Below are 60,948 nucleotides of genomic sequence, written 5' to 3'. Positions count from 1 at the left end.
TTAACAAAAGAGACTCCACACTTGGGAGGATGGGAGAAACAATAAACACAAAATAGAGTCCCTGGCAAACTCACTGATTGCAGGATATAAAAAAGTCTTGAGTGGGGCACAAACAGGCAATAAGCAAAGTCAGTAAAAACATGTAAAGCAAATATCCTACGCTTTCTGCTGTCGGCACAGTCATTATATGAAGCAGTGTTAATGAGCCTCAAGTGTGGGTGGGGGATATGGGAGGTGGGGTGCGGTTAAGGGTCCTATGGTCAATTGTGGACTGGTGCCCTCAAGAGGCTGGTGGCATGCTGGATCTTATTTTTTTTTCATTTCTAATTGAATGTCTTTCTTTTGTAGACCTTTATATCTACCTATTTTCTATCTTTTCATTCAATGAAAATCAGTTTGGGCTCCCAATGTGGATCTCTTTAAAGACGTACGTCGTTTGAGGTGTCCTTAAAAAGTTTAAAGTTAAATATTTTCTCTATTGATTTGTTAACAATGGCCAGCTGAGTTCAAAGAGTCCTTTGCCCTAATCTGCTTTTCTTACTTAGTGTTCCGCTTCGAATTAGGTATGAGGTATAGAGGCTGAATTGAGTGCTGGAGAGTGACATCCCTGTACGTTCTTTTTTATCTCTATTTGTCAGCATTAAGATATTGAAAGTAAGAAAATATCTGCCTATTGTATAGTCCAAACACCAAGAAAAACGAAAACCAAAAAAAAAAACACGTTTATTTGAGTGCGTCCAATAAACGCACATACTCACACTCGCATCATGAATGAGCTGACCGAGTCTGCAATCATGACTTTAGGCCAGGAGATGGAGGCATAGAGTAATACGGTTCCAAATTACATACATTTCCTTATATATATATTTGAGTGGGTCATTAAATAATTCATTGACTCACTGATTGATAGATGAAAATAATTAAGCACACCATTTCAACTATATTCTCAAGTTTATTTGCTGTCATGTAAAAATACAACCTTTTGTATAAATATCAATATAATATATTGCACAGCCTTCATTTTGTAAAAATGCACAATACTACACAGTATAAACATAAATATGAGAGTCATATTAAATTCAGTGGTGGACTTTGACAGACATTACAAACACAAACGTTTGCCATTAGACAAAAACAAAAGTGCTTAGTGTTTCTCACTAGCTTCTGTGGTCTTGTGTTAACCCGTGACTCTCCAAACTACTTCCGGTAGAGTTGAAAATCCCAACTTTCCACGTTTTCCAGGGGTTGTTTTTTTGTGGGACACTTCTTGGCCTTTCTGTGGAACAGTCAATGAGGGTTCATGGGCGTTTTGGGGTCTTAGTGCTGGGTTTGGCTTGACTGAGCATGTCCCTGAAAGCCGGGGAACGCAGAAATCGCGGGTAGCAGTCTTTGGCCATAAGCATGTAAATTCTGTGCTGGGCTTGGTCGAAGCAGTGCGGCGACGGCGAATGCATGTAAGCTTTGGTCAGGTCACGAGTTTCGTGGTCAATGTTGATCTGAAAATAAAATGGCAAGGTGAGACAATTGAGTCCAATTCTTGAAAATTCATTTTTTTTCCTCACTCATTTAACGATACATTATTCCCCAATTGGTTGAAAATTTGGTTAATAGGTAACTTTTTGAATTCTTAAATATAATGTTTTTTTCTATTAAGACAAACAGTGAAACCGAAGACAAGTACAGGATTTTCTCATCTAGCGAATTGTAATTCGTTTTTCTAATTTTAAAGTGTGTAGCATTTGACTCAAAATGTGCTGTATGGTGTAGATCAACTGAAAAGGAGCAAACAAGAGTACAAACTACGGCAAGTCAAAGTGACCAAATCACAGATTTTTTTCCTATTGTTTTGCCCAGACTTTCCCAAGGTTTTTATTTTTCAACCCGTGGCAGCAAGATGGTGGACAATCATGAGATCTCCCTCTATGTGAGCCTCATGTTATGTAAAATAAATACTCATTTATTCATCTATTTCCAAGAGTATTTAAAAAAATGCACATTTATATGATCCTTATTGCATTTTTGCTTTTTGTATCATTTTTATTTGAATCATTTTTTTGACCACCAGGCAGCGTTAAATAATACAATGTCCCTTTAAGTATTTTTCTTATTTCTAATCTCTGGTAGGACAAGTTTGCTTATTGTATATTAGTTTTTTATTTTTTATTTTTATTTTAAATAAACAAGATAAAATGTACAAGACAAGAACTATAACTCAAATGAGCAAAACTATTTTTTAATATAATTATATTATTGACTGCCAGTGACAAATATGAACATCAAATATATATTTTATGCAGGCCTAGCGGTGAATGCGTTGTGATTGTACTGAATTAAAATGGATCAAATCAATGGTAATTTGACATATTTTGAGATCGTTAACGAAATTATACTCAACATTACAAAGAAATCCCATTTTAAGTATATAATTCTTGTATTTCAGGTCACTTTATATATATATTTTTCTAATAAAATAGAAAAAAAGTCTTATCTAGCAGGTGAGAGAGATTTCTCCTTATTAAAAAAAGTATATTTTATCAAGATTAGAAAATAATACTTATAATGAGCAAATCAATCCCCAAAAAGCTATTGTATCTCAGACTAATTTCCTTAGGGGGAATTTATGTTGCAGTGTATAAAATATAAGTATCCCAATAATTAAATTACAATGAAAAGGTCAGTACAATATCGTCCTTTTGAAAAGATGATTCACTTTAACGTGTAATACATGCCATAAAGTTAAATATTTTTTGGCACTATAGATATGAGTACAGTTTGTATTGCATGCTTGCACGCATTATGATGGCAACCTAAAATTACAATGCCGAGCATTTCAATTACCTCCCGGGGAGCGTCACTGCTGATGAATTCGTTATATATTTTCTGGGCTTTGGCAGGTAGTTTTGCAAGAGATTTGGTGCTCCTGTATTCTTCACATGCAAAGTAGAACGCAATGTTCTCTTCGCTGAATTCTGATATCAGGAAGGCGGTGAAAGCGCACAGTCCATCTGTGGGCACAAAATGAATGACATTAGTAAAGGAAGGAAGAAGAAATGCTTGCTGCAGCTGCAGGAGAGAGCCCCCCTCCCCCCAGACACTTTCCCTTCCACACAATGAAGTACTTACATTTGCTAGACAACAGTTGCTCAAATGATCCTTTCCACCTCAAGCATTCCTCCAGGGTTGGCCTACAACAAACATGGCATTGTAAGGACTCACATCGGAAGAATTCATGAGGGGAAAAAAGACTTGTGAAATTGGAGCTTACTTGTTTTTTCCCATTTTGCAGAAGAAAACAGGCCACTCAGATTTCTGCCAAATGCTTCCCAGCCTTGCTTTTAGTTCTTTGGCCCTGCAGAGAGAAAATTCAGATGCTGCATCTCATTTGGAATTTGACCTTGAATGGCGAGCTAAAACAGCACGAATAATTCATTAGACTGCTGGACCAATCCATTAACAAACACCTTGCGAAGATCTGAGGAGCTTTCCATACCTTTCCAAGCAGCAGGTAGGCATGGATGCGAGTCCTTTACACATACTAGCAGAGCGCAGCTGAGGTTTGTCTGTCCTATCTTGAGCAGCGGGTACAAATCCTTGCAACGTCAGATTGTGTCTGAACTCTGCAAGGACAGAAAGCTTTATAGCGTTTGCCCCCGCCAGACTCCGATGTGTCATCAGACCTTGCAGCCAATCAGAGCACGGGAATGGGACTGAGGCTCATGATGAAGTCACCGAAAGAAGGAGGACATCTCTTAAGAGTGCCTGGAAACGTCTGTCGAATGATAAAATAATAAAATAAAGCCGTTGGTTTTGAACCCGCTTTCCCTAACATGTCCCCGGAAACAACCTCACATCTTTTGAAGCACTGAAAAAGCAATTTGGTCAGTGTTAACAATTTATTGTAGCAGAAATCTAATCAGTTTTTAGCATATTTATCATTTTATACATTATTTTTCTCATGTTTTAAATACATTCATTTTTGATAAAAACATATTAGAATAGGGCTCTCCAACGAGTCGCCCTTGAACCTGTTCTGAAAATCCTTCACCAGTGCTGGGTCATTGTGATTTTCCAGTGAAAGAATTTATTAAAGAGTTTGACTAGGTCTAATTACGTTACAGACGATGCCCTACTTACGAACGAGTTCATTCGTAAGTTGAATTCGTTCGTAAATGTCTTCAGTGTTGTATTTTGGATGTTTAAGGTTTGTTTAAATAAACATTTCATAAAACAATATGCTCTATAAAAATAGATAAAGTTAAGTTTAAGTTACCTTTGGAAGATGGGCTTCAAGAGGTCCTCCTCAGTGGTAAAAAGTGTCCAAAAAAAAGTGTTTTGACTATTTTCCCAACCCTCTCAAGCTTTCTTATTCCCACTTTTATTTCAAAAGAAACGGCTCGCCTCTTTACACTTTACACCGACCGTATTGAACGGATGCACGAGATATTAAACAATAAAAATCTCAAAGTTCTTGGCACGCTGGAGATAGTATAGACATAGACAGTATAGAATGTTGACACACGAACTAGGAAGAGAAAGCGGATTTTTTTTTACTTCTGAGTGGATGCTGGGTGACCTCTTACAGCGCCACAACACGCCGGTAGCGGCGGGAAGAAGCACTACAGTAATGTCCTGTACTCTGAAAAAGGTGCACACAATACACAATCTAACTTACAGCAATATCTGGATATTTTTTGACATCCCGAAAAAATATGTTGGTATCTACCGTTTTACGGAATTGGAATGGTCGCAAGTAGGGGAGCGTCTGTACTTCCAATAATTAACCTTGTAATAATGTAGTAAAAAATAGTAATTACAAGACATATGTTATTTTAGAAATGCAAATCAAACTGGGTATCTATTACACTAACTGATTAGAAAAAGTAGCTTTCAGCTTGAAAAAGGTTGGAGACCCCTGTTTTAGAGTACCAGCTCAGTAGCCTAGATGGTAAGGCGCCCGCTTTGAGACTGGGAGGTCGGTGGTTCGCGCCCCGGCCGAGTCATATCTAAGACTTAAAAAGTGGTCGGCGGCGCCCTCTGTTGGCTGCGGCTGCATCGGCTCGCTACAACGGGTCAGGTGCAATCGACATTTCGTTCTGTGTACATTGTTACACAGAATGACAATACAAGGAAATTATTATTATACCAGCTCAGTAGCCTAGATGGTAAGGCGCCCGCTTTGAGACTGTGAGGTCGGTGATTCGCGCCCCGGCCGAGTCATTCCTAAGACTTAAAAAGTGGTCGGCGGCGCCCTCTGTTGGCTGCGGCTGCATCGGCTCGCTACAACGGGTCAGGTGCAATCGACATTTCGTTCTGTGTACATTGTTACACAGAATGACAATACAAGGAAATTATTATTATTATTATTATTATTATTATTATTATTTACATACAGTTAGGTTCTAAAGTGTCCAGTAAAAACAATCAATTCTTAATTCCTTACATTTTTATTTGAATATGGGAAAGAAAAGTTTTTATATCAAATACATAGTAAAAAATTCTTACTTCATTGGAAAAAACATTCCGCTAATTTTAATTACAGTTTTCTACAAGTACACTGTGTAATATTTAGAAACTAAATGGCACTGTGTTGTCTAATGCAGAAAAAACAGAGTGTCAAATGAGCACAGTATAGCAGAAAGATACCAGATTAACATGGCGGCGACTACCAGGTATGGATCCCGCTATGTAAAAGAAATACACATTTCTCGACCAAGAATATTTATAAAATCTAACATTGGTAAGATAATTATAAATCAATGTTGTTGATTTATGTATCACAAGAAATCACTAAATATTAAAAACAGTCTCTTGAAGATGTTTGAACTAATGTGACAGCATGTGTTGCCTTCGGGTGGCACTGTTTTGTTTCCTGCCCATCAGCCACCTTGCTTCCTGGTTCCGCCCATCAATCATCCTCACCTGTTGCCGATCAGCATTACCTTGTCTTTGACTCCATCCTTTGCTCCTGCACACTCAGGCTCCCATTTTTTTAATGTTTTAATTTATCTCGGTTACATGTTTTTTGGCAACAACCAAACAACTATTTTTTTTCTCGTTAATTTAGGATATTTGTTGATAAATAAGCAACATTCCAAATAAACTAGCAGGTGGTAGAAGGTCTGGTCATTAAAAAGTTATTTTTTTCCTTATGTTAGAAGAAAACATCTCTTCAAATTGGCAACATTTTTGACCATCTCTTAGGTAATGCAATTTTACCTTTTTTAAGGATATTTTGACTCATGTTTGTGATAAAATATTCTAAAACAAATAAATCTATTCTAAATAATTATTTTTTGGACTTACAATAAAATAATACTTTCTCCCTTCTGGTGGCTAAATTTACTCGATTTATGTATAATATTTTAGATATTTTATGTTGTCATTTATCTTATGAAATCATTTTTAAATTGGGAGAAAATATATCAGGCATAGGGTAAATAATTTTGCCCATTTGAAGAAATATTTTTTCCAAGATTAGAACATAAATTATATATCAAAAGCAAAGTGATCTACCGTCTGGTCAGTAAGACAATATTACTTATTTCAAGTATCAATTATATATGTTTACCTAAAAAGCAAACAAGTACTTTTCCAAACAAATAGACCAATTTGTCTTAAAATAAGCAGTATTTTCTGCCAGTTAGGAAATAATGTATGTTTTGCAGCCAAAAGACCATCTTCAGTTGTCTTGTTTAGCATTTAGTGGAACATTTTACTCAATTGAGTAATTTATTTCTCTAATGTGGGTCAAAAATGTAATTCAAAATGAGAAATTATTTACCATCCTTATTTGAAAGAAGATTTTTTTTCTATTCTCTCAGTGTAACAAGGTAAAGTACCTTAAAATAAAAAACGTATACCTAAAATTAGCCACATTTTCTGTCAATGCAGTAAGATTGTTTGTATCAGGATTTCTTTCACATATTAACTGTAAATGCAAAGCTGCTCTGTGATTTATGGAATACTAGAAACATTTGACGTGTTATACATGCAACAAAAAAATACAACACTTGTGAAGCAGCTCCATCGACTACTTTTGCTTGAAATTAGGTACTGTCGTTTTCGAGGAACGCTGAGAAGGAACTGGATCAGACCAGAATCTTCATACTATCAAAATAGTGCTAAAAGGTAACAGTATGTGGCATTGTATTGAACCAAACGAGTTACATAAAGACGCTGCTGAAGGCAATTCGAGGAAATTCGAGCACAGCCACCACTGATTTTTTTACCATGAAAATATTTACCGTCGTTCTGGTTTTGTCATGAGTCCATATGTAGATTGATTGTATCAACAATTCTATGCTTTTAAAGGAAGTGTTGAGTTAAAGGTGTATAGGCGCTGTACAATGAACTAGTTGACTTGATGTAGTAAACCAAAGCAAATGTTGTGAGATATCTGTATGATTCCTCAGAAAAAACATTGATTTCCACAAAATTCACTTTCTTTCCAGCATATGGCATACCAAGCCCACTGATGTTAGATTGAGTCATTTAATATGAATTTGATGGCCTCTCTCAGAACAGAGCCTTGCATGTAAAAGCATACAGTATGTCCAGTACCATTGACTTAGTCAAGGCTTGATTGCGCCGATCGTCAGCAGGAAGTTAAAGAAAAAAAGTTACCTTGGGGAATCCAGCCACCCACTCGAGTCCTCAGTCGTTGATGTCAGCCTTTTGTAACGAATACAAAGAATGAAAGGTCAATGGGAAAAAAACAACGGCTATCCGAATAAAATAAATATTCTGTATAGTATAAAATCGTGTTGCTAGCAATGCTGAGCTTCTCTTTGTGCCATACCCTTTCTGTGCTGTTGACGTCCTTGACGATGTTTGACTTTCAGAATCGTGTTCTCAAATGAGTTTTACCTCATTCAATGAAGAATACAAAAATATATGCATTAGGTGAATATTTTCGAGTCATTGACTATTACCTGGGATCGGTGACCTTGAAATGGATGTACACTTGATTTATAAGGTGCTCTTCTTCATCATGAAACATTGCCTGTTATAGACATCTCTAGGTTCCTCTGGAAAAAAAAACAGCTTAGACTGAACATATATTATGAACTGTATGGCCTTTACTTTGAAATACTTTTTTTCCCCTACAATAGTTGCCATAGGCTACCGGGTAGAGTGCATTCACATGAGCACTCTGCATTTTCCTCATACGAACAGTGTCACCAGTTTGTGATGTCATAGCATGGGTGGCCAGCCTACTTTTGGTTGGTTCTTTTACATCATATCATTCTGACCACACTCAAATTGTACAGCTCAAGCTCCATCAATCAAATACTTTGGGAACAACTGATACAAGTTTGCGGGGAGTCTTACATTTTCTTCTTATTTGATGCCTGCCGTCTTCTAGAACCGGCATCACGGGAAAAACAAAAACAAAAACCCTAGCATCAAGAAACCTTGAGAAGATGTTGCACATGAGGTAACTCCCCTTAGAGGATGACCAGGCTGCAATGGATGTTGCAAGGGTATCAACAGACAATAAACAGTCATTGTCAACGATAAACATAAGTAATAACTGAAATCATAAAAAAAGTCCAGTTGACTACGACAAGCTCCCTGTCTAACCACTTCAGTTTCACCAATAGGATCTATCGGTCAAGTCAACCAGCTGTAGCTAGTCTCACTGTTATCCATGGTTGGGAGGATGACTTTAAAAAATGAAATCAGTAACGTTATCTGAATACTATAATATCAAAGTAATGTAACTGGATTACTTTGGGATTACGTTTGGCTTACTCCGAAACAAGATATGCTAATAAAAGACAAAATAAACTCAATTAAAAAAAACAACAAAGTTTTGGTTCAGATAAAAGATCAATATGACCTTGAAAAAGAGAGTATACCAAGATCCGGTAGTTGTTCTTACTTCGACAAAAAAGTGCTCGCATTTTAACCAAGCAATATAGTGTATTGAGCGAAAACGGCGGAGAAAATATGCTTTGTTTCCATCCCATTACGAGCATATCAAGAACCCTATATTGTTTAAAACACACAGTGTTCTACATTTTCAACACACTATGGGACTTCTTGTTATCCCTCCCTGCCTCTTTGGTGTCAGTAATTGATATTATGATAGACACAATTCATCAATGAGTGCATAATGTATCTGTAAACATAAGACAGACGTGAATGAGTGCATGAAGTGAATGAATGGATGGATGCTTGACAGAATGCTGTGGAAGAGGGTAGATGCTCCAAGACATTGCATTCATCATTCCATTTATTGTTGCAGTTAAATAACAAGGCACTTTTCTGTTTTTGCGACATTTTTGGTCATAAAGTCGTTTTTTGTAGGCAGGCACCCAGTGTGCTGCGTGTGTGTGTATGTGATGTATATATATATATATATATATATATAGGACATGCACAAATGTAAACAAAGCTAATTCAAATGGGGAAAATAATTCAAACTAATGCACACTGGACTCTGATATTGCCCACTGTAGTGGGCAACATAAAATGGTTTCAAATAAAAATGATAATCCTGTAAAGTAATCCATCCATCCATTATCTTCACCACTTACCCTCAGTAGGGTCGCCATCTTTGGCCAGTGGTTGCGAGTCAGTCGCAGAAGAATACAGCACCTGCTATTCCCAGGCTGTCTCCAATCCAAGTACTAACCAGGCCCGACCCTGCATCACTTCTGAGATCGGACAAGATCAGGCGTGTTAAGGGTAGTATGGCCGTAAGAGCAATCCGTATTTTTACAAAATATACCTGTAATTTGATAACAGTTTTTTTTTGGTATCCTGATTACGTAACACCCTTACATGTATTCCGTTACTAACCAATCCTGCCGTTATCATGTTAAATGTTTCAACTCTATTGTGGCTGGACATTCCCCGTCTTACATATTTTTTGTTCTAAATGTAAGTTTGAAATTGACTCCCTCTGTAGTTACTATGCCTCTATTATGTCTTCTATAAAAAAAGTTACATACATATTTGCCTAAGTCTAAACAAAACAGTAACGAACAACAATTATTTATTTTTTCTCCTTCTATATACGTTTGTGCGCACGTTTTCTTCAGGCTGAAGTCCTGCCTGAGATTACTTGCGGCTATCTGCATGCAGGCACCTCATTTGTCACCAACTCTTCACCTAATAAAACCTGAAATTTCTTTTTACCTCTTGATGTTCATCAAAGGTATTTCGGGCTCAGTCACATTGGCAGGAAATCTCATTCGGAACTCAGCGTGTGTTTTCTTCTGATCCCTTTAAAAGCAAATAACGGCGGATGCGAAGAGATGCTTCTTGGCTTTTAAGTATTTTTTTTATGTGAAGCTTTTGTCGCTCGAGAGATTGATCAAATATATTTGAGGGTAGTGCTGGTCTCAGAAACTGAAAACACGGCAAGACCAGAGTGGTATTAAGGACATGCTTTCTAAGCAGATTGAGAAGACCTAAAACGAACCCTATTTTCATTTCATCAAGAGGCTTTCATTGAGAAAACTAGGTCAGGGAACAGGTTCTATTAGTACAAATTGGAAGTGGGTTTGTAGTCGATGTGTAGCATACAGGAAATAATTGTCCCATGCAGGTAGTTGCCTTGCATGGCTGACGCTGCTATCGGTTTTGATGAGACAAGAACTGGTCTGACAATCCCAACCTAACAATTAGACTCAGCCCAAATCAAGGTGAAAAACATTATTTATTAATTAATAAAAAGCAGTTTATAATAAATAGAGTAGAATATGTATGTTTTACCTTTTTTAAAAAAACAAAATGAACAGCAAGATAATGAGACCTCAAGGAATAACACTCTCTTCAATGTTCATTTAGATCCATTGACAAATCCTAAATGCTATTTTTAGCACACTCAACATGCACAAGCAGGAAATGAAAAAGTGCAACATTTTTGTTCGGCCTTGTGTTTCCTCTAATGTTCTGTCTTCCACAATGTCAATTGCGTTATCCCTATTAGCTAACTGCTGCGAGAAGATTTTGTCGACAGTGGGCCAGAACAGCACGCATAAAATGAAATGCAATGTTGTGACCACGATCCATTATCACCAGTCGACTCTTGAAAGAGCAAATTTGTGTCATGCAAGACACTATCTCAGGTCACCTATTACTGGCAGAGTGCATGTTAAAGATCAGGGAGTTCCACTTGGTGGGTTTTATCATAACACAGGGGTTTCAAGTGTCCATTAACCACAACAAACAGATTGCAGTATCTGGATTTTGCAATGCTCAACATGTGAAAATATTTTTTACCATTTTCTTTTGTATCGGGTGTCACCTCATTTTTGCAGGGCATTATCACCATATTCTGTTAAAGAGTTAAATAGGTTATTTATCTATTTTTTCTTAGAACATTTTTGCCATGGCAAAGGCCTGTGACCCACTAAAAACCATCCCGTGACCCACTTTTTGCTCACTGGTCACAACCCACAAGTTGAGAAACATTGTTTTAAAGGATCAGATGTAGGTGTTTTGGATGAAAGGACCATCTAGCCCGTGGCCGACAAATGCCTGTTCTGTTCGCACAACCAAACGTTTTATAGATCTGTGTTTTGAAATGTTTTTCAATCACCGGAATCATCACAATCTGTAGTAGTAGTTTGTGAGTGAAGAATTGTGGCTACTATACCTCTTTAATGTCCTGGCAGAGTTTTTACATGTGTAGTTAATATGGTGACCTACATGTGTTGACTGTCTGCTTTACCTCTACTCGCAATTTCCCAGTCTTCTTTTTATTTTGAGGAGCCTCCTTTGTCTACACGTGAGTCACAAGCTTCATTGAAAATGTGAGCTTCATAACTGTTCCACTTCTTGAATAAGGAAGTGAAACAGAGTCGATATTTCTTTGCAGCCAGCTGGCATATGAGCTATTTGTATTTCAATCAGTGTGTGTATATTTTGTCCTATATATTTAGGTGAACTAATTGTAGAACCTCAAAGGCATTTGATCAAATCTGTAACAAGAATTAAAACATTGTGGTGAAGAACTGGTTGAACAATGTGGTGAAAAACTGACTATCATGGTCCTGGTTGGGCTTGAAATAAAAACAGAACATTTCAACTTAAAACATCACTTTTCTTCTTTGGCGGTTAACAATGGTTAAAACCATCACGTTGCATTAACACCACCATTTAGATATGTTTCTCCTACTTTTCTCCTTACTTAGCTTCCAACTGATCTTTATAAACATATATATATATATATATATATATATATATATATATATATATAAAATATATAATTTGAAGGTTATTCTCTTTTTTTCGCAATGCAATTTACTCTCTGTAAAGCACCGGTTCCATTGGCAGCAAAAAAAGCCCCACAGCATAATACTACCACCACCGTGCTTGACGGTAGACATGATGTACTTGGGATCAAAGGCCTCACCCTTTCTCCTCCAAACATATTGCTGGACATTGTGCCTCGATTTTTGTTTTGTCTGATCACAGAACTTTCCTCCAGAAGGTCTTATCTTTGTCCATGTGATCAGGAGCAAACTTAAGTCGAGCCTTTGGAGCAAGGGCTTCCTTCTTGAACGGCAGCCTCTCAGTCCATGGAGATGCAAAACATGTTTGACTGTGGACACTGACACCTGTTTTCCAACAGCTATTAATTCTTGGCAGATCTGCTTTTTGGTGATTCTCAGTTAAATCTTCACCCTCCTAACCAATTTTCTCCAGGCAGCAGGTGATAGCTTGCGCTTTCTTCCTGATCGTGGCAGTGACAATGCACTTTATACTTACAAACAATTGTTTGCACTGTTGCTCTTAGGACTTGCAGCTGCTTTGAAATGGCTCCAAGTGACTTTCTTGACCATGCTAAGAAACTCATTTCACTGACACAACTTTGTAAATTGGTAATTTGTGTTGCTGTATGTATATATTCGACCTATATGGTCACTTTTTCTGTTAACCCATAATAAGGTAATCAAGGAACCAAACATCCTCATGAATGTTTTTGTGAAAAAGAACATTTTGTTCCAATCACTCTGTGAGAGAAAAATCTAGTAGAAATAACTAGAAACTCAAGAGAGCCATGACATGTTCTTCACAAGTGTATGTAAACTTTTGAAAAAACGGCAAGATCACAGAGTGATATTAAGGACATTTTTTTTAAGCCAATTGAGGAGACCTAAAAAAAAAACCCTATTTTCATTCCATCAAGACGCTTCCATTGAGAAAACTAAGTCAGGGAACAGGTTCTATTAGTATAAATTGGAAAAAGGTTTGTAGTTGCGGTGCGTGACCACAACTGACTATATATACTATATATATAATGTAAATTTATATATACATTTATATATTATATATATATAATTTATATATATAATACATATAATTTATAATTTAGCGCTTCCTAGTCATCATAAAAAAAATCAATTGATTACAAAAATCTCATACATCTCATTAAATAACAGGCAAAAACACATGAACGTTAAAATACATTAAACATGCATTTTTTTTTTATTACTCGTTTTGCATAACTTAACCCTCACCTAGAGAGAGGAACCATAATTATCCGCCATCTTGCTGCTACTGATACCCGAAAAAAAAAAAAAAACTCAACAGGCTTGGCAAAACATGAGACGAAAACATATACTCTTCCTTGTGCCGTCATCACTCATTTTCAGTTGCACGACACAATACCCCGTCATCTAGTGGTTAAATTATATACAAGGTTTATTTAAATGTTGTACTTCCCCAAAAGATTTGGGGGAGAAATGATGCTATCAATAGCTGTGGCAAAGAATTGGGGGTGTGGTATGACCTATTTTTTTTCTCTCGTGGGCCATCACAGAGCATAATTGATAAGCAAAGTACTGTTCTGGCGTATAACAATGCAGAGTTTGTCGCTTTTTTTTTCATCATGACAGCCCCCTGTAGTTACTAAATAGAAGTGCCACATCTGTGTCAAACTCATCCTGTAGTAGTGCATCACCCAAAATACTTTGAAGCCTCGGGGACTACCATATTTTATCACAGGTACCCAAAAGTATTCAGTATAGGTATAGGGCACGCGCTACTAAAATGATAAACTATTATATAAAATTTTGCTGCTCTTAGCAGCACCTACTTGCAGTTAAATGATTTTTCCTTGTTATTGCAAACTTAAAAAACATCCTCAAAGCAGACCATGCGAAATAGTCTGAAGTACAAACAAACAGAGCATTTGGACGAATGATAAACAGGTACATGTTTCCCTTTACAAGTGTTGACACTAAAAGGCTGCCAGGCTACTGATCAGTGAGCTTAAAGGAGAAAGACATGGATCACTGGCCATTTTTGCCTCATAGCATAAAATGTTAATTGACACTTAGGGAAATCATAAAAAAACAGAAAACATGATTTCGACGGGCTAGTGTTTTTAGATGAGTGAGTTTAACCAAAGCGATGTTGTACTCTTAGGTCAATGCTAGGAGAAGGAGCTCTAATGTTTCCCGACACCACACTGTTTTGTTTTGGTTCCAAGGCCTCCCTCGTGTTGTGATGCCGTTACTCATACTTAATCAAGTGAACGCAAACAACGTTAGAAAAGTGGCGTGACCAAAAATAGCTGTGACGTCTTTTCTCCCCCAAATCCTTTTTTAGAGTTTAAATAATCAATGAGTTGTAAGTATGCCGCTGCCCTTCAATTCCAACATCCGACTCATCTCCCGAGTAGAAGATGAAGTTAAGTCAAGTCACATTTATTTGTATAGCCCTTAATCACAAGATTTCTCAAAGGACTGCACAGGATTACAATTACACCATCGCCTGATCTTAGACTAACATGCGAGCAAGGAAAAACACAAAACCTCTGCGTGAAGAAAAAAAAAAAACGTGAGAAGGGGCCTCACAAGTGGTAACAGTACACATAGTGAACATCAATAAAAGAAAACAATAGGTAGCATGATGAAATTTGGCCTGAAAGTGCATAACAGCAACGACGCAGCTTCCCATTTCTGCCGGCTGGTCAATGCAGGCGCTGGCATGTTTCAGGTCTATACACTGGTCTGCTGACTCATCTCAAAACCACCCTTATCCCTCATATCACATGACACTTTGCACTAAGAAACAACAACGACCAGATGACGAAGGTGCTGTATCTGAGTCAGACCAGAAGGCTTTTCCTACCATTGGTAACCATGGAAACGAGTACTTGGACTCACACAATTAAGCGATCCGCGAACAATAAACAGTGTCTGTAATAGTAATTACTGTTTACATTGCCTGAAACTAACTTTATGGTCACACACAAGACCCTCCGTCTTCCCCAATATTAAAACACCCACATTAAACAAATGTGCTCATTTTTTGTATTCAGTTCAGTGTGTGTCATGCATGGAATAATGTACAGAGTGTTTAAATTATACATCAAGTCAAGTCAAGTCATGTTTATTTGTATAGCCCTTAATCACAATGAGTCTCAAAGGGCTGCACAAACCACAGATGTTTGCAAACCACAAACTATTATTACAAATATAGGTCATTCATTAGCTTTAGAATAGAAGTATGCTTAAACCTAGATTTAAAAGGTTCTGCTGAGGTTGCAGATCGAATCTCAAGGGGCAGAGCTTTCCACAACATTGGGGCTCAAATGGAGAAAGCTCTCGAACCTGTGGCTCTCTTGGCTCCTTGGATAACTAGTGGATTAGTAGACCAGCATTTTCAGAGAGAAGGCTCCGGACTGGAGCATAGGGGGAAATTAAATCTGAAAGATAAGCGGGAGCAAGTCCATGCATGATTTTGTATAATACCAACAGAACCTTAACATCACATCTTAAGCTAACAGGGAGCTTATGCAGGTTAGCTAAAATCGGGGTAATGTGATCCAACTTTCTTGTCTTAGTTAAAAGCCTCGCTGCAGCATTTGTACAAGCTGCAGGCTCTTAACATCCTTTGAATATTTTTAATTACTATACACAATATCGTTTATCGTTTAGATAGTTTGTATAAAAAAAGGAAATAAATAGTAATCTGCTAGAGACTGTTACCCAAGATACACTTAGGTATGTTTGTCAGGAGCTTGATTACCGACATCACGTATGCCATGTTTCAGGCGATGCGCATATCAAACATTTGTGAAATTGTTGACATAATCAAAATTTTTTTTAAATGTCTTCATTGTATGATCTTCAACAATAACATGTTTTCACTTTATTTGCCTCGATCATGTGCTTTTTGTGATATTCACATCACGGTTATCAATCTTTTTGAAACACCTTTTATTATTTACAAGAAATCTTGTGAATGTTTTTCATTTGAGAAAAAGTCATGCACCTGTTACATAGTTTCATAGCAGTTAAATGTCATTGTTTAAAACTGGGTACTTCAATATGTCAACACAATGTTGGTCTTTATAGTAATAGTCCCTGAATGAACAGAAGGGATATGTTAACCATTGTCTCCTATGCTATTTATACTAGATAACATAATTAGCCAAATGAGTTAACGTTTTATGTAATACACAACATGTTACAAGTGCAAATTATTTTAGCATAGCTTTGTTTAACTTACATTTATATTAGAACAAACACCTGCATACATTTGGTAATCTCCAAAACAACCACAAGGAGATAAACAAACACAGACAAAGAGATAAAAATAATTGCTGCCATGGCACAAGTGTTGCCAACAGTTTTTGTGGTATCTCCCAATATTATCATCATTTATGGGTAAGGTAAAGCTGTTGTACATGTGTCCAATATCCGTAGCATTCACACTATCATTGTAAAGGACTATATGCCCGGATCTCATTCCAGGTAATTCAAAGTGTAACATCATAGAAAGGTCATTCCATATTTAATGCTGACGATTGTCGTGGACTGGATCAGACAGATCTGCGTTGGCCACGACTGTGCGTCCTGTTGACGATATCCTGGTAGAGTTTGGACTTGAGAAACCGAGGGTATGAGTCTTTTTCCATCAGAGTGTAAATCAAAGCTTGAGCTTCGTCCAGGCTGCTGGGGCAAGGCTCCTCTTGTAGCCTCTGTTTGGTCTTCTCCCGTGTCTGGTAGTCAATATTTACCTGGGGCGGACGTTTGCATCAGTCATTATCATTCAAATATTTGATTAAAATCCTTTTGTATACAATCTGATACTTGCTCGGCTGCTTTGGTGCTAACCTCAGACAATGACACTGTCAAAGATAATACCAATACCCCACAGGCATAAAAATTGGTTGATTTTAAATGGTATGCCTGTTTTTTCCAGTGTCAATCTATTTTTATTTGTTTTAATCTGGTAAAGTAAGACCATTTAAAATTGAACAACATCATCTGATACACCAGATGATAGATTCGTTGGCCAATGCTAAGTAATTTATTCTAATATCATGAAAAATAAAAAATGATTTACCATCCCCTAGATTACACATTTTTGCTTATTTTAAGTTATATATTTTTTTCTTATTCTCTGACAATCACAAGATAAATTATTTTTAGGAGAAAAATACATTTGATTGAAGCTAATCTTTTTTTGTGAACGGGTAAGAAATTGTATTTTTATTGTAATTTAAAATTTTGGGGGGACATTTGGTGTGATTTTAGTGTATGTCATGGCCGTGTTTTCACTATAAAAAGCTGTAAAAAAATAAATCCTTACAGCAACGGAGGCAAATTTCGCTCTTTTAAAGTATCATATTTTCTCTAATATAAGGCTGACCAGAACACCAACAATTTACCAGAAATTCTAAATCAAGCTTTTTAATTCAGTGTGCCTTATGTACGGGAAATGCAGTAAATACTATTGGAAATGCATAATTACAATGAGGTGGTTCTACATACGGTGTCATTTTTTTAAAAAGTCAACCCTAACTCTTACTACTGTTTTCGTTTCATGTGCCTTATAGTGTGGTGCGCCTTATGTGTGAATACGTATGAATACCCATGAATGAATATTTGGAGGGTTCGCCACATAATCTTTATTGTCTAGAAATTGTGGTGTATTTTTCCTATTCTAAGGTATTTCCTATTGTAGAATCATAAAAATGGAGGCCACATGAAAAAAGGGACTTCGTTTGAATATGGTGGACCATTTTTGCTCATTTAAGTGTTTTTTGTAATCATCATAGAAAATATTCTCTAAAATGAGCTAAGTCATTTGCTAATTTCAAGGTTTTCCAATTGTATGGGTAATATGTTTCATTTTATCTGGAAAAAACAGTTAAACTTTTTTAATCAAGTTACATTTTAAATAGAATGACCTAAATTTTCTGCCAATGAGGTAAAAAAAAAAGCTAAGCACAATTGTGTATTCAGCCACAAACTGACCTCCCTCGGTGCCTGCACATCGATGAATTCCTTGAAGATCTTGTTTGCTCTGACCACCATTTTAGTCGAACTCTTGATTTTCTTATAATCCTCACACGCCATCCAAAATTCGATATTTTCATCGCTGAACTCTGATTTCAAAAAAGTCCGGAAGGCAGCCAGGCCATCTGCAAGCCACAAGAAAAGCAAGACATTTCAGTTAAAGCACGGATAATATTCTTACCTGATTAATAGGTCGTATCAGGTATTAAATAATTCGATAAATTCTGACTCTTGTTCTCAGAAATGGCAAATACATGTTTTGGTTAGAAGACAAACAAATCAGATGTTTTTTCTCTCCATCCGCTTCATCATTTTCATTAGTAAAGATAAACGATCAATTTATGTGCACCCACAGAGAGACGGCGGTCGTGTTTTTCTCCGAGGCCTGTGTCAGGTTGACATGTTATTGCCATTCTTCTCGTCCTCGTTGTTTACAGAGTGAAGAGTGCACAGGAAGGATTGGCTCCCCAGTAAATATGCAACACGACTTGTACAACCCTCAAAACATTGTGTTTTGCTGCACATGGTCACACTGTACTACGACATGATTTGTTTTTGTTTTGAAACACAAAAACTCTTACAGACAGGAATACCTATCACAATAATAGTATTAGGTGCAAATGCCCAACACATCTTCAACACTTTCTGTCTTGTTTTCCTCAGTTCTGAAAATAGCATATAGTCCAGTCCTAGTATCTGACTTTTAGGGTTTTATACCCCAAAAATATTTCAGTATATTCATTTTTTAATTTTCTTCCTCTTTCTTTTATTCACAACAAGGCTGATCATGAGAACATGGCCTAATGTGCCGGAACTCGTGAGAGAGTAGACTTTAACATTTGTGTGTACCCTGCAATCAGAACAAAAACTTTAGAAAAACTTACGAGAAATATTGGAAATATTTTATAATTACTTAAAAAAGGCCAACACAGCTAAAAACAAAACAAAAAGATTACTCCATTGGCAGGAAAACTTGTTTGATGTGTTTTGTATTGGGGCGGCAGTAGCTCAGGAGCTCATCTTGCGATCAAGAGGTCGCAATTTCCATTCCAGGCTCTTCCGTGTGATATGACGAAGTGTTCTTGGGCAAGACACTAAATCCCTTATGCCCCGATAAGCAGCTAGTTGCCTTGCATGGCTGATGCTGCTATCAGTGTGTGAGTGTGTGTAAATGGGTAAGTGTGAAGCTATGGGAGGTCGTCATCGACTTGAAATGAGCTGTATAAATGCAGACCATTTACATTTATATACATTAGTACGAAAACCATTTTTTTTTGTACAATAATTAAATCTACAGTTAAAGGGACATTATATTCATTAGCACACTCTAGTGGTAAATAAGTCCGTTAATACATTAATAAAAATGATATAGCTTTAAGAAGATGTAAAAGCGGAGAGGAGGTGGACTTGCTAACACGAGGTGGTGTATCCCTGGGCACAAAGATTTCTATCTGCTGCAGGGACGTCGGACTTTTGGCCTAGCGTGTGACGTCATCCACTCCGCTGTTGCTAAACTACAACATAGCACCCCGAGGCCATCCTGTTAATCTGTTAATAAACAACAAAAGGATAATGCTAGAAGTGTGAATTTCCCTAAGGGGATGAATAAAGTATCTATCTATCTATCTATCTATCTATCTATCTATCTATCTATCTATCTATCTATCTATCTATCTATCTATCTATCTATCTATCTATCTATCTATCTATCTATCTATCTATCTATCTATCTATCTATCTATCTATCTATCTATCTATCTATCTATCTATTAATCTATCTATCTATCTTCATAGGATCGAATCCAGCTACCAGCCTTACTGTGCAGGGTTTGCATGTTCTCCCCATGATTGCGTGGGTTTCCGGTCACTCCGGTTACCTTCCACATTCCACAAACATGCATGTCAGGTTATTTGGCCGGTCCAGGTCCTAGCTCCTACTTGTGGATGAGTGAGTTGTCTGTCTCTGTGTGCCTTGGACTGGCTTGCAACCAGTTCAGGGTGTTTGAAGATCTGTATCATTTGATATATTTATTTATTGATGTATTATATTTTCACTTTTTTTGTAAAAAAACATCTACGTAAAGTTAAAGGGACATTTTTTATTATTTAGCGTCACCTGGTGGTAAAACATATAATTAATTAATTCATTAAAAAATATATTGATTTGAATAATAAGCAAACATAGATGAACTATCGTATGAACATGCATTTTTGTAAGACTTGCTGTTCAGGAGATTCTTATTTATTTTACATAACATGGGACATAAATGTTTGTCATCTTGCTGCTATGGGTAACCCCCCAAAAAACAAAGTCCTTGTGAAAGGCTGGACAAAAACAATTTCCAAAAACTGTGCTTTTTGGCCACTTTGAGTCTCCGTAGTTTGTAATTTTCCTTGTGCTTTCTATCTCGTTTTTGGTTGCACTATCCATTACAGGGACATATAGGGATCACATATTACAGTGTCCTCTTAAAACAAGCAACATTGCCTTAATTAACACATGGTAATTGGTTTTTGCTCGTTTACAAATCAGTATTTTAAATCTGAACTTTTTATTTTTTTTAAATGGTCAAAATTTGTATTTTTTCCTTGTTTTAAAAATGCTTTTTGTTATTGTATTTTGGCACCAAGGTCAAATATCCCAATAAAATTCAACACAGTAGTATATTAAAAAAACATCAAGTTTATAGTTTTCCCGTGAATAATGGACACTCATAATGAAGTGAGACTACACCCGGATTGAATTTGAGCTTCTAAGGAATAAGGAGGCTCTACAAAATGTACAATTTGTCAAGTCTGTTCTAAAGGTCCCCTCAAAACCCTTTATCTTGAGAATCTCCTGGGTTACATGGAGGGTGAGGGGGGTTGCTAAATGTAGGGAAAATCAAGGAACATCATCATGGTTGCCCCTCCTTCACAATCATGTGTGGAGATTAAAAGAGTGACTAAACAGTGATCACAAATAGAACATCGTTCATGTGTTAACAGTTTAATTTCCTATTTGTCAGCATTTAACGATTTCATAACCATCTGGGAGAATTTCTCTAATCCTAGTTCATGGCCTGGGCACAGTAAAATTATTTCTTTATTGCAAGCATTTATTTATTTATGGTCAATAGCCAGTTAACAGTTTATCAAAATGAACAATATATAAAAGATTGTTTGAACAAAAATTATTTCTGCCAATGGATATATTTTTGCAGTGTAGGACCTTACACATCATTTCCAGAGCTCCCAAATGTACTACACATTTTCCGTAGTTTACTATTCCTAGCAAATTGTATTCCAATTTAAAAAAAACACAAACAAGACAGACTCAAAAGTGGCTAAGCACAATTTCACTTCTCATTTGCTTGCCCAGCCTTTTGGAAGTCACCGTTTTTTGGGGGTACCCATTGCAGCAAGCTGGCGAACATTCATGTGTCATTATTACTGATGCAAGGCACTTGAGTCGGCTCCTCGGGTGCTGATTGGCTGCTTATCTCTTTTAAAACCCCTGTCTTCCTGTCTCACCCGTTGTCAGTCCGTCTGCGAACCTCAGCCCATGCGAGGCAAGCCCTTTTGACCCTTTCCTGTCCTGATTCCTGTTTGAGTCCGACCCCTTTTGTGAACTCGAATACGTTTCTGCTCCTCGGTCCCGGCCATCGACCTCTTCTTCCCCCGCTCTCGACACTGCCTTCGCTCGCCACGGAAGTGCCACTTCCGAGTTCGAGCGATCTGCCACCCGTGACCAACTATCACCGGATCGTGGTTGCCTTTTCCTCCTTCTAAATAATGCTGAGAAAACCAAGGCAAGTGGGTCCTGTCTCCATTTCTGGTCTCTGACATCATGTCGACTCCCTCAAAGGGAGGTTCATGTTATGTTAAACAAATATGAATTTCTCAACATACAAGTATTTTTTAAAAATGTTGATCATTAAGTATTTTTCCTTATTATTTAAATCAATGTTGATTTTGAGATAATTACGTTTTCTTACCACTAGAAGGCACTAAATAAGACTTTATTCCCCTTTAAACAAAATAATGAAGACATCGAAATAAAATCTAAGAACATTGTCTATTAACCACTTTGGACACCTATCAATTGCACTCTGAAAAATTACAAGGATAACATTTTCTAAAAATTCTCTTTAATTCTGAAATGTGATTTTCCGTATTCACCCGTGTTCCGTGTTTACATTCAAATGTACAAGGACTGTAAAGTCAAGCCCCAAAACAAAAAGGTGTTTACTTACATTTATGAGACAGAACTTGCTCAAATGATTGAGACCATGGAACAACCTCATCTGTTGACAATCTGATGGGGAGAAAGAGGCTTTGGTTATTTTGGCTGCAATGCAATTTTATGGATTATGTAACAGTGAGAGGCCAACATGATTGAATGCATGATTTGTCCCGAGTGGTTGTTCTGCCAAAGGCTGCAGGTAAATTTTATCTGTGGTCACATGAGGAATCGGGAACAACGGCAAAGTGAGTTTCAAAAATGGAGCACGATAATGGTCAGTGTTTATTTTGAAACGAATCAAGAGCCTGCAGGTGGTACAAAATGCTGCAGCGAGGCTTTTAACTAAGGCATGAAGGTTTTATAACATTACCCCGGATTTAGCTAACTTGCATTGGCTCCCTGTTAGCTAAAGATGGGATTTTAAGGTTCTGTTGGTATTATACAAAATCAAGTCAAGTCATGTTTTTTTTGTATAGCCCTTAATCACAAGGAGTCTCAAAGGGCTGCACAGACCACAGATTATTGCAAGCCACAGACTATTCTTACACCAAAATCATGCATGGATTTGCTCCATAATGTTTCAGATCTAATTTCCCCGTATTTTCCGGTCCGGAGCCTTCTCTCTGACAATGCTGGTCTACTAGTGATGCCAAGAGCCAAGAAGAGAACCACATGTTCGAGAGTGTTCTCCATTCGGGCCCGGGTGTTGTGGAATGCTCTGCCCCCTGATATTCGATCAGCGACCTTAGTGGAACTGTTTGAATCTAGGCTTAAAACACATTTCCATTCTATATCTTATGATTGATCTATATTTCCTGTTGATGATATATTTGTATTAATTGTTATTACAACATCCATTGCAGCCAGCAGGAACAGCATCAATGTGCGGATGCTGTTCCTGGACTTCAGTTCAGCATTCAACACCATCATCCCACAACACCTGGTAGATAAACTGAGGCTCCTGGGCTTCAACACCCCCCTGCGGAACTGGCTGCTGGACTTCCTCACTGACAGACCCTAGTCAGTGCGGCTTGGTCAGAACATCTCCGATGTCATCACCCTCAGCACGGACTCCCCCCAAGGCTGTGTCCTGAGCCCCCTGCTGTTCACCCTGATGACACACGACTGCGTCCCTAGGTCAGCCACAAACCACATCGTGAAGTTTGCGGACGACACAGAAGTGGTGGGCCTCATCAGGGACGACAATGACCTGGCCTACAGGGAGGAGGTGGAGCAGTTGGTGGGCTGGTGCAGAGTCAACAGCCTGGTCCTGAATGTTGACAAAACTAAAGAGATCATTATCGACTTCAGGAAAAACCAGCCCAACCATGCCCCACTTCTCATCAACAACAAGGCTGTGGAGGTTGTCAGCAGCAGCAAGTTCCTAGGGGTGCACATCACAGACAAACTCACCTGGTCCGTGAACACTGCATCACTGGTGAAGAGGGCACAGCAGCGCCTGTACTTCCTGCGGAGGATGAGGAGAGCCCACCTGCCCCCACCCACCCTTATCACATTCTACAGGGGCACCATATAGAGCTTCCTGACCAGCTGTATCTCTGTTTGGTGTGGAGGCTGCAGTTCCTCCGACTGGGGTAGTGTGAGGAGGGTGATGAGGACAGCAGAGAAAATCATCGGGACTTCTCTCCCCTCCATTCAGGACATTGGCCAGAAGCGCTGCCCATCCCGAGCCAAGAACATCATTAGGGAGCCCTCTCATCCCCATCATGGACTGTTCACTCTGCTAGCCTCTGGGAAGAGGTACTGCAGTATGTGGTGCAGGACCACCAGGTTCTGCAACAGCTTTGTCCCCAGGGCCATTAGACTGTTAAATGGTCAATCACATACATAGTAAGCCTACACAGCTGCTAATCTGTACATCTGTTTTTTTTGTTTTTTTGTTTTTTTTTGCACTACTGGCAGTTCTCTTATACCTAGTCACTCCTTTGCACATCTGTTCTCCTCTGCACTATCGTACTCCAGTGTTATTGTTATTGTATAGTGACTTGTTTACCTGACTGCCCATTTTGCACATCTGGTTAGCTGCTCCTCTTGCACTCTTTGCACTACTGTATAATACTATACATAGCTATAATTATTAGTATATTATTAGTACTTCAATACTCCAACTCAATACAACATTTTATTTATATCAAAGCGGCGCTGCCACGAGCAACTGCCTTTTCCAGCAGCTGCCCTATTGTTTTATTGTCTGCTCCTATCTTCGGTGTTTTTTCTTCCCGTTTTGACAACTACACTATGGATTACTTCTATCCTATGGACATGGGTTTTAACGCACAAGAAATGCGTGTATTCAAGGAATTTCAACTCCTTGCCCTGAAGAATTCTCGTGCCGGCGTGATGAAGGGGCCTATCGTGGAGGAAAAGCCGGAGCTAGCGAAGCGGCTAGCGGCGTTATAAGTCTTCGGTACCATCCGTAATCATGGTAAATGCGAACTCACGACCAAATAAGATCATCGAGTGCTGGTGGAAAACATCGAAGCGCACAGGGAGCGCAGTTGCTGTGTTTTGCGGAAACGTGGCTCACGTTTAGCATTCCGGACGCTAACGTGTAGCCACCCGGAGCTACCCGGAGCAATCCGGCTTCAACGCCGCTAAACAGAGACACGAAAGCCGGGGGGAATCGGAGAGGAGGCGGACTTGCTAACACGAGGTGGTGTATCCCTGGATTTTCACAAAGAAAAGTCTTCCATCTGCCGCAGGGATGTCAAATTTTTGGACTGGCGTGACGTCATCCACTTCACTACAAGCACCCCTAGGGCATCATTTTCATCTGTTAATAAACAACGGGGTAGACTGCTGGAAGTGTGAATTTCCCTACGGGGATGAATAAAGTATCTATCTATCTATCTATCTATCTATCTTGCTATCATTCAAGGAAACTGTGCGGGTCAGATGTATCGACATTTCGTTCTGTATACACGTGTACAAGAATGACAATAAAGTATATCTGAATCTGAATCTAAATCTGAGCCTGGAAGGGGATTACCTCATGTGCGATCCCTTCCAAAGGTTTTTTCATTTACCTAATGTTGAGGTTTTTGAGTTTTTCCTCGCCCTCATGCAGGTTGAACATGACTTGACTTGACATTTCAGAATACATCAGCCATTATACGTCAATCGATTAAAAGGATGCAAAACGAGGCAACATTTGGGTGGTTAAAAACAAATAGAGTTGCAAAATACATAAGCATGACAATGCCGAGCCTTGAAGACGTTTCTGGATACTCACTTTAAACATCTGGCAGCAGTTTCTTGCGCCGGGGGAAGGAACTCGGACAAGTCGCTGTACGAGTCCGACTTTTGAGATAAACACCCGAGTCTGGTCTTCATAGCTCTAACGTAGTGAAAAAAAAACATATTATTTAGACTATTTTTGGATGTTTATTCCAAATGCATACATATTAACACCAGATAATGCTTTGAGGATTAGCAGTTCCTCTATTTGTTTTTATTTAGAAAGACATTTCGTAAAAGCAGCTGAGTGTCCTTTAAAACAGTTTTTCTCAACTGGTGGGTTCTCACCCAAAAGTGGGTCGCGGACCTTTGCCCTGGCAAAAAAATACTAAGAAGGATAAAAAACAGTGGGGCAATTACACAATAGGTGGCGATAATGCCCTGCTCGATGTCTTTTACCTGTTCAGTCAATTAGCGCCATCGCAGTTTTGTTAGAGGGGAACCACTAATCTTTTTTGAACAAGAATTTTTTTGTAAATATTTCCTTCTTCTTATACAATAGAGAAATATGAAGATATTGTAGGAGTGTCTGCCATGCTTGGATGTATAGTAAATTATTTGAAAATTTTATATTTATATTTTTTTCTTTTTACCAGTACATTGATCTTTAATATCAACACAATTTGGTTATTATCGTCTGTGGTGAGGGGCCCTCTCCCACCGTGGTCCGCTGCGTGTCGTAAGAGGCGACTAAAGTGGAGGAAGCGAGGGGACTGGGGATCCTCTCCTCTCTATAGCTACTCCCTAAAAGACAGCAAGGCAAAAAAAGGGGGCGGGAGACCGAAAGGTCTCGCAAACCCTAGTTATTGGGTCACTAAATGTGAGAGGCTGTGGAAGTAAAGCGACTGAGTGGAAGAAAGAGGAGATTGGAAGGATGATGACTAAAAGGAAGGTTGATGTGTTAGCCTCGAGTGAAACAAAGATGATGAAGTGTTTGAGGAGTAGGTTAGGAGTGACAAGATTGGATAGATTGAAAAAGGAAATTGTAAGAGACAAAACTGGAGTAGTAGTGGAACTGAGCAAGCGTGTGGATGAGAGAGTACTCGGTTGGTTTGGTTTGGAAGATGGATGAGAAGCGAATGTTAAAGAGGATTTACAGAGCAGAAGTAAATGGAAGGAGACCAAAAGGAAGGCCGCGATTGACGTGGATGTATGGTGTTATGAGTGCACTGCAGAAAAGGGGTCTAAATGTAGTGGAAGCTAGATGTCTTGTTGGTGATAGGAATGAGTGGAGAGGTGTTGTAAAAGGATAGTGGGATGTTTAGACGTGATCTAAGGGATGGGCAGGGCACCTGTATGATGCGGCAGGGGTAAACCAGTGAAAGCTGTCGGGCCCTGCCGTTGAACAGAAGAGTCTGTTGTGTCACCCTGACCCGAGTGACATGGCCACTTTCTTGTGTCCCGTTTCATCTGGAGGGACGAAAGCATGACCAACTTGGGCGCCGAGGTGCTTAACTTGTTTGGGTGTTTGGGTTAGCCATGGTCCAAAAATGTTTTTTTCTACTTTTTCCCTTTATGGAACTTGAAGTCATTTTGGTTTTGCTGGTCATATTTTTGGTGAGGTGGCAGTAGCTCAGGAGGTAAGGCGCTCGTTTTGGGATCAAGAGGTCACAAGTTCTATTCCTCACTCCTCTGAGTTATATGTCAAAGTGTCCTTGAACAAGACACTAAACCCCTAATGCCCCCGATATGCAGGTAGTTGCCTTGCATGCCTGACGCATATAATGAAACATAAATATTGATAAAAATCGGTTGAGTATTAAGAATCCTTTGGTTTCCCAAGGCACTAAAGTGAATCAGGTCACTCAAACATAAACGGTAAAAACACAAAAAACGCATTAATACTTGAAGTGGATTTTGCAAAGAAGCAAGATTCTCAATTTAGTGTGTTGCCATTTATATCTTCCTTTGCAAAAAATGGAACGTCACATACTTTGATGCCTTTAATATCCCAAATCCTCCCCACAAAGGAATTTAATTGTGAAATGAAATTCACCTTGAGATTATGACTCACGGATGATAGGCTCAACTGCTCGTCTGTGTTCGTAACGTTGGATATGTAACAGGACGCTTTTTAGGGCAGACCGCCCAGCCAGAGAACAGCTGGACCTTGCAACAAAGGCTTTGATTTGGATTATTATTTTTTTTTGACCTGACACACATTCCAGAGGTGTTGGAAAAGCCTTGACAATAACTTTCAGACCATCTACTCATCAATACAGAAATCTTACTGAATTCGGTTACAACTGCCTTTAACAATTCAATAAAGCAAATTAGGATGTAGTCCCTCACTCACATACAGTGAAGAAAATAAGTATTTGAACACCCTGCTATTTTGTTATTTCTCCAACTTAGAAATCATGGAGGGATCTTAAATTTTCATCGTAGGTGCATGTCCACTGTGAGAGAGATAAACTAAAAAGAAAAATCCAGAAATCACAATGCATTATTTTTTTTAACGCTTTATTTGTGTGATATCGAGGTGATATCTTGCATGTGGGCTCCACTCCGATTGAGATTGACCGTCATGTTAAGCCTCTTCCATTTTCTAATTATGTATATGTATATATCCATCCATCCATTATCTGCACCGCTTATCCTCAGTAGGGTCGTGGGGGTGCTGGAGCCCATCTCAGCTGTCTTCAGGCAGTGGGCAGGGGACACCCTGAACTTGTTGGCAGCTAGTCACAGGGCACACAGGGACGGACAATGCGCTCGCTCATTCACACCTAGTGACATTTTGGACCGGCCGATTAACCTGACATGCATGTTTTTGGAACGTGCCCAGAGGAAACCCATGCAAGCACGGGGAGAACATGCAAACTCCACACAAGAGGTTCGATCTCTCGACCTCAGAACTGTGCCACACACATACTAACCACTGCGCCGCCATGCTGCTGTATGTATATATATATATATATATATATATATATATATATATATATATATATATATATATATATATATATATATATATACATACATACGCTTATCCTCATTAGGGTCGCGGGGGGGCTGGAGCCCATCCCAGCCATCTCCGGGCAGTGAGCAGGGGACACCCTGAACTGGTTGCCAGCCAATCGCAGGGCACACAGGGACAGACAACTCATTCGCTCATTCACACCTAGGGACAATTTGGACCGGCCAATTCATCTGAAATGCATGTTTTTGGAACATGGGAGGAAACCGGAGTGCCCAGAGGAAACCCACGCAAGCACGGGGAGAACATACAAACTCCGCACAGGAAGTCTGGAGCTGGATTTGAACCCAGGACAGGTTCCCATGACATTAACTGTGCCGCACAAGCGCTAACCACTGCACCGCCGTGCTGCCCTATATATATATATATATATATATATATATATATATATATCTCATCTCATCTCATTAGCTACACCGCTTATCCTCAATAGGGTCGCGGGGGTGCTGGAGCCCATCCCAGCAATCATCGGGCAGTGGGCAGGGGACACCCTGAACTGGTTGCCAGCCAATCGCAGGGCACACGGGGACAGACAACTCACTCGCTCATTCACACCTAGGGACAATTTGGACCGGCCAATTCATCTGAAATGCATGTTTTTGGAACATGGGAGGAAACCGGAGTGCCCAGAGGAAACCCACGCAAGCACGGGGAGAACATACAAACTCCGCACAGGAAGTCTGGAGCTGGATTTGAACCCAGGACAGGTTCCCATGACATTAACTGTGCCGCACAAGCGCTAACCACTGCACCGCCGTGCTGCCCTATATATATATATATATATATATATATATATATATATATATATATATATATATATATATATATATATATATATATATATATATATATATTAGAAAAAATGAATATATTAAAAGTTCATGTATTCGATGTTGTAGGTGGCGCTAGCGGTATAATTGGAGGACTAAAATGTCATTGTTTTTCTTTTTCTATTGTGGGTGGTGTTTTGTTTTCTTATTTTGATTTTGAATATATCTTACCTGCAAGAAAAACAATGTGACAGGTGTATAGACTTTTATTTTGTTGTTTCTTATGGTTAATTATTTTTGATGCTTTTCCTGTGCTGTGCTTTTTTTAAAAGAAGCTGCAAGTCTTTAAGGCACAAATACACAAAATAATATTGATCAATTTTTTTGTCAGTTCCATTTTTTTTGCATTGATGGAATGTTTACCATCAAAAAACGAAACATGTTTTTGAAAATAGCAGCAACTAAATTTCCCTATTCAATTTAACTCTTGCATTAATCTAGTCAAGTCAAGTTATGTCATGTTTATTTGTGAAGCTACAATTAATCTTGACGAATAATTTTTTGTAACATTCATCTGTAGACTAAAAATAAAATAAATGGAATGCTTAATTTTGATTTAAGAAAAAAATATTTTGTCTAAAGTGAATATAATAAATAGTCTTTACTGTTGTTAAAAAATCTTATTTGGAAACAAGCCAATACAATTTATTATGAATGTACTTGAATTTTCAAATTAAAAACATATATATAAGATTATGCTTTTATAGAAGGACACTGGTGTACTCTTGGATCCCATTCCGCTTTTCCTCTTATATTTTCTTTTACTACTGAATAAAGCATAATATTTGCTTTTGAAGGTAATGAACGTTCTACTAAAAATATTTCATAGACCCTCAAAATATCCTTAACCAATCTAAAATAAAGCAATATGCTGTAAGTGGACTAAAATAGAATTGGATTTGTCTTTTGTGCAGACGAATACGGTGATTAGAACATTTTAATTCTCTAATTCAACATATTTTAAATGCATAACAGATTTGTTCTTTATTCTAAACATGGTTCCTTTCCTTCTCCAGTGATGAATCAGGGGTGCAGAGCTGCTTGGGGACACGTGCTTCTGCTGTACTAATTCTAAAAATATCCTGACCAATCTGCGCAGTCAGGAGGAAACAGTGCATGTTCTATTCAGCCATGCAGCAAAAGCCTGTCACCGCAGGGAAGGAAGGCGCTGAAAATAAAGCATCGCAAACACCTCCTCACTTGAAACCAAGAGCCATGCAAGATCCTTCTTCTTCTTCAAAGAGGCTTGCTCAAAGGAAGGCTTAGGTAACAGAAATGTAGATAGAACCTTCCTGCCGCTACATCGTAGGGATGGTGGCGCAATAATTATTGGATCCTACATCTTCATTTGTCATTATTTTCAACTTTGTTAGTGCTTATGGATAGTGCGCAACTCATTTGTTATGTTCAGCAGCTTTGCTTACTTGCTCACTTGATTCAATTTCGAACTTGACCCGGCAGTAGAGGTCTTTTGGATTTTAGATGTTGGCTTGGATATGGTGTGGTCAAGTGTTTTTCAACCAGTGTGACATGAGACATTGTTCTGCGTGCCACAGGATAATACTCCGTGGTGACAATAAATTGAACATTGCATAGAATGTCTGGTCCCAAGTACACTGCAAGGGGTACAGTTAAGATCTGACTTTTGGGTTCTAATGCAAATATACAAAGGTTTGCATGGACTTGCTCTTTCTTATCTCCCTGATCTGATTTCTCCTTATGTTATGAAATGAAATAATCTGCATTTATATAGCGCTTTTCAAGTCAATGACTTCCCAAAGCGCTTTACAATGTGCTCCACATTTCCCAATAGCGGCCTTGCAGCCATGTAAGGCGCTAACCTGCTTATTGGGGGTGTTAGGGGTTCAGTGTCTTACCCAAGGACACTTCGACATGTAACACGGACAAGCCGGGATTCGAACTGGGATCCCTTGATCCCAAGATGAGCGCTCTACCTCCTGAGCTACTGCCGCAATTTCCCTTTTGAGTTTCCCTTGTGGGCATGCAGTTTTCAGATTGGGGGATGGTGTAATTTTGGCTTGTCCAGTCCTTTGAGACATTTTGTGATTAAGGGCTATACATATAATGACACTTGACTATGTAGGAGAACTGAAGTCAAACACATAGTAAAGTTGTATTTCTGATGAGTTTATTCTGTTTGAACTTGACTTTTTACAAACTTTTACCCGAAGGCTCAAGATTAGATGAGGGCCCTTAAGGCCACTTAAACCAGGGGATTGTTAGATTAGGCCACTCAGATATAAGATAAAACACTTGAGCTGATCGGCTAGGTTGCTGTGACTCGTCCTTGCTTTGTGCCTTTTTTATCTACCAGCACACTCGCACGAATTTTCCTGTCGGCACCAGTTAATACGATTTGGTCATACTAGAGAAGGGTGGCCAACCCAGTCCTCGAGAGCGGCATGTCCTGCGTGTATTGGACATGCCGCTCTCAAGGACTTGGTTATCCACCCCTGTTAAAGATCAAGCTTAAAAAATCCAGCTCGACCCAAACATGGCCGGCCGGTATTAAAGCCCCAACCAGCTAGAGCCCGAGCAAGGGCCCGGATCAAACCCAATGTTTCATATTTTATCTGTGAGAAGACAGGAGGAGGAAGGAAGATTTTGGACGACTCAGCTCACTGCCACACGTCCTCCTCTATGGGTCCAAATATGCCGCCTAATACATTAGCCGGAAAAAGAAACAAAGAAGAATGACGAGTGGATAACTTAAAAAAAAGGCAGCAATTAAGAAGCCCTGCCCGGCTTGAACCTGAATGTAATGATTGACATTTTAGTCCCGACTCGACCCAGATATCTGGCCGGACTCAGGCCTGTGATCTTACCTCTAGGTCATACATTAGCATGTGGCTGGGCAGCCAAAACAGTATAAGATTAGACACTGTTAAATAAAGCGGACTTTTTCTGCATCATGCTGCCCTAGATGTGTATTTGATCAAGCTGGCATCCAGTAGTGCTTATAAAACAACCATCGAGTTACTTTTATTTTTTTATTTTTCTTGTCAATAAAAAGAAGGAAAATTATAAGTTCAATCTGTTTTTAATGTTGGACACCTGCAAGGAAGATTGCATGGGATGCTAGTTCATTATTTTGACTATTACACCTTAATGATTTTTGTTATCTTGACTGTTATGCGCTGTTTTACATCAATATCACTATTGGCCAATAATGTTGCAAGTTACATATTCCGGTTCTGATAAAATAGGAACATTGTGACAAATATGAAAAAAAAAACTCCCAGGGAGAATTACAGTTAAGACATGTAAGAGTCAGCTCTGGCCTGACAAGTCCACCATGCAAATTTCCAGCAGTGTAAAGTTAAGTGCCAGAAGAAATGAGGCTACAGGGATGGTTGTATGTCCCATTAATGGGAACACCAATGAAGGCAATATGAATACTTCAAATTGTTGGTGCCAACAATGATGCCATTCAAGCTTATTTTCCGGAAATATATATTTAACTGCTCAGGCCCTGTCTCGTACTACTAAACTAGATAAGTATTACCAATTGCATCTCTTGTTTTTGCTTTGCATTCGACAATGTTTGTTGAATAGTATTCACATATATTTGCTTGTGTTTTTCCTGATTCCATTACTTCTTCCATACGGAGCTATAGAGCGCACAAATGTCCATTGTTTCATAAGCATCAAATTTTGCAGATTGGATTGAAAACCTTAATTCAAAGCTGTCGATAATCATCAGCGAGTCAAGCCTTAGTAACCAGCCGACGACTCACATAATACTTTGAGCTTCGCGTTAGCATGGGACTTACATAACAACATCAGTCAGTCGGTACATGCATATTAATCTTTTACCTGGATTTTGTTGAGTCTGTGCACAGCAAACGAGGTCCTTTTCCCTTCTTTTTGTGAGTGCTTCCTTTAAAAGGTAGTCAAGCAGATACTGTTGTCTACTTCTCAATGTTGGATTTTAGATTACAGAATGTGAGCCTGCAGCAGCGAGTGGAGGCAAGCAAGAGACGGAGGGGGCGGCAGCAGACTTCCAGCCAGCTTGCCACCATCGCCGAGGACGAGGCGAGCGCATCTTTAAAGTTGTCAAGTGCTTTTTTTAACGTTACTATGGAGAAAAAGGACCACGAAGTCCACTGGATAAGAAACTCAAAAAACGTCAGGATGATAGGCAATTGAAAGCACTGTACAATGTCATTTTAAGCAAATGAAACATTTAAACAATGATTTGAACATTGCAATTAAGGTGAAGGGAGATGGGTTGCCATCTTCACCTGTTGGGATATTGGCATGTCGTAGCGCCTCCTAGTGGTAAAAATATCCTTCATTAAAAAGAAAGTGAGGATTTTAAAAGTAAGCAAAAATTCAGGAACAGTCATCTCAACAAACATATTTTATAATACTGTGTTATAAGGCGCACCCCCGAAAAAGTGTTAATTTGTGATATATTTGTATGTCAAAAACACATTGGACTATAGAGCGCATGGAATGAGAACTACAGTAAGATTTAAGGTTGCATAACATATACATAAATACATTAAAATTAAAATGATGTATTTCATAGGATATAAACTACCGTAAATTCTGGACTATAGAGCGCACCTGATTATAAGCCGCACCCACGACATTTCGGGAGGAAAACCGATTTTGTACATACACAAGCCGCACCTGTATATTAGCCGCATGCGCCCACATTGAATAAACGCAATACAAAAACGAAACTGACCCTTACCCGATACAGTCCAATAAACACAACCGGCAAAATGAACAGAAAATGATACCGGTACTTAAGATTTAATGCAGACCTGCAGAGTCCAGGTGCCCGTTGAAAGTAATCCAAGGAAAAAATTGTATATTTCCAAAGGTGAGGGTGGGAAAAATATATATCCACTATTGTCGGCCGCGTCCACAAACACGTCTCACCTTTACTCCACTTCCCGTCAGCCCGCGCTTGCCCCGCCCCTTCTTTCTCATTTGCTCGTACAAAATATATCAGAATAAGTTTCTAAAATAAATACATTACAAAAATATGCAGTTGCAAATACATATTATACATGGTTACGCATATTTACAAAGAAAGACGGTACACCGAGAGAGTTTTCAAAGCTTTAATAATAATATCATAACTTTCATCCCAAACCGTGCCTGTGAAGGGTAGCAAAACGCTACTAGCAACACGCTCGCAACACAGTAAATAGCGCTGTTAAAAGAACATACCGTACTTGTAGTAAGAATGGTAAACTGTCCTCATCTTCCTCCTTATAACTGATCTCATCAAAGTCGTCTTCCTTCAATTTGGAGACTTAGTCATGTGGACGTGGTCCCACGCTCCCTTATATAAAAACACTCTAGCAACACACTCGCAAAGTAAAGTTTACGTGCGCTAGCTCTGTTTCCTGCTTGATTGCGTTTAGCTTGAAAGTCGCGTTATGTGCCTTTCTTTTTGCAATTTGCATGGTGAGGAAATGTCGACGCTAATTTAATTTGTGCACAAGCTAAGAAGTTGCAGTTTAAATCTTACCTTTTATACTCGAACGCCGCTGGCGGCCGTTAGAAAAATTACAAAAATTGGGCGCATCACTGAATAAGCCGCAGGGTTGAAAGTTTGGGAAAATAGTAGCGGCTTATAGTCCGGAATTTACGGTAACTATGACATCTGGATTCCCCACTAAAAATAATGAATTCATTCCACAAACAGTGACCCCAGACTGGCACAAATGATTGAGAACAAAACATTATTACCTATTTGATTGAACATACACAATTTAAAAAAAAAATACAATTATTCCATTGAATGCAGAACTTTCAAATCATTGACAAAGCCAAGACAATTGGATAAAGACAAAAATATTATTGTTTCATTTTGGCTATTATAAGAATCCCTTTCATCAATCGCTGAAATGTAACAAGCATACTTGTACAATTAACTGTTAACCACAAGAGAACAGTCAAAGAGCATTCTATATTTTTCTCAAAGGCAGATTAGTTGCCAACAGTTCATTTAATTGTAACTATGCATTTCTCATTTTATCCATCCTATTTTCTGATACAAAAGGTGCACATATCTGGCCAATTTGGTGTTTTGAGGTGTACCTAATAGTCCTAAGAAATTGGTAATTGGTATCTATTTGACAGAATATAGCTCACTTAAAGAGGAGATGATATGATTGTTCGAGCATCTTGTAGCTAAGGGTACCCCCGAAAAACAAAAACCTTGAAAAAGGCTTGGCAAAAAATGAGAAAAATAACAGTGCGGCTAGGTCACATTAAGTTTTTGTAGTTTGTGTCTTCCTTGCCCTTTGTAGCACTTACTTTTGGACTTAATACATAATACGGTGACATCTAGTGGTCACATGTTTCACATCCAGATTTGTTTTCTCTAATAAGCTTACTTTTCTCCAGCATTGCTCAAGTTAACACACATACTGATATGTGAAGTGAGGTGTTGTATAAACTTTACACGAGGGCTTCCTTTATTCCCTGTTTCATCGCTGGGGTTGTGCTAATGCTATAATAATAATAATAATAATAATAATAATACATTGGACATAAAAGTGCCTTTCAGGACACCCAAGGTTGCGGTACACAGAAAATCAAACAGTAATAAAACAAAAATAAAACAAGCAACTAATAAATCCCAAATACAAAACAGAGTAAAGTAAAAAAGGGGAATGGTATGTGAAGCAGATAATCATGAAAGGACAAGTCAAAAAAAGTGGGTTTTGAGTCCGGATTGGACGGGGTGGCGGAATTCCGGAAGTCAGCTGGTAATGAGTACCAGAGCTGGGGGGAAGAGCGTCTGAAAGCTGTTCTCCCCATCGAGCTGAAACAGGCAGCGGGTGCAGTGAGATGAAGGTAGCAGGATTATCTGAGGGTGCGGGATGGCGTGGCAATATGAAAGAGGTCGGAGAGGTAGGGAGCAGCAACAGCAAGCATGACAAAAACAACAGCAACAATAATAATAAAAATAATAATAGTAATAATAATCCGTCAATTTTCTTCTGCTTACCCGGGGTTGGATGTTGGGGTAAGCAACCTCAGGGGGGAGCCCTTACCTCATGATCCCCAGCTAACCAGCTCATTCAAAAGGATCTCGAGGCATTCCCAGGCCAGACTAGAGACATAGCCTCTCCAGCGTGTCCTGGGTTGTCCCCGGGCCTCCTGCCGGTGAGACATGCTCGGAAATCTTGCCGAGCGAGGTGTGCAGGAGGCATCCTTATCAGATGCCCGAGCCACCTCAATTGACTCCTTTTACTGCGGAGGAGCAGCGGCTCTACACTGAGTCCCTAAGGGATGACCGAGCTTCTCACCTTATCTCCAACAGAGAGCCCAGCTACCCTGCAGAGGAAACCCATTTCAGCCGCTTGTATCTGGGATCTTCTTTCGGTCATGACCCACAGTTCATGACCATAAGTGAGGGTAGGAACATGCAATGCCCTGTAAATTGAGAGCTTTAGCTTTGAGCTCAGCTCTTCTTTACCCCGACAGACCGTTACAGGGTCTCGATGACGGCCGATCGGTTTGTCAATCTCCCCTTTATCCTCCCCTCACTCGTGAACAAGACCTCAAGATAATTTAACTCCTAAACTTGGGGCAGGATCATTACCAACCCGAAAGGAGTATGCCACCCTTTTTCGGTACCATGGTCTCAGAGTTGGAGGTGCTTATCTTCAACCTGGCCGCTTCACACTTGGCTGTGAATCGCTCTAGTTAGAGCTGAAAATTACGGGTTGAGGAAGCCAACAGCACCACATCATCTGCAAAAGAACATATGCAATGCTAGACCCAAAACGGACCCCTTCCTCTGCAAGGCTGCGCCTAGAAATTCCGTGCATAAGGAATCCGCCTTACTAACGTCAAGCTGGACCAAATTCTGTCACCGGGCATACAAGGACCACCAAGCCCGGATAAAAATGCGGTACCCCAAATTCCCAAAGCACTCCCAACTGGGCTTCCCGAGGGACACGGTCAAATGCTTTCTCCAAGTCCACAAAACACATATAAACCAGACCAGACTCGAGGACCCTGCAAATTATGTGGAACTTGTCCACTGTACCAGCACCTGAATGAAAACCGCAATGCTTCTCTTGAATCTGAGATTCGACTTTCTGACAGACCATCTTCATCATGAATAGAAATCACCAGGGAGTGTGGGAAGTGTTGTTTCCCTGTAGTTGGAACACACTTTCTTCCCCCCTTCCTGAAATGGGGGACCACCACCCCAGTCTGCTAATCCAGAGGTACTGATGTTTATGCAATGTTGCAGGGGCGTGTCAACCCACAACATCCAGGGCCTTAATGAACTCTAGGTGGATCTCATCAAACCCTGGGCCCTCATCACGGAGGAGTCTTTAGACCACCTCAGTGACTTTGACCCCAGAGGTATGAGTCCCAAGGCTCTGCTTCCTCAGAGGAAGACGTGTTGGTGGGATTGAGGAGGTCTTCGGAGTACTCTGCCCACCACTTCACATCTACCCGGTTCGAGGTCAGCGGCTCCCCATCTCCACTATACACAGTGTTGATGGCACTCTGCTTTCCCCCTAAGACGACGAATGGTGGTCCAACATTTAATTGAAGCTGTTCAAAAATCACCTTCTATGGCCTCGCCAAACTCCTTCCATGCCTAAATTTTAGCTTGGCACCTGCCGAAGTCACATTGTAGTTTCCCAGCCGACCCCCGCCAGTTGCTTCCAGTGTCCCACAGACCAAGAGGACCCGATAAGACTCCTTCTTCATCTTGACGGCATCCCTTACTGCCAGTGACCACCAACAAGTCTGAGGGTTGTGGCTACAGCAGTCACAGAACTTCACAGCCACAGCTCTGATCCGCCTCGACGATGGAGGCACGGAACATGGTTCACTGGGACTCAATGTCCCCCGGCTTCCTCAGGACATGGGCACAGTTCTGCCGTAGGTATGGATTAAAACACTTTCTGACAGGAGATTCTGCTAGACGTTCTCGACAGACCCTCACAACTTGATAAAAAATATATATAAATATTAGTTTTATTCTGTAATGAATGAATGAAAAGTTTATTTCGAACATTAAAATAAAAACAGAACAAAAACAATGAGTCAACAACAAAATAGTTTTACATAACATGTTTGAAAAGGGGTAGTCAGAAGCAGATGCTTACTTTCCCTACCTCTTTATCTTCCCTATTAAATACATTTTACAAATCCTCTTTTCTTGTGTCTAATATAACAAAATCTCATGGATATACTTATTACATAGGTCAGATATCAATAATTATAATGATTACAAAAATCACATATTTTATACACTAATCTTCGAAATACCCATCCCTCAACGTCATAATGCAACTAGTTACCAAACATCACTGCGGCACCAATGATAATAACAACAATAAAAATATATATATTTTTTTAATAACAGTTATGATATAATAATAACAACAATAACAACAAAGTAAACCAGTTTTAAACGCAGTATTTCCAATCTCACTCATATCCCATTTTCTTCATCCCTGTATTTCGCCAGTAATGTTTTTTTGTATTTGAATTTGAACACATAATAAGTAATAAGTACAACAACAACAATTATAATAATTACAAAAGTAATAATAAATATCTGACTTATTTTGAACACTAGAAGTGAAGAAAGCAATTTTCACCTCCAATTTTCACAAATGCGTGTTGTTTTGCCATTTGGCAATGGTGACCTCTAGCGGTAAAAAGTAGGCATCACGAAGAATATTCATTTTGAATGCCTCTGTGAACGTGTTTATTCGTTATGCACTTTAAAGGTCAAATGTAACCCACTGGCAGGAATTCTTGCTCATTTTAACTTCATTTTTTCCTGTGTTAGGATATTTTAACCAGTTTTTACTGTCGAAGTATACTTAAAATACGAAGGAGCTGAGCGCTGGCTTTTTGACCTGCCAATACACACCGGCCGGGCAAAAAGAGAGTCGGAAGGGGGCTGGTGCTAGGAATGAAGTGAACGGAACCATTTCAAGGTAGTTGCGCCGTTCATTTTTGTTTTACTTTTTTTGTAATCTAGCTGACGTATTTTATTATAAGTAAGCCGATCCCTGTTCTTTATCAAGGAAAAGAGTGTTTTTAAAGTGCTACAATTGGTGGCTTGGGCACCCCTAAAGACGTACTAGTTACGCCCATGGTGGATGGTTTTGCTCATTTAAATTATTCATTATTCTGTTATCCATAGAAAATATTTCCTAACATGAGAAGAAGGATTTACCATCTAGTAAATGAGATCTTTCTTTCTTTTTTTCTTTCTCTTTCTTTCTTTCTTTCTTTCTTTCTTTCTTTCTTTCTTTCTTTCTTTCTTTCTTTCTTTCTTTCTTTCTTTCTTTCTTTCTTTCTTTCTTTCTTTCTTTCTTTCTTTTTTGCTTTCTTGTTTGCTTTCTATCTTTCTTTTCAAAGAAAAAGTATATTCAATGCAAAAATACCATTTTATATGTTTGGCAGAAGCTCTTTGTTTGTGTAAATTTGGTGTAGTTTAAAATCCAGCTACCAACGTTCCTGTGCGGAGTATGCATGTTCTCCCAGTGCTTGTGTGGGTTTCCTCCGGGCAATCCAGATTCCTCCCACATTGTGTGCCCTGTGACTGTGTGGTCAGTGTCAGTAATTAGAAATCAAAATTGTACTTAAGTTTTGAGTTAATCAACATAGAAAAACACAGAATTTTGGTGAAATCAGTAGAAAGCCAATAATTTCATCACCAAAAATGTAGAATCCTGGTCATCCTGGATCGTGTCCCCTTCTCCAGGTCTCTTTTATTCCTCATGCTGAGGTTTTTGAGTTTTTGAGGAGGTAGAGCGCTCGTCTTGGGATCAAGAGATCGCAGTTCGAATCCTGGCTCCTCCGTGTTACATGTCGAAGTGTCCTTGGGTAAGACACTGAACCCCTAATACCCCCGTTAAACAGGTTAGTGCTTACATGGCTGCACGGTGGCTATTGGGAAATGTGAAGCACACTGTAAAGCGCTTTGCGAAGTCTTGAAAAGCGCTATATAAATGCAGATCATTTCATTTCATTTCTTGGTTAGTATCACAGTCGTACAGGTATCACCTGTGGTGTATCTTGGGCAAGTACAGCATGGCGGCAATAATCCCTTTGCAGTTTTTATGGGGTAGTGGTTCACTCCACCACATGAAACAGATGGTACTGGGTTCCATGATTTTTAGGAACAGGAGAATCCTTTTGATTCGACTCAGATACAACACCTTCATCGTCTGTCCACCGTTGTTGTTGTTTTTTTGCGTAAAGCATCATCTTGCTCTTCAAAGATAAGCCGGACCTTGGCAATGCTTGGCAGCGAATACTAGATCCTGACAGACCCGTGATTATGTTCTGAAATTTTCAGCATCACATTGTATACACTTTCTTGCGATATATTTTTGTTAAAAAAAATGAACATTGTGGTAATGACATTTCATCCTTTGCTTCTGTGACATAATAAAGGCACAGACACCCATCTTTAAATCCTCCATTTTTACTTAAAGTAGATTATTGTAAATAAATTCATCATATCCAATATTTTAAGTCACAGCAAGAGAACACAAATAAAACGAAAAGTGACAAACTTAAAACGTAAATCCTCATTAAAGGATTCATGCATATTGCTCACTTGTAATATTTGGTATAGGTCAAAATATTCTTGCCGGATGAACAATATGGCGTATGGTTTGACGTTAGTTACATTTTTGATGCCATAAACCTAAAAGTGACCGTTTGCAGAAGCATTTTATCAGAAAAACGCACATTTTATTGTAAGGTGATGATCTCATTTGAACCACAAGATGGCAGTGTAAGACAATATGAATTGTCTCTTCTTCATGTTGATGTCCCTTCCTCTCCTCGGGATAGGTTTCAGCTTAATATTTCCTTAAAAGTAAACCAGACAAAAACAAAATCTGTTATGAGAAAATACACTAAGGCACATCTTAATTAATCCGTTGTCTTATTTCAAGTGTTTCTACCAATCACAGTAGTTTGCTAGAAAACTCCAGAGAGGCTGTGGAATTGTCGGGGCTCCTGGAGCTCATCCAAGCTTCGGCAAATGTCAGGCTCCACTTTAGCAGGTCTGCGTTTTTGTGTGAAGCGTTTACAAGTGGGAGCCGCACAACTGAATGTGGTTTACTCAAAATAATTGCCTTTGGCTACCGAGGGAAAACAAAAATGTATGAAAACTACAATCAATAAATGCTTGGAGGCCGGACGGCAGCAGCTGGTCGCCGCCCAACTGAAGATGAAGCAATTAAGTGGCCAAACTGATGTTTTCTCCAATGCTCCAGGGATGGATGTGAAATATGAACGATCGGGAAAAAACGAGATCTATTCACACTGTCTTTTTTCATTCTAATGAGCTTTGTGTTAAATAAGCTTCGATGACAGGAGATTTGCATAGTTGTCCCCTCGGGTTCACTATTTAAAACTTTCTAAATGAGTCGACGTGCAAATGATCGCGGTTTTCGCTAATAAGGCTTTTTTTTTAGGTCCATCATCGGTCAAACTAACCTTGCGCTTTCATTGGAACACTCGAGCGGTGCGCTTGGAGGTGAAATTTTCAGTGTTTTTGAAATTATTTCAACAGAGCTCATCTCCATTGTTGTCATTAACATTAACTCATGTTGCTCAATCTGCCCTCTAAAATCAATCGTTGGCCATGATTGACTTTTACATGATTTTGCAGCAGATGATTTAATCTGGCCCCGTCAAAAATTTCTCAGTATGTCAAAAACCGAAGCGACTCTCGAAGTCAGTGGTTTCAAACTCATTTTAACTCGAGGCCCACACGATGGAACAAACATTCTCTTGGGGGCCGGACTGGTCGATTAGAGAAAGAAAACAGAAAAAAAGAAATAAGAGAAAGAGAGGGAGAGAAAAACAGAGAGTGTGGTACAAAGAAAGAGAGAAAGGGAGGAAGAGAGGGAGAGAAAGGAAAGGGATAAAAAGAGAAATAGTGAGAGAGGGGGAAAGAAAGAGGGAGACATAAATAAATCCAAAGAGAAATAAAAAAGAGAATGAGAGAAAGGAGAGAAGGGGGGAGCAAGAGAGTGTGAAAGAGAGAAAAGAGAGAGAAAATGAAAAAGGAAAAGAGAACAAAAGAAGGTAAAAAGACACACAGAGAGAAAGACAAAGAGGAACAAAGAAAGAGCAAACGAGAGACTGAGTTAAAGAGAGAAGAGAGTGTGAGAAAAGGGAGAAAGAGAGAGAGAGAGAGAAAGAGAGAAGGGGAGAAAGAGTAAAGGGGTAAGGAAGAGAGAGAGAAAGAGATAAAAAGGATATAAAAGTAAAAAAAAGAAAGAGAGAGCAAAAGAAGATAAAAAGACATAGAGAGAAAAAGACAAAGAGGAACAAAGAAAGAGAAAAAGAGAGACAGAGAGAATGAAATAGAGTGTGGTAGAGAGAGAGAGAGAGAGGGAGAGAGAGGGAGAGAGAGAGAGAGAGAGAGAGAGAGAGAGAGAGAGAGAGAGAAAGAAATACAAAAATAAAGTGTTTGTGAGTGCACCTTGGTTTGGCAACATCAAGTGGTCTTCCCTCAGCGTTGTCACGCGGGCCTGGTTCAATCCCTTAGCAGGCGTGATTCGGCCAGCGGGCTGCCTGTTTGAATCGCCTGCTCCAGGTCATTTCGATCAAAAGTTAGGATTTTGAAAAATAAATTTAAACAAAATGCTCCCTCTCACCGCTAGAGGGCAGCAAAGGGTATACCCACAGCTTTAGTAAACCCAGCCCAATAGTTTGATTTGATGTAGTTTTATTGCCCATGCTCTGCTAAAACTTTTATTTTGCTTTGTTATTATGTATTTCGATCCAGTTTGATCCCCTGTCCCTGGCTTCCCGATCGTCTCCAGTTACCTGACTTGCTTCCGATCCCCACCCATGCTTCGTTCTCCTGTCCCAGTTACCCGACCTGCTTCCGATCCACGACCACGCTTCGTCTTCCTGTGCCGGCAACCCGACTTGCCACTTGTCACCGGCCGCGAGGGCTTCTTGCCCCTCCTGCCCAGCGAGCACCAGATCGCTGTGTTTTTCCTCTCATCCTGACTTCCCCGATCCCTTAATAAAGTATCGTGTGAAACGTTACGCATTTGGGTCCACTGCTTGTTCCAGTCGTGACAGAGCAAGTGTAATACTATGCTATATTTCTGTACTATATCTATTAGCTTTTGGTCCCAAGACTGGCAATGATGCTAAATTGATAAGCAAAAACATGATGACCAAGGAAACAAAGCTTTTGATTAACAAGACATACAAAGAAGGCACAAAGAAAATGAACCAATTGGCCAATGATCCCCCTATCTAAGATTAAAGAGGCATTTGTAGCAACAAAATCCTTTTAGGGTACAACAATCCTCGCACGTTAAAGTTTGAAATTCTGTTTTATTTTTTTTACACTGTTTCCTCCCCCTCTGCATCCATCCACTTACTCCTATATACCAACTCAAGTGGTGTCTCATAAAAGATAGACGAAATGTAGTATTTCCTTTACATGTATGTTTATGACTTTTCATTGCACTATTATTACTGAGGGAAATTGGCCTCACCCCTTATTGCAGGGGTCAGGAACCTGTGGCTCGTGGGCCAAACATGGCTTTTTCATGAGTACATATGGCTCGGGGATAAAATAGTACTTGTGAAGTTATTTGATATATTGTAATATGCAGAGCTGATTGTTGCACGTGCGAAGCGGAGACATTACTGATGCACAAATGGTTTGGTCCAGTATGTATGGGGAAACATTTTAACTACAGTTTACAGTTAAGGTGTCACACCAACAGACGCCATTTTGGCTGTAAATCACTAAATAATCCTTTATGTGGAAGCTCAGTAAACGATATATGTTCATTGTTGGGACACTTTATGATAAAAAGCCAGAGAACAAAGTTTGACCCCAAAAAAACTTCTTACCCAAAAGCTCTAGCAAAGCACCTAGAGCAATTTGATTGGATGAATGGGAGGAATGGGCGGAGCTGTACACAGTGCGCGCACACTCTTTTCCCTCGCCCAGTGCTGTCTGCACTGAAGGCAAATATGCTATCCTCATTTTGTCACGGTTGCCCATTGCCCTCACTTGGCCTTGCCCGTTTGGTGCCAGCTGCAGCTCGTTGCCTGATCGGCTTCCCTTTTATTTAAGCCCATTCCTTGTCACTTCGTCACCGAACCTCTGCACTCGCAAGACTTATGTTTTGACTCTGTCCGGTATCCTGCTCCAGTGTCCGGTAACAACACGTCTATCTCGTCCTGTCCGGTATCTTGTTCCAGTCTCCAGTATCCGATATCAATCCCGTCTGTCTCCTCCTGCCCTGTATCTTGCTCTAGTCTCCAGTATCCGATATCGATCCTGCCTCTATCGTCCTGTCTTGCATCAGTCTCCAGTATCTGGTATGGACCCCGTATGTCTCCTCCTGTCCGGTATCTTGCTCCAACCTCCAGTATTTGGTATCGATCCCATCTGTCTCCTCCTGCTCCGTATCTTGCTCCAGTCTCTGATATTGATCCCGCCTGTCTAATCCTGTTCAGTTTCCTGCTCCAGCCTCCAGTATCCGGTATCGATCCCGTTTGTCTTCTCCTGTCCGGTTTCTTGCTCCGTCTCCAGGATCCGTTATTGATCCCCCCTGTCCCGTCCTTTCCGGTATTTTGCTCCAGTCTCCAGTATCCGATATCGATCTCGTTGGTCTCGTCCTGTCCGGTATTGATCCTGTCTGTCCCGTCCGGTATCTACTTGTGTGTCCTGTATCGACCCCATCTGTCCTGTCCGGCCTCTATCTCGTCTGCCTCTGACTTCTCTGTCTCACTTCCATCTCAGCGATCGACGCATCCCGTTTGTATTCATGCGCATGACTGCCTCATTCCCGTAACATACAGCTTGTGTAAAAACATTACGCGTCTTGGTCCTCCATCTGTGCGGGTTCCGAAACGTTTGCAGTATTTTGTGACATTTTTACGAAATAACTTTGCTTGCATCATGTTTTGAAACCACTATTTAGGACAAACAAGGCGGTCAAAATAAGTCTCAACACTTTTAAGTAACTGCAGGAGGGAGACACATTTTAAGTAGTATATTTATATTGATATGGGACAAAAGCTCTGGTATTATCATTACTTCATACATTTGATCAAATCATTAAAGATTCCTCAGTGAAATAAATGTGCTGAGGAATTAGCTTGTGTCCGGAGAGTCTAGGGTTATTGTTGAATTTTGGCTTAATGTATACTGTGTGTCTCACTCTCTTTGTCTCACTCTCTCTCTCTCTCTCTCTCTCTCTCTCTCTCTCTCTCTCTCTCTCTCTCTCTCTCTCTCTCTCTCTCTCTCTCTCTCTCTCTCACTCCAAAAAAAATAAATAAAAATATATATATATATAATTTTTTTTTTACCTTCATGGTTCTTTGGGTGCCCCTACATGTGAATGGGGGAGTGAGTTCCCTGTCCTTGTGTACCCCGCGACTGGCTGGCGTCCAGTTCAGGGTGTCCCCAGCCCACTGCCCGAAGATAGCTGGAATGGGCTCCGGCACCCCAGCGAACCTAGTGAGGATAAGCGGTGCAGATAATGGGTGGATGCGTTCTTTGGGTCAAAAAGGTTCCGAGCCCCCACTTTACTACCTCTTAGACTCCAGTCTCCAAGCACTACCTTGTAAATATGTTTGTATATCTAATTTTTCTCTTTCCAGCCTTCATTACCTTCCAGCCTTCATGTTTCCCTTGGTTATCCAGGAGTACCACGTCTAATCTCTTTACAAATAATGTTTGCTACCTTATTATCCATGGCAATAAAGACTATTCTATTTTATTATTTCAAAACAGACATTTGAATTGTATTATTACATTATGGAGCAGAAGTATTTAGTAAATATTATTTTGCTGCTAATATTTAACATGTATATGCAATGTTTATGTTTATCTCTCAGGTATCTGTCATGAACCAGAACAGTATCAGGACCCAAACGCGTGACGTATCTCACACAAGCCTTTTGTTTACGGGAAATGGGGAGTCATGCACGTTAGGCAGCGGTGTGGCGTGGAAAGACAGAAAGCCAGAGACCGACGAGATCGATTCCAATTGCCCGAGTTGATATCGGAAAGATGGGGTCGATACCGGACTGGACGGGACAGACAGGATAGATTAAAATAAACAGGACAAACTAGACGGTAACAAAAACTGGAGAAATGATAGAACAAAATATACGAGAACAAACTGGAAAATGATATCAAACAGGACAAAAATAAACGGGCACAATGCCGGAGAGACAATACCAACAGGAAAATAGGATTGAGTCAAAACCCACGTCTTGCGGGGCAGAAGTTTGTTGACGGACTGACAAGGGAAGCGTGACAGCGCTGAGCTTAAAGTAGACTGTAATCTTGTTAACGAGCCGCAGCTGGCACCACACGGGCAGGACCAATTGGGCGCCATGGCAACTGGTATAGTACCAGTTTTCAATTACCCCCCACCACACAGCACTTTCACTTTTCGGGCCTCACTCCAGAACAGCTAAATCTGATATCCTGGGGGTCTACTGTAGTTTTCTTCCAGCAAAATGAGTAATGAGGCTGTATGCTGAGGCTAAGTAAGCATTTTTGCAGGTGATGTTGCAAAAGGTCAATGTAAAAGTATATTGTCAGTGCAGTCGGTGTACACACAAGATTTTCGGTAACATTCTTCCTTTTATTTCAGCGTATAAAAGTTCTGTTGAGCGACATTTGCAAAAAGCTTTATAATGATGGAAATGCAAAGCGGCCCAGCCCCCCAACAAGAAACGGCAGAGCCTGTATAATGGCCCGCTCCGTCAAACAGCCTGCCACACTCGCTGAACAGCGTTAATCTATCCTTCCTCTCCCGCTTCTTCAGAGGAATGTTTTTTTTTTTCAAACCCGGCGAGAACATTGTATTATTCAGGCAGTTTGATCTAGTGAGATATGGGGGGCCTCAGATAAAGTCAGTGTGAGGCTGAACTGAATGCAATTTCATGTGTGCGTTTGCAGGCTTGTTTCTCACCTATGAAGTCTTTGAGGCTTGAAATAGTGACATGGTGATGAAATGCCAGAACGGGTAAAGTCGCGTTGAAGCGCCGACCCGCCGACCCGCCCTGCGCCTGTCGTTGCCCGATTGTGTTGAATTTGCCAACTATGCAGTTGTCAGCGATGTCATTTTGCTACTTAATGGCAGTGTTGGGACTTAACCCCTTTACAATGGATCACGTTCCTAGAAAGCAATTACTGTATTTTCTGGACAATGGGAAGGGTTTGTACGATTCGTTGAAATCCTTAAAACTGCTTGAATCCTAATGTTGTACTTTTGAGAATGCTAAATTGCTTGATTTTGAGTGAAGTGCTTGTGAATACTTGAAATTATTGCCAACGAGTCTGCTTAAAAATGAAGCAGACACTGCCCTCTGATGGCTTCGCTTGGCCATTGCATTTCTTCTTCCTACATGTTTAACGGCAGCTGGTATTAGTTTGTGTGTCTGGCATACCTCTTACCACCAGAGGGCCCCAACTGGTGTTTTGACCTGGGCACAGGTGGGTCCAATTACAACACAACTGTGCTCAATCATCCCAAATCCTATAAAATGACATTTTTGTTAAGCAAACTCTGATGGGTCATTTTGGGCTCCTCCTTGTGTCATTTTATTTTCACCACCACACCATATTTGTTTATTTTTGGTTTCTTTGTTACTGTGCAACTTGACATTTCCAGTTCCAGGTTTTGTTTTTGTTTCTATTTTTTGGCTGGGCATTTTGTTACTTGTTTTGTGGCCATTGGTTTGTTTGGTACTTGGGTCCTGATTTTGTTAATAAATATCATCCTTGTTTTGAGAACATCTTCCTGCAGTTTTTGCCTTCTGTACATGGGTCCATCATCACTACCATCAAATGATAACAGTCGCCCTACTTTGGCTCACGCCCACAAAGACAGGTGCATGTTGCACTTAAACTGAAAAATGTGCAAGGATTACATATCAGTTACGCACATTTATTATGGTAATTTATGGTGTCAGTAATTTGGGAGGTAACTGAGCTAAATTTAAAATGAGTTAACTAGTAACTGCAAGTAATTACTGTATTTAAATACCATGCACAACAATGTTGAAATTTGCAAAGGCTGGACTGGGTGGGTTAATCACCATTTTGATTTCAATCACGTTGCAGTATCTGATCACAGCCAATAAGGAGCATCAATCCCCAATGAGTCTTCAATCACGTCGCTAGTATGACGTTTTTCTTCCCAGCCGTAGCAGAAAATCCATTCCGCTCCGAAAGCAATACATATTCCATTAGAAGCACTAGTTATTTCCATTCTCTAACACAGCACAACTTGACCTTATCCTGAAAATAAATAGGTCATGATTTCATCAACTCATTCGCTGCTAGCCTGATCGAAATGGATCTTTGACGTCAGTCGCCGTCAGTGGGAGCAATTGAGTTGCATTAGAAGGCAAACATACATTAACCATGATATACATATTGATTATATAAATCATTTAAGGTAGAGAAATGTGTCTCACATAACATGATCATTACCTAAAGGGAACGGAAATTATAGCCCAACATCTTGCTGCCACGGGTACCTAAAAACCTCAAAAAGGCTGTGAAAATATATGAAGTATAATGGTCACTCTACTGCAAGTACTTTGAGTCTCAGTAGTTTGTATTCTTCTATGGGATTTTGAGCACCCGTTTTTGGTTGTGCAACTCATTACAGCGACAACAAACGCTCAAATAATACACACTGTCATTTAAAGTATTTCAGAAAAACAAAAACAAACAAGAAACGACTTTTATCATGTCATTACTATAATGTTAATATGTTATTTTTAGTTGTTACTAGGCCGTAATTAATATAAATGAGGGTAAAATTGGCTTGTTCAACCACCACCAAACCTCTTCTATAAAGAGGGTACCATAAAATTGCATTGATAATTTATAAGCTCACTCTGAAAAAGATGTAGTCAGCGTTATTATTAAAAATTGATTATGTATATTAAGACACTCATCAGTTTAATGACTTTCTATGCCAGTTAGAAAACGGATACTCCGTTGAGTTTCATTTACAGCAATGTGTGAAAACGGACAGGTAAAAAGAGCGCTAGAGTTGAGCAGTTCTGCTTAGGTTTTCATTACAATAAAATAGACACGAACATCCATGATCTGCACCGCTTATCCTCAGTAGGGTCTCGGGGGTGCTGGAACCCACCCCAGACATCTTCGGGCACTAGGGGGAACATCCTGAAATGGTTGCCGGCCAGTCGCAGAGCACACAGAGACAGGGAACTCACTCCCTCATTCACACCAAAGAACAATTTGGACTGGCCAATTAACCTGACATGCATGTTTTTAGAATGTGGGAGTAAACCGTTGTGCCTGGAGTGAACCCACGCAAGCACGGGGAGAATATGCAAACTCCGCACAGGAAAATTTGATCCCATGACCTCAGAACTGTATCTCACACGCGCTAACCACTGCGCTGACGTGCTGTATTAGGCACAAACAAATGAAGAATACTATGGCGGACTATTAGATATTTTTAGCGAGAGTCACAGCGTTGGTTATTTCTTTGTGCCTTAGCGAACCTTTTTCATACGGGTCATCATTAATTGATTTTTGGAAAAAAAATTAATATTTAAGTGCGAAAAAATTAAAATTAATTTTTTTTGCGGCAAGGCCAATTAATGGGTATTTATTGGATTTCTAGCCATTAATTGGTAATTTAATGGTATACTAGCCGTGTCAATATGGTCGAACAAACTGGTCCCTTTAATCTTTACTTTTAGTACAAAAAATATCTTCTGAGTTATTGGTGATCACATCAGCTACCGTCATGTTGGGGCTTGTTTTATAATTATAATTTGTCGATTCCTCCTAAGTTAATATGCGAATTGTCGGAACACTAACTGAGGTTAGATGAACAGTGAATGATAGAACATTCACGCCAACATTATCATGCGCAGTAAGACACCTTAGTAATAAGAGGTTATGCTATTTATTACACATTCATTTATGAACAAAAATGTGTACAACATGTGCGTATGTGCATCCACGACGTACGTGCTTGAGGCAAAACGTGAGCTAATCAACAAGCCCGATTTTGTCCCGACCAATAAAAAGCTGCTTTGCAACCACACTATGTACGTACAGCTACCGTGTTTCCCCGAATATAAGGCCGGCCTTACTTCAAAATCATCGTCAAAAATTGAGGTTTTGAAATAAAAATATGTGCAAAAGTAATACATTTTCGCTAAAAATTTCTTAGAAAAGCATTGCCGTTGTTAAATAACGTTGATATCTACGGTTTTCATAGGTAATATGAGCCTCTTATTTGCAGGAAGGTTGAATTTCATTTCTCATAAAAAGCTGGGCCTTATAATGGGGGAAACACGGTAGCTTACGCGTATGCATGCACTGTCCCGATTGTGCGTGTATGTGCCCTTGACCGCATACGAAATGCTCGCGCGGCGAGAAAATTTGCACGTTTGTTGACGCAATCGACTAACAAAAAACCCGAATATTTTCGCAATTAATGGGTCGCGAACTCGCAATAATTGCTAATTATTTAAATTTTGCAATAAATGGATTTATGAATTCAAGCAACCATTCCATTAATTTTTCGCAATTAATGGCATTAATTTTTCACCAATCATTTATTGCTGACCCCTGGCGTGAAGGGCGCAAATACTGCTTTGACGGAGGTTTGTTTACCTCTCAGTCCACTTGTAGATGTACCTTCTTCGTCTTTTACTTGTAATCCTTTTTACATGCCGTGATATTTTTTAAGCTGCTGGTATAAATGACTTTCCTGTGGACCTAACTAACTGAAAGCATATTCTGCAACGGGTGTTTTCTTCTGTTCCACGTTCGCTTCGTCAAAACCAAAATAGGTCCAAACAAGTGATGTACCGCCCTTCTTCAGTGCAAGCTTTGTTACATTCTCGTTTGTTGACTCTGGGACTATGTTTATGGAGTCTGCCATGACACTGAATAAGCTCACATGAAGCACATTTATTGCCTTGCGCTATTATTAAAACTTGCCTCTGATTGGTCGGTGCTTTTAAAACCTGAACAATAACAAGTGTGGTTGTCTAAAATTCCATCACTCACTACAAAACCTTGAAAAAAACCGAGTTGCGGTTTCACAACTGCACTACGTTCAAAAAGGCTTCGACTTCGGACTGCCGCCCCTCTACCGCCCCCATACGACCTTCTTCTTCCTCACTGCCCGTTCACCAGATCTTTCCACTTCCCCCACTTTGGGAACCACTGATTTAGAACAATATAGAGACTAAATAACACTCGATCAGGGATGTCCAACTTAGTTTGAATGGGCGGCTGGATCCAGACTTTTCCGTTCTCAGGGGGGCCGGATCAGTAAAATGCTATTCAAACTCAGATTTGTAATTTTTGCTTTGAATATTGTCCTGGTTAGGAATAAACAAAAAAATACAAAATGCAAGTTTAAGCAGTGCAATATTTAGCTCCATCACACATTCAGCCCTCAAGTGGCCAAAAGGGTGCATTTGGTTTGTATTATATTAGATATTTTACCTAACTAAATTCAAATATACAGAAAATCATAAGGTGTAATAACAATAAATGATGTACTCCATTAATCATTTGATGTGATTATTAAAATAATTACAACACTACCAATGTAAAACAGTTCATATATGTTTTTTTCCCAGTTTTCCAATTTCAATAGCAATGCTTCAAACTGCTTTTTGACTTCCTTTCTGTTCTGCAGTGAGTTCACGACACAGTCCCGACATTTTTTTTATGGGGTGAGAGAGAGGTGGTGACAATTTCTCCATCAAAGGCAAGAGCACCTTGAGAAGAAGAGAATATGATTGACAGAGTGATGGATGATGAGCATACTCCGAAATGTCCGTCCTTGCCATGGCGCCATCCGTCACGTTCCGATTAATTGGAGGCTAAGTGCTGCAATTGCAACGGGGGGCTGAAAGCATGCAATTTCCTACTGAAGTTTTTCACTTTAAAAGAAGTGTTGAGGCGGCAGAAATAACTCTTGGTGCAGATAAGCGATAGCTCTGGCCACCGGTTCTCTCGAATAAGTGTATGTTTGTGCTCAACAACACTTACCGTTAAGTAACAGGAACGTATGCTGATATTCAGGTCTGGTGAGGCACAGTCTGTTTTACGAATAAATGAACTTATATCAGATTTACCATTTGATAGGCAGATCAATAAAACTTTAGCGTGGAGAAAAACAAGTTTTATTGTCTTACTTTAACTTATACACAAAGTCTATGAGCTGCTCCTTTTGAATGAAAGCAATCAATAACAAAAAAATTCTCCATTGTGAGAAAAAGTCCATGCATTTGGGAAAAAAATTCCAGGGCTTGACTTGCTGTCAGCGTGCTAATAATCAGAATATTTGATCATACTATCGCCCTCTACCATGAGGCAAGAGAATTGCACGCCTCACTCCACATCAACAGACTTCCTGCACAGGGATACTGCTCCTTTGGAATAAAAGCTTTAATAAATAAGTAATCCTTTATTATGAAAAATAAATCCATGTAATGAAAAAACATACTGGATGGCTTGAACTGCTTGTTAGGTTGCTATTACAAATTCTACTGTTTGGGGCCGATGTATGTTCTAAAACAGAATCCTTGATCTCACTATTGCCCTCTATCTTTACGCAAGATAATGGTGTACCTCACTTGCTCAGCACAATAATACAGTATTACACACTAATTTTATCAATAATATTCACGGCGGCAGTGGCTTTGGAGGCAGAGCGGGTGTCTTGGGACCTAGAAGTCCTAGGCTCCTCTGAGTTAAATGTTGAAGTTTCCTTGGGCAAGACACTACACCCCTAGAACCCCAATAGGCAGATACGTCGGTGTGTGTGTGTGTGTGTGTGTGAATGGGTAAAGTGTAGTGTATTGTGAAGCGCTTTGGGGGTCTTCAGTGACTAATAAAAAAGTGCTATACAAATGCATTCTATTTAACATTACACAAAGTCATAAATCAGCAATTGTAAAAAAAAAAAACTGTGAAATTAAATAAAAAAGAACCTTAACTGAGTAAATAGAACTGTTTAATATATTTGTAGTTTTATACGTCCATGATGACAGGTGAGGCGTGACTAACTATTTCACTGTGGCACTGGATTTTATTTAGAGAGCAGGGGTCTCCAATTCATCATCACCAAGGGCCACATCAGCATTGTAACTGTCCTTGAAAAGTCTGAGGTAACACTTATAAATATAACTAAATGTAATCAAACGGTTCATAAATAATGTCACTAATAACTCAATGCCCACATTAAACTTGCACACCTGCGTGTAATAAATATATAAATATATATATATATATATATATATATATATATATATATATATATATATATATATATATATATATATATATATATATATATATATATATATATATATATATATATAATATATATATACATATAATATGCTCTACAAAGAAAAATGAACTTAAGTTGAACTAACGTTTGGAAGATGAGCTTCAAGAGGTCCTCCTCGGTGGTAAAAAGTGGCTGAAAAAAAGCGAACCAACCATTTTCTCAACAGCATCAAACTTCCATATTCCATATCAAAATTAAACTGTTCCTATCATTTTTCCACTTTACACCAACCATATTGAATGGATGCATTAAACAATCAAAATGTCAAAGTTCTTAACATGGTGGTCATACAGTATAGAATGTTTAAAAAATGTTCGTATCTACCATTTTTAATAAGTCGAATGATCGTAAGTAGGGGAGCTTACACACACACATATATATATATATATATATATATATATATATATATATATATATATATATATATATATATATATATATATATATATATATATATATATATATATATATATATATATATATATATACATTGGGGCTGGGAAAAATGTTGCCTTGACGATTTGCGTTGTCATTTTCAATTTAACACATGAAAATATATTAACGTAACGTTTAAAAACCCGCCCTGGGCAAACAAAAAAGAGTCACTTCTGTTTCCTGAGGCTAATGTGGCGTAGCATGCTAGCGATAAAAAATAAACAGTTTTGGACAGTTTGGCTTTAACATTGCCCGATGGGATTATTGACGAAAGTGATATTCATGCAAAAGCTGAATTTAATTACCATATTATTAAACTAAGAACTGAGGAGGCCGAATCCCGATATAAAACGTTTAAAAACAAATTGACAGGAATATTAAGAGCGAGCAAGAAATTATACTACAGTGCATCCAGAAAGTATTCACAGCGCTTCACTTTTTCCACATTTTGTTATGTTACAGCCTCATTCCAAATTGTATTAATTTAATCTTTTATCTCAAAATTTTTACTCCATTATGACAATGTGAAAACGTTTTTTTTTACTTTTTTTGAATTTATTAAAAATAGAAAACCAAGAAATCACATTTACATAAGTATTCACAGCCTTTGCCATGAATCACAAAATTGAGCTCAGGTGCATCTTTTTTCCACTGATCATCCTTGAGATCTTTCTACAGCTTAATTGGAGTCCACCTGCAGTAATTCAGTTGATTGGACATGATTTGGAAAGGCACACACCTGTCTATATAAGGTCCCACAGGTAAGTGTGCATGTCAGAGCACAAACACCAAGCATGAAGTCAAAAGAACTGTCTGTAGACCTGCGAGACAGGATTGTCTTGAGGCACAAATCTGGGGAAGGATACAGAAAAAATTCTGCTGCTTTGAATGTCCCAACGAGCACAGTGGCCTCCATTATTCGTAAATGGAAGACATTTGGAACCACCAGGACTCTTCCTAGAGCTGGCCGGCCTTCTAAACTGAGCGATCGGGAAAGAATGGCCTTAGTCAGGGAGTTGACCAAGAACCCGATGGTCACTCTGTCAGAGCTCCAGCGTTCCTCTGTGGAGAGAGGAGAGCCTTCCAGAAGGACAACCATCTCTGCAGCAATCCACCAATCAGGCCTGTATGGTAGAGTGGCCAGACAAAAGCCATTCCTCAGTAAAAGGAACGTGGAAGCCCGTCTGGAATTTGCCAAAAAGCACCTGAATGACTCTCAGACCATGAGAAACAAAATTCTCTGGTCTGATGAGACAAAGATTGAACTCTTTGGTGTGAATGCCAGGCGCCATGTTTGGAGGAAACCAGGCACCGCTCATCACCAGGCCAATACCATCCCTACAGTGAAGCATGGTGGTGGCAGAATCATGCTGTGGGGATGTTTTTCAGCAGCAGGAACTGGCAGACTAGTCAGGATAGAAGGAAAAATGAATGCAGCAATATATAGAGATATCCTGGATGAAAACCTGCTCCAGAGCGCTCTTGACCTAAGGCTGGGGCGAAGGTTCATTTTTCAGCAGGACAACGACCCAAAGCACACAGCCAAGATCTCAAAATATTGGCTTCAGAACCACTCCGTGAATGTCCTGGAGTGGCCCAGCCAGAGTCCAGACTTGAATCCGATCCAACATGGCTGTGCACAAACGTCTCCCATCCAACCTGATTGAGCTTGAGACTTATTGCAAAGAAGAATGGGCAAAACTGCCAAAAGATAGGTGTGCTAAACTTGTGGGATCATATTCAAAAAGACTTGAGGCTGTATGTGCTGCCAAAGGTGGATCAACAAAGTATTAAGCAAAGGCTGTGAATACTTATGTAAATGTGATTTTTTAGTTTTCTATTTTTAATAAATTCAAAAAAAGGAAAAAAAAACTTTTTCACATTGTCATAATGGAGTATTTTGTGTAGAATTTTGAGATAAGAGATTAAATTAATACAATTTGGAAGCGCTGTGAATACTTTCCGGATGCATATATTAAATAGTATAATAAAAGTAAAGGATGTAAGTAATGCATATCCAAACTATTTTATTGATAAGAACAGTGAAAATTATAATTTAAATCAAGTTGTGAAGAATTTCAATAGTTATTTTGTAAATGTTGGACCAGAGCTCGCTGCAAATATCCCAAAGTGCAGTGGTAAACAATTTATATCACTGATAAAAATGAACTCCAAGACCATGTTTTTATCTGGGGTTACGGAATTAGAAATCTTAGACGTGGTTAACAACTGTAAAGGAAATGAACCAAGATTACTGAATAGAAAATGGGCCTTCACTTCATCTTTGTCTTAAAGGGACAGTGTGTATTGTGCCTTCTAGTGGTAAAAAAAACTTAATTCGTTGATTAAAAAAAAACAATATTGTTTTAAACAAAACCAAAAATACATGAACTATCATACAAATGTGCATTTTATTTCTTCAAATATGTGTACCGATATGTCCAGAGAGTTGCATTTATTTTACATAAAATGAAGACTGACATAACTGTTGCTATGGGTACCCCAAAAAAACTTGCAAAAGGCTGTGTGTAAAAAGGAGAAAACATGGTGCAATTTGGTCACTTTAAGACTCTCTAGTTTGTATTTTTCTTGTACTTTTGGTGCTCATTTTTTATGCACTATACCAGGGTCTCCAACGTGGTGCCTGTGATCACCAGGTAGACCCAAGACCACTCGAGTAGCTTATCGACTGGTTCTGAAACTATATAATGGGTCATTGTGATTATCTCGGGCTTTTCTTTTTCCTAACAAGAACGACGTTTAGTGGTTGGCTGGGTGTATTTTAACCTCGAATAATAACATCCTGGTAATAACATAGTAATAACATGTGGTTTTAGAAACATATATCAAACTGCTAGCCTTTTACTCTAAGCTGTAACAAAAAAAGTAGAGTTCAGCTTCAAAAAGTGTGGCAACCCATGCATTAAACAATACATCTACATCAAAAGGTCACATCAAACACACTGTCCCTTTAAGCTACCATTACATTTTACTCTGCCGGCCTCCAGGTGACTCAAGATACTCGGACACTGCAAAATACTGCTACTTTTACACATTGTACTGAATATAAAAACACCTTGAGAAGTGTGTATAAGAATGACTTTTTTTCTTTCTCTCAACTCTGAGCAAGAATCCATAATATGATGGATATGCTCGGATGCCTCGACGCTTCTGCTGCAATCAATCCCAGTGAAGAAATTAATGTTGCAGGTCAACTCATTTGTCAAAGAGATGAATCCCCTTTTTAATTTAACTTTCAATCAGATAAAAAGAGAAGAAAAGTGTTTTCATGAAATATACCACATGAAACACACATACACCATGTCAGGTGCCTGGAACCATTTGCATTCATCCACACAGGAAAGCGTTTTCACGTTCCTTGTAAACACGCTAACACTTTGCAAGGAATTACTTTGAAATATCAAGCGCAAGCCTTTTAATGTGCTTGGGGCTAAGTGCATGCACTGGAAAGCCCACAAGTCACATGTCAATTGCATTGACATGTAACAGAACAGAATTCATTTGACAGCAACGCTTCACAGTTGGAAGACTGGCAACTCTCGTGATAGAAAACAAAATGAAGCCCTGGGTTGCTAAAGGACATCGCTGTTTTGGACTCATTGAAAACTTTCACAAATGACCTATGAACTCATCTTGTATTTTTCTTTTTAATATTCGTAATATTATTTTATGTATACATGTATATAGTCGGCAGCACGGCGGCGCAGTGGTTAGCGCATGTGCGGCACAGTTCATGTCTTGGGAACCTCCTGCGTGGGTTCAAATCCAGCTCCAGACTTCCTGTGCGGAGTGTGTATGTTCTCCCCGTGCTCACGTGGGTTTCCTCCGGGCACTCCGGTTTCCTCCCACATTCCAAAAACATGCATTTCAGGTGAAATGGCCGGTCCAAATTGTCCCTAGGTGTGAATGAGCGAGTGAGTTGTCTGTCCCCGTGTGCCCTGCGATTGGCTGACAACCAGTTCAGGGTGTCCCCTGCCCACTGCCCGATGATTGCTGGGATGGGCTCCAGCACCCCCGCGACCCTACTGAGGATAAGCGGTAAGGCTAATGAGATGAGATAAGATGAGATGTGTCTCTTAGTTTTATTTCGCTGGCAACTGTGTGGACAGCTAAGTAAGAATTTCACTGTCGTGGTTCTGTGCATATGACAATAAACACTTAGAATCTTTATCGTTGAGGTTGACTACGTTTTGTGTATTGTTACCGAATGCAATATCTATTGCAGCCTGGTCATCCAGGACGGGGGATTTCCTCTTGTGTGGCCCCTTCTCCAATTTTCAGGTTTTTGAGATTTTCCACAGGCCAGTTTCAAATCAGGGGTTGGTGTAATTGTGGCCTTTAGAGACATTTTGTGAATGAGGCCTATACACATAAATGTGACTTGACAGATAATGTAAATGGCAAGCTACTGTTTATCATATACTTTTATTTTTACTAATGGAGTGCTGTGCAGTCAGGGGACACATGAAAATATAATATTGAAAAATAGAAATTATATAGAAAATACATGACAAAAAAATACTAAATGGTTATATATATTATGAGATTTATAATGAGATTCATTATGAAATGTTTGAGATACTATGCAGTGATTTTTAACCTGTTACACATCACTGGTACTGTCACGTGGCGTGGTGGGGTCGAAGGAGAGGGGTGACCGGACCAGAACGGATGCAGGAGGCAGGAAGGGAGAACTCAAATGCGTTGACGATCCATAGGTTTTATTTAACAAAATAAAAGTTGTCCATAACTCTGGGACATGACAAAACAAACAAGTTTCTTCCAACTCAACTAAACAAGACAAGGCATAACAGAACGGAAAATGTTTAAACCTAAAACAGGACAAGGCATAACAGACCTGGGGTTGTGTAAATATGTATAATGAGCCAGCACCCGCAAAGCCCAGAATCCAGCCTTAAATAGCAGACACAATTAGTTGAACTGCTTCAGCTGTTGCCCAGAGGGCGGGCCAGACTGGTCACCAAGGCGACCATGACAGAGCCCCCCCTTTAAGGGACAGCTCCCGAGGTCCCAAAAAGAAAGAATTACTACCTCGCGCCCCGGAATGGTTCGACGCTCACGATTGGGGCAACCCCGCTCCCTCCTCCGAACACGCAGGAACGGGGAGAGGCAGGCGCCATCTGCGTCAGGCGGATCGGAATCGGCGCTCGGCAGGGGGGGGGTCCGGCGGGCAAACTGGACAGGGGATAACAGACAGGCAGAACCGACGAGAACAGGACAGATAAACAGGACAGGCAAAATCAGAAGAGTCGCACTCAGGACAGACCGATTCAGAAGAGTCGCACTCAGGACAGACCGATTCAGAAGTGGCGATTCAGACAGGACAGGCGGAATCAGAACAGGCAAGGCAGGGCAGGCGAAATCAGAACAGACAAGACATGAGAGAGTCAAAATCAGAACCGGCAAAACATGAGAGACAAAATCAGAACCGGCAAAACATGAGAGAGTCAAAATCAGAACCGGCAAAACATGAGAGAGTCAAAATTGGCAAAAACAGGCGAGAGTCAAAATCAGAACCGGCAAAACAGGAGCAGCGGAGTCGGGCTGGCAGGCAGCGGAGTCGGGCTGGCAGGCAGCAGAGTCGGGCTGGCAGGCAGCGGAGTCAGGCTGGCAGGCAGCGGAGTCGGGCTGGCAGGCAGCGGAGTCGGACTGGCAGGCAGCGGAGTCGGACTGGCAGGCAGCGGAGTCGGACTGGCAGGCAGCGGAGTCGGACTGGCAGGCAGCGGAGTCGGACTGGCAGGCAGGGGAGATTGAATAGCAGGCAATCGGCACGGGAGTCGGGCAGGCAGGCATGAGAGTCGAACAGGCAGGCGTCAATTCCTCCCGGGACCCCATTCGAGGCACAGCAATGGCCACGACGGGCGGGGCCGTGGTTCGAACGGGCAGGGAGTCGAAGTCGGACTCAGTGGGCGCTTGCCAAGCTGCGTTCTCCAGGTCTCCCCAAATCGCGCTGGGATCGTTCGCTGAGTTCTTGTCGTGGCTGGCTCATTCTGTCACGTGGCGTGGTGGGGTCGAAGGAGAGGGGTGACCGGACCAGAACGGATGCAGGAGGCAGGAAGGGAGAACTCAATTGCGTAACAATCCAAAAACTTTTATTCACAAAAAATAAAAGTTGTCCAAAACTCTGGGACGTGACAAAACAAACAGTTGATTCTTCCAACTCAACTAAACAGGACAAGGCATAACAGAACGAACAAAGTTTTAAACTAAAACAGGACAAGGCATAACAGACCGGGAATGTGTAAATATGTATAATGAGCCAGCACCCGCAAAGCCCAGAATCCAGCCTTAAATAGCAGACACAATTAGTTGAACTGCTTCAGCTGTTGCCCAGAGGGCGGGGCAGACTGGTCACCAAGGCGACCATGACAGGTACCACCGTATAAAGGTGTGGTGACAACAACAGTGATGCATGGATCAGCGGTGTGGGGTTTGAGATTAAAGGAGCATATTAAATTAAATGTCTCTAAGATGAGATGTTTGCGTAGTTCCTGTAGAGTGTTACGGCTGGAAAGGTTAAGGAATG

The 60,948-nt window shown here is 39.8% G+C and overlaps 2 protein-coding genes and 1 pseudogene across 2 annotated transcripts; all 3 read right to left on the bottom strand.

The window, feature by feature from the left end:
• Window positions 1-932: 932 nt before the first annotated feature.
• Window positions 933-3,629, bottom strand: LOC148355032 (regulator of G protein signaling 5-like). Its single transcript, XM_088349158.1, has 5 exons — window positions 3,491-3,629; window positions 3,266-3,349; window positions 3,124-3,185; window positions 2,839-3,005; window positions 933-1,496 (listed from the first exon to the last, which is right to left on the bottom strand). Exons 1-5 carry the CDS (start codon window positions 3,532-3,534, stop codon window positions 1,299-1,301), a joined length of 555 nt encoding a protein of 184 aa, XP_088205284.1. The 5' UTR covers window positions 3,535-3,629; the 3' UTR covers window positions 933-1,298.
• A 5,962-nt stretch (window positions 3,630-9,591) lies between these two features.
• Window positions 9,592-9,710, bottom strand: LOC148355031 (5S ribosomal RNA; annotated as a pseudogene).
• Window positions 9,711-16,104: 6,394 nt separating this feature from the next.
• Window positions 16,105-33,691, bottom strand: LOC148355030 (regulator of G protein signaling 8-like). The gene is made up of 5 exons (XM_088349069.1): window positions 33,406-33,691; window positions 25,754-25,858; window positions 22,511-22,572; window positions 18,234-18,400; window positions 16,105-16,990 (listed from the first exon to the last, which is right to left on the bottom strand). Exons 2-5 carry the CDS (start codon window positions 25,852-25,854, stop codon window positions 16,793-16,795), a joined length of 528 nt encoding a protein of 175 aa, XP_088205195.1. The 5' UTR covers window positions 25,855-25,858; window positions 33,406-33,691; the 3' UTR covers window positions 16,105-16,792.
• Between the last annotated feature and the right edge of the window lie 27,257 nt (window positions 33,692-60,948).

This window comes from Urocampus carinirostris, chromosome 12 (genome assembly GCF_059441175.1).
Source record: "Urocampus carinirostris isolate Australia breed hairy pipefish chromosome 12, RoL_Ucar_1.0, whole genome shotgun sequence".
NCBI classification, from domain to species: Eukaryota; Metazoa; Chordata; class Actinopteri; order Syngnathiformes; family Syngnathidae; genus Urocampus; species Urocampus carinirostris.
The sequence above is the reverse complement of the archived record's forward strand: the minus strand, read 5'-3'. Positions and strand labels throughout refer to the sequence as shown.

What these genes read in the sequence shown, in the direction of transcription:
- LOC148355030 (XM_088349069.1), bottom strand. Translation starts at nt 25,854, where the DNA reads ATGAAGACCAGACTCGGGTGTTTATCTCAAAAGTCGGACTCGTACAGC. An exon ending in ACTGCTGCCAGATGTTTAAA is followed by an intron (nt 22,573 to 25,753) that starts GTGAGTATCCAG and finishes TCTCCCCATCAG; the next exon opens with ATTGTCAACAGATGAGGTTG. An exon ending in ATGTGCAGGCACCGAGGGAG is followed by an intron (nt 16,991 to 18,233) that starts GTCAGTTTGTGG and finishes CGTCCGCCCCAG; the next exon opens with GTAAATATTGACTACCAGAC.
- LOC148355032 (XM_088349158.1), bottom strand. Translation starts at nt 3,534, where the DNA reads ATGTGTAAAGGACTCGCATCCATGCCTACCTGCTGCTTGGAAAG. An exon ending in CCTACCTGCTGCTTGGAAAG is followed by an intron (nt 3,350 to 3,490) that starts GTATGGAAAGCT and finishes TTCTCTCTGCAG; the next exon opens with GGCCAAAGAACTAAAAGCAA. An exon ending in GCAACTGTTGTCTAGCAAAT is followed by an intron (nt 3,006 to 3,123) that starts GTAAGTACTTCA and finishes TTGTGCCCACAG; the next exon opens with ATGGACTGTGCGCTTTCACC.